General features: G+C 30.5%; 2 protein-coding genes across 2 annotated transcripts; one reads left to right on the top strand and one right to left on the bottom strand.

The window, feature by feature from the left end:
- Positions 1-876: 876 nt before the first annotated feature.
- On the top strand, positions 877-9,619 carry Vinc (vinculin). Its single transcript, XM_015510317.2, has 10 exons — positions 877-1,268; positions 4,401-4,850; positions 4,919-5,063; positions 5,144-5,343; positions 5,401-5,820; positions 5,920-6,056; positions 6,148-6,278; positions 6,341-6,667; positions 6,741-7,474; positions 7,551-9,619. The coding sequence occupies exons 1-10, from the start codon at positions 1,212-1,214 to the stop codon at positions 7,809-7,811; spliced, it is 2,862 nt and encodes a 953-aa protein (XP_015365803.1). The 5' UTR covers positions 877-1,211; the 3' UTR covers positions 7,812-9,619.
- Positions 9,620-29,221: 19,602 nt separating this feature from the next.
- On the bottom strand, positions 29,222-54,021 carry Fkbp14 (peptidyl-prolyl cis-trans isomerase Fkb14). The gene is made up of 3 exons (XM_015510295.2): positions 53,612-54,021; positions 31,172-31,335; positions 29,222-30,008 (listed from the first exon to the last, which is right to left on the bottom strand). The coding sequence occupies exons 1-3, from the start codon at positions 53,845-53,847 to the stop codon at positions 29,713-29,715; spliced, it is 696 nt and encodes a 231-aa protein (XP_015365781.2). The 5' UTR covers positions 53,848-54,021; the 3' UTR covers positions 29,222-29,712.
- Between the last annotated feature and the right edge of the window lie 10,624 nt (positions 54,022-64,645).

The raw sequence follows: 64,645 nt of genomic DNA, 5'->3' as shown, positions 1-64,645 counted from the left end.
AATAACCCCTACCGTACCACCCCATACCCAATGGTCTATGTTGCCGCGGGTTCTCCTTACAAAAAAAAAAAAAAAAAGAACTAAAGCCAAACACCGAATATTTTTCTAATATATATTGAAATAATAAATTATTAACATGAACGCCGGGCCCCTGCACTCTGCAGTACCGTATCCTTCTGACCCCAATCTTGTGTGGACGTGCGGGGGCCCTGCAGGGCCTAATGTCCTACGACTCACGAAATACGTTAGCACAGCTTGGCCTATTAACCTCTGGATTCTCTTTTCTAGTATCTCTATAAAAATAATTAATTTCTTCTGTTTGTCGAAACTGGTAGTAAAAAAAACAGGGGTTTTATTTTTTTTCAATGAAACAAAAACATTTATTAATAGGGATTAATATATAGGCACGTTTGTTGAATTATTTTCTGAGCGTGTAGAAATAATATAGGTATTTTATAAGCAATCAAATTTCCGTACGTGGTTTTGTTTTTCTTCCCTTGAAAATATTCTAAATTAAAAAAATATAATACGATATTGTCGATAACAATATTTATTTATCATTAATCATCTAAACCAAATATCACCGTCATAATTATTAATAATGTTATTACAAATGAATCGATTGAAATATTTATTTTTTTTAATTCTATCGCGGTGGGCGCCAGTAGGCGCCAAAAAAAAAAAAATGTATAATAATATTATATCCCATAAACTCGGTCCGACGGACGACATTTCGGCCGATGCGATGGCGGTTGGTGGGGTGGGGGGACGGGTCTACCGCAACTACCAAACCGAGTGTCTGTCCTGCTGGTGGGAGTGCGCGCGAGGAGGTGTGGCGGCGAGTGGCTACGGCAGCACAGTGCTGCTGCTGCTGCGCGCTGCTGAAACGTCTGCCGAGCCGCACACTGCCGCAGTAGAATTGTGTTTATTTTAAGAAGTCGACGTCGTTTCCTATAAATGGTTATTTCGCTGGTCCATTGACGGTGTTGTGCTCGTGTTGCTGTGTGCGCCCGTTTTTTTGCACCTTTGTGCGCCGCACCGCCCCTACCCTCCTCGCCGACGCCCGCGTGACAGTTCGCGTTTGTGCGTGTGTTGGCGCGCGCGCCCGACAGACAAATAGGTACCTTATAATAATAATATTATCCTGTACGGAGAGTTTCGTCCGGGTTTTGAATCCTTTTTTTTTCGAATTTTCCGCCCCCCCCCTCAAAATGCCGGTGTTTCACACGAAAACCATCGAGAGCATATTGGAACCCGTCGCTCAACAGGTAATAATAATAATTTAATGTATTCAGTAATTGTTGTAATGTGCGATGCGATACGAATTTATTTAATACGTTCTGCCTTAACTGTATTATAATATCAATTCAGACGTAGGTATGTAGGCAGAATTATGTGTAATATATACTCGTAGAGATCAGACTCGAACTTTTAGGACGACCATCTGCTGCTGCCGCAACCGTCGTTCTTATCCAATGCCAACAACACTCCTCACTTAATCGTTGTCCTATTATATATTTTATTGTCGTGTACGCGGAATATAATCGAACGTTATTGTGCTCGTGTGCGTGTGTTACACTTGTCACTTTCCTCGTCTGCGAGCTTGACCCAATTTTAATATAATTTTGTAATAATGAAAAATTATATGTATATAATATATAATGTACCCACTTCATTATTATTTCTATTTTTTTTTCTTTTGATCTGATCTCAAGGATTTTTTGTGTATAATGTGGTGTGATGGACTCATGCCAATCCTTCAATTAATGTTTCCATCATGTTCATATCATGTTGGTTTGAAATGTTTGACCCGATGATTGATTTACGAGTACAATTACCGTCTTGTATGCTCAGTGGCTGTTGCTGCTGCAATTCATTGTAGTAAACTCTTTGATCACTGAACGTAGGTTTTTTGAGTTTCCTGGTTTACCTAAGAGAATACCTACCTAGTAATCCTTGATGAGACAGTTTCTTTTTATTATTTCAGTACATTTGTATAAAGAGACAAGGTAAACAATTTTTTGTGGTAGGTCAGCTGGTCAGATGAGTGCTAATATTCAAAGAAAACTTGGTGTAGTTTAATGAGTTTTATTATTGATTTCCTGTAGGATACTTATTATTAAACATATAATAATTTATAATATTTGATTGCACTATCAAAACTATACAATTTTATGTTGAGGAATTTGTTTTATCTTTGTAATGTTGATAAAATTACAAAAAGTGCAATATACAAGTACAGTAGTAAATGTTAACATCATTTTTTTTAAATTTACCTATAGTATTTTGATAAGAGCATGAGTCATGGCCCATGGACTCACATGACATTGAAGTCTTATAGATAAATATTATAAGATAATGAAAATTCTCTTAATAGAAAGCATTAAAAAAAAATCATATTTGTCTGTTTACTTTTAGTGATTCAAACTAAATACCAAATGCATTACCTAGTACCTATTAATGATAAAAGGAATTTAGTTTTTTTATATCATTTTATAAAATTGTAAAATTTATAATTAGAATAAAAACTTTAATAGGTGTTTAAACTTAATAAATTACCTTTAAGGTTTATTATAAGCTATTTTTTTTAAACTTAATATTAGGTATATTTTTTATTTAAAAAACAAATTAACAAATGATTTCATAACTTAGTGATTAATACCTGGATTAATATATCCTAACTTTTTTTGATAAATATTGTTAGTGCATATTATATTGAATAATTTAATACATAATCTTTTTAACTATATTTTATGTATAATATTTATGATATATATTGACATATAATAGTGCATTAATATGATACATAAATATAGAATAATAGATACCTAATAATAAAATTAATAATATAGATTATTTTAACATATCATATTTATATTAATTACAACTACTTATATAATGTAGGTATAACTTGAAATGTATAACAGGTAACAATAATATTTATGTTTTATAAATTAATACACTTTCTGTTTGACATAATAGATGCACATTTATTACAACTTTGAGAGAGGGAGTTAGCTGCAATTATTAAAAATTTAAAACACCAAGTTCAGAAAATGTTACCCATGCATTTGTTGTCTTCGTTTTATACATATACGACATGGCAAATTTTTGTTCATTAGTTTCAATAGTGTACTGTAAATTTTTATATTAAAGTTTAACCTATCATCAAACTTTTAGGTATGAACATTATTTGTGCTTAAGGTTGGCGTTTTAATCGATATTTTAATTTTCAAGCAAGATATGGGTATGTAAAATATCACAAATTAAAAATGCTCATATTTTCTTTGAAAATTAAAATATATAATAAAAGCCAATACTTGAGCATAGATTGTGTTTTTATCTAAAAGTTTGATGATATGTCAATTCACTCTAATATAAAAAATACATATTATTTGTTATAGGTAACTAATTATTCAAAATTTGTTAAGCAAATTATTTAAATTATTTACTATTTACTCATGTAAAACCCTAATTGAAATAAAATTCTGCATACACTACTGTGCATGATATTGCATGGGTAGCATCCTCTTAAGGATTATTCATATATTTGTGACCTCGATACACCTATTGGCTATTAATCTATAAACAGTTGCATATAAATTATAATTAGTAGTTATACTAATATTATTTGTTTGAAGATAGTTATTACTTACATAATACCTACACATTAAAAAATTTTAATACTTAATTACTTATTAATTAATTTTTTATAATGCCTATGTTTATTGCATTTAAATTAAAAATATACTTGTATTGGATGCGTTTAGATGTTATTTTATGCAAGTTATTAGTCTTAAATGATTACAATTAATTTATTATCCTGTCATATTTTTGTTATTTCTCGTGAGTTGAAAATTATATTAAGAAACATCATGAATTATATTTAAATTAATATTTATATAAAATGTGATTCTTCTGGTAATACATTTTTCAAGACAGGATTTATTTCAAACTAAAGTTTCTTGTATATATTTATATTTCCTTGAGTAAAAGGACCCAAGAGAGGTGTCTATATAGAAATAATTTAGTTTACCCTTTAACTACTCTATTTTTATATCTGATGTAGTCTAACAGTTGGGACAAAACATTACTATTTTTAGAGTAGAACATGATATACATATGGATTCCAAATGACTCTTTAACACTCAATATTTTTAAATTACTAGTTAGGTTCTTACTACTTAGTATTCATACAGTATATTAATAGTTTATTACTTTAAAAGCGCATTATGTTTCGTTATATAATTTTCATACCATAGAGATATGTGTTAACAGTAGTATAAAACAATAAAACTTATGTTATTTAAATTTGTTAGGTATGTAGTATATTATGTAGTAATATATGTGTATTTAAACATTTTTAAAATATTATTAATATATATTTGTTTAACTTGTAGGTATCTAGGTTGGTAATTTTACACGAAGATGCTGAAGATGGAAGTGCAATGCCAGATTTGGAAAAGCCGGTTCAAGCTGTTAGTCGTGCAGTTATGAACCTTATCAAAGTGGGCAAAGAAACTATAAACAGTAGTGATGATCCAATACTCAAACAAGATCTCCCTTCAGCACTTTATCGAGTTGAAGGAGCATCTCGTTTACTTGAAGAAGCTTCAGCTATGTTAAAACAAGATCCATATAGTGGACCTGCCCGCAGAAAACTGATAGAAGGATCCAGAGGAATTTTGCAAGGAACATCATCCTTGTTGTTGTGTTTCGATGAATCAGAAGTTAGAAAAATCATTAGAGAGTGTAAAAAAGTTTTAGATTATTTAGCTGTTGCCGAAGTAATTGAAAGTATGGAAGATTTAGTGCAGTTTCTTAAAGATCTAAGTCCATGTCTAAGTAAAGTAAGTTGAATTATTAGATTTTTTTTAAATAGTTTTAAATTAATTAAAATTTCCTTTTTTATTCATAGGTTTCCCGAGAAGTAGGAGCCCGTGAAAAAGAGCTTACTCATCAAGTACACCGAGATATACTTATTCGATGCCTTGATCAAGTGAAGACATTAGCTCCAATACTAATATGTAGCATGAAAATTTATATTCATATTCTTTCAGAAGGTAAAATTGAAAAATATATTTTTTTAAATACCTTCATTTTTATTATTACCTTCACTATATTAACTTAAGATAAACTCTAGGAGGTAAAGGTGCAGCTGAAGCAGCTGAGAATAGAGATTATCTCACTAGCCGAATGACAGGAGAGCTATTAGAAATAATAAGAGTATTACAGTTAACAACTTATGATGAAGATGAATGGGAAGCTGATAACATAACTGTAATGCGAAAAGCTCTTAATGTAATTGAAGGTAAAGTCCATACTGCTCACGATTGGTTACAAGTAAGTTTTAAATGATATATTGTTGTTACTAACATTTTAAATGTAATTATTCTCTAGGAACCATTGTCAATGCCTGGTGGTCTTGGTGAAAAGTCTATTCGTCAGTTACTTGAACAATCTCATTTAATATCAGAACGCTGTTCACCTAAAGTTCGAGAACCTATACAGAAATTGTGTTCGGAGATCAACACTATGACTGATGCTCTTTGCGAACTAAGACACGATGGAAAAGGTGCTACTGCTCAAGCAGAAAGCTTATCACGTAGCATTGATGAAAGAATTGGAGAGTTAGTAAAACTAGTAACAAGAGCAGTTAATGACACAGAAAAAAGTGGAGTTGCTGCTAAAGGACAGCAAGTGGCTCATACACTTGGTGGACAATTGGATCAAGCTAGGCAATGGTTGTTACATCCAGAAAGAAATGATAATGGCTTGGGACAAAGGGCAATTTCATTGATAACTGATGAAGCACATCGGGTAAATTATTAGTGAAGAAATTAGATATCATAGATATCATACATTTTGTCTATGTCATCTCATCATAATTAATTATTCAATATTATTATAAAATGTTAGGTGGCTGATGGACTTCCCGGTGTTCAAAGAGCAGAAATATTAAATCTATGTGATGAGGTTGATATGTTATCTCAACAACTAAGTGATTTGTGTCGACGAGGTGAAGGTAATTCCCCTCAAGCGCAACAAATAGCCAGGTAATCATCTGTAAATATTATTTATTTTTTACTCTTTTTATATTTATTGTATATCATATTAAGCATATAATTTTAATGGTATGATTTTTAGAAAATTATCTCACAAGTTAGATGAGTTGAAAAAAATGATACAAGATGCAGTGGTCAGTCGTGTTGTAGAAGATTTTGTTGACATAAATACACCATTAAAACAATTTACAGATGCTGTGCATGTACCAAAAGGTTAGCATATACTGTCACATTTTTCTTAATTAATATAAAGAAAATTTTATTTTTACTTAAAGGAACTCCTGGTAGAGAAGCAAACTTTGCTGATCGAGCAACTAGATTATCTGACTGGTCAAAACGTGCAGGCCGAACTGGACGATTAGTAGCTGCAACTGGTAGTGGTGGAAAAAAGTTGTCCGAAGCTCTAAATCAAGCTGCCACACAGCTTGAATCTCTCGGACCTCAGTTGATAAATGCTGGACAAATCCGATCACAATACTCTGATAATAAAGTAGCTGGAGAGCATTTTGACAATTTATGTTCTCAGTATGCTGATACAGCAACACACATTAGAAATCTCTGCGATGAAGCTACAGATTCAGCAACTTTTATTCGACTATCTGGTTAGTATAAAAGTATAACATTTTTTTTTCAGCTCTTAGTACCAAAATTTAATTGATTTATTTTTATTTATAGAGGATCAAATGCGTAAACATGCCAAATTGTGTGAGGATGCTATTGCCAGGCACGACCCCAATAAAATGGTAGAACATACAACAGCTATTGCTCGTTTAGGAAATAGAGTATATCAAGTTGCCAAGCAAGAGGCTGACAATTCTGAGGATCCTGTGTTCCATGCAACATTAAACAGAGCAGCAGATATCTTACAAGCTGCTGTGGCAAGAATGGTTCAAGATGCTAAACCTGTAGCATTAAATACCAATAATGATCAAGCTGTTAAACGTTGGAGAGAATCTAACAATGTATTGTTGGATGCAGTCCGTGGTGTGCGTGGAGCTATCACTGTTGTACCAGACCTGTATGAATTGTCTATCGAGCCTGAGATAGCTCCACCTCGTCCACCATTGCCTGGTGAACAGGCACCTCCACCAAGACCTCCATTACCTGCTGAAACTGATGACGAAGATGAAATGTTCAAGCATGCCCCATTACCTAATCAACCTATTATGGCCGCTGCTCATGGACTTCATCAAGAAGTTAGACAATGGTCTAGCAAAGATAACAAGATTATTGCTGCTGCAAAGAAAATGGCACTTTTGATGGGCAGGTTATCTCAACTGGTTCGTGGACAGACAGGTACCAAACGTGATCTTATTGCTTGTGCTAAAGCAATTGCTGAAGCTTCAGAAGAAGTGACACGATTAGCCAAGGAATTGGCTAGGGAGTGCACTGATAAGAGGATGAGAACTGTAAGTTTGTTTTAAAAATGAATGAAAATTAATTAATTACCTTATATGTTATAATTTTAATTAATTTAATTTTTAGAACTTGCTGCAAGTGTGTGAACGTATACCGACCATTGGTACTCAATTAAAAATTTTATCCACAGTCAAAGCAACTATGTTGGGAGCCCATGGCTCAGAAGAAGATCAAGAAGCTACAGACATGTTGGTGGGTAATGCACAGAACCTAATGCAGTCTGTTAAAGAAACTGTACGAGCAGCTGAAGCAGCTTCAATCAAAATAAGAACAGACACTGGTATACGATTATGTTGGGTTAGACGTCAACCATGGTACCATTATTAATAACTTCCATGCGCCTTCAATACCATGGCCATTAACAGGTGTTCTATATTATTTAAGTATTTATATTAAGCTATAACAAAGTAATTGGTATAAATCACTTTGTGCACCATTTATGATAGGTTGTAAATCTTGGGCTCATTGACAGTACTATAATTCATTAACACAAAAAAATAGTTGTTGATTATCGGTTTAGAAGTAAATAAATAAAATAAATAATACAAATTTCAAAAAAAATTTATTTTCTATATTTTGGCAAATAAATCATTCCAACGGGTCGACATGTGCCTTATATTTACATTGATTAGTGGTGCTTAGAGTTGTATTTGACATTAAACATATTTATTTGGTTTAAGAGTATTAAATCAAATTGACATAATAATTGAGCTTTAACTTTAATTGTTGAGTTACCTATATATATATATAGATGCTTCAATCATCAAATAAGACAATTTTGCAACGAATTAATAAATTATATTATAATATGTCGTTATATTAAATGCCTCTAGATAATTTTATATATAGGGTAATTTAAAGAGGCTTTTATATTTTTGTTATTCTGCATTGATAATGCGCTTAAATAGAAATCCAAGATTGTTAGAAAAATGAATTACATACAAACATATTATAGAATATTTATTTTGTTATTTGTTTTTATTATAAATTGATGTTTGTAATCTCAAAAATAATTATCTATGTCTTCTGTTATAAAGGTATTTAGTGCTTCCATTTTATTATATCTAATTTTTACTTTAAAATGTTTGTAACAAAACAATTTTTTTTTTGTTATTATTTTAATTTACAAACACTACCGAGCCACTTACATATTAAGATTTGTATCTATAATAATTGTTAATAACGCCACACTATGTTCTAATTGTATTATTTTTATACTTTTAAGTTTTAATAATATATTAAATATTTAAATGTGTAGGTATGAAATATTTTTTAAGTTTTTTAAATATATAATTGTTAAATACACATATTATATCAATGGTGTTATGAAATAATAACATTTACAATCATAATACAGTCTTAGGTATAATCGCTTGATACAGTAAAAAAATATTGATGCCGGACAAAACCTGTGTGGCTCGGAATGTAAATTGTTTTGTGCCATTTCATAGCCGTCCCAGTGGTGTTTTATATGCATTACTTTTTCTATTTTTCACATTTTAAGTTAATTGATTGTTGTACTGCTTGTAATAATATATTTATTTTTAAAATATTACCATCTTAAAATAATTAATGTTTGTCACTTTGTCACCAAATATTTTATCTTATTTTGTTGTGTACAATATGAGTTGTGTTTTGGTTACAATGTACTGCTTAATCTGACTACAGAATCACTATCATGTTTAACATTTATTAAATGTCTGATGTTATCTATTCTTTTTCTTGTATACTCTTATCAAATATTAGTGTTTTGTTTATCATTAACTGTAATTTAATATTGTATTTATTTGTATTTAACTTTTTTCTTGAGTTATATTATTTTTTAAATTTATTTTTATACAACATTGTCTTTTTCATTAAAACATTACTAACATCAAAAATATTATTTAGCCATGACTCGGTTCTTTAATCAAGCTAGAGCTATATATTTAAAAAGAATCAATTTTAACTTGCCGTTAATAAACAATGTTGTTTTCAGTTCCTAACTCACTAGTTTTTCAACGAGTTAACTAAATTATTTTATTAGCATATTTACCTTATTTTTTTGGTATATTTTATTTTACTCATAAGCGACTCATACACAAAATATTGTATTAATATAGTTGGTGCTAATAAATTATTTTCATTATTCTGAATATGTTTTAGTTTACAAATGTTGAATTTATTATACTTGAAATATTATTTTTACCCCCTGGTTAACCTGTATTTGTTTATTGTTTTATTTTTAAATGGGCAATCTAATTAACAAAAGACAAAAGAAAGTAATACTCACTATATACTTGACCAGGAGTAGTCAAATTGGTTCCTATTTAAAAAAGATATTTTACTGAGTTAGTTGAATCGGTTCCCGTTTGAGTTCATGTCAGAGTTACAATTTTTTTTTAACATCCTCCTGCAATATGAAATCATATGTACCTATCTAAGTATAATTGGTAAACTAAATAAAGAATTTACCATCACCCATGTAGTATATTTAATTTTAAGTAGATTTTGAACGGTATTCAAGAAATAAATTATTTTACATTTCGCAGTATTAAAGGAAAAGGAAAGTTACTAGCAAACCAGAAAGAAATAACCAATACATGAAAATTGAATGAATGAGTACATCAATGGGAAACTTACAGGATATTTGAAGAAAGTTTGTTTCAAATTTATGGAAATTTTATGTATCATATTTTGTTGTTTTTAATCTGTATTATACCTTAGTGATGATTGATTGACTTAGACTCCAACGATCGTCAACGAACATATTAAATCGAGCCTATTTTAAAGTGCAGATCATTAGCCTGTAAAGTTGAGAACGAAAATGTGCACGTAATTGAACTGGAACCTGATTTGGATTAACACAATGAAATATCTTTTCCAAATGGGAACCAATCCGGCATGTGGGCTAGGGATTCCGGAACCAATTCAATACCAGCCAGACGTGCCTATAGGTACAATGTACATATTATATCGTTAGTTGGTACCTCCATTAAACTGCATGTCTGCATCGTCATATATATTGCACGTCTGTCTATATTATACTGCAGTGAGTATATTATTGTATAGTTATGACGACAATAATTTAATGATTGCTGTCTTTGGTTGACGGAAATAAAGAGTTGAGAACGAGAGCCGATAACAGTGTCGAGACACGGTTGGAGGTACAGTACATATTTTTGTGTCGATATAACACGCGTATAATTTTATTATTATAGTGTAGGTACGTGCCATAATATAATATTGGCTGGCTGTCACGTATACATAATATATACTGATACAAATTTAATACCTATTAATTGTTGAATGGAGGCGTACACTTCTGTTGTGTGAGTCGTATAATATTGTTATATAGTACTTACAGTGATATAATTATATGATTTACACTGTACATGCAGTGCAGGAATAGGAATTATTTATTTGAATAATTTCTCTCTGCGGTTAGAAATCCGGTAAGCGCGTTAATTGCGTTGCATGTCGAAATATAATGCAGCGCGAAAACCTACACATAAATAACAGCAATATTATGTCATATAACACGCATCGTATAGGTACCTAATTTTATTGCCAATTTATTTTGTATCCACAGTTACATCCTTAGGCTAGATTATGTTTCTGTAATATTGTGCATTTGTTTTCCAATGATTTATAGGCATGCCAAATAATTATTAAATCACAATATTCCTGGGAGGGAAGGTAATTCGTGTAATTTTATACACCTACTTGCAGTGTGCAGATCACGATTATTATTTATGAATTAGTAGCAACAATACCTAAAAAATAGCTATAATTCATTACATTATACACATCTATATTCCTACTTACATAATATCTCATCTTATTTACAAATCCATAATTGGGGAGGGTGTCAAGGAGTAGCGCCTCAATCCATTCGTCGTGTAAAGGATGTACGACATTTTATAACAATGATTAATAATTCTTAATAACTTCTAATAAACAATTGAGGAATATATGTGGACCTATTATCGGTGAAACAACGAGGGACCTGGATATATAATGAAGAGCTGTACCATGTGTTGAAACTAGCATCAGTGCATAGGCACAAATAGTGTTTGAAACCTGGGGGGGGGGGCTGAAGCTGTAGCTCAGATCAGAATACTGAATACTCTTATGATGTTATTAAATAAAATAATATCTATCATGTAGTAAAATCATTTGTTTTTTTTTTTTTTTGGGGGGGGGGGGGGCTATAGCTAAGCCTCCTAGCCCCACCCTCCACGATAAGAGTTTAAGTAATAAAACAAAATATAGAGACAAATTAATTCCAATCATTGAATGCATTTTACTATAGGTATGTGATAACCTTCTTTAAGAGGTAGTATGAAAGAAGTATAAATCCTCCCCAAAGAAAATTCCTAACTGCGGCCCTGTAATGACGACCAAAACTCTTAAAGAGTAGACATGCCAGAAGAAGAAAAATAAACTGTAGCTAATATTCAGATTATAATATGTGAGTTGTGGATGATTGATTTATAGCCGTAAAATAAGGTATATTCAAATTATGGTCGTGGAAAAGTTATATTCATTTTTTGGCCCTTGACATCAAAAAGGTTGCCGGCCTCAGGCCTCTGGTATATTATGTAGATAAATTGTATTGATGTAGGTAGGTACATTGAATATATCCATGTGGACAATTATGCATGAAACTAACTTACAAACAATAAACATTTTATGTTGATATTTATTAGTAGTTTAAATTGTTGTATGCCCTCCAACCCCTATTGATTTTCTTATAAATGTCATTCAATTGGTTAGTGCTTATGTATACTATGGATTGATAGATTTATGATGTTAGATAGGATAACCAATTTGCTTCAATGTTGGCGATATGTCCATTAGCCCATTATTTATCTAAATGAAACATCTTCAGATTTTATGATTAGAAAGCAACGATAAACTTGAATACCTGATTGGTTGTAGATTTATCAATCTATAATATAGATATATATAAATGTATTTTTTAAATTTGGCAGTGACTTATTTTATGATTAAATCTTAGGTGTCATTTTAAGATAGGTTGTAGGTACCTATATAGTATATCTATGTATATTTAGTTATAAGTAACTATTTATTAATTATTCAATTTTGCGATATTTTGATGTACCTACCTACTTTCGTAGTTTATTTTAGTAACAATTGTATTCATTAATTATTAATATTTATAATAATTAACCTGCAGCTGAGCACGTAAGAACACGAAAAGTCATGTGGAGGAAAATGGTATTGAAACAATGTTCCATTGTCTGTTTTTAATTGCTGTTTCATTAGTAAATGCTCTAAAACATTTAAATCGTTAAAAAAAAATAGTTGATGATATTAATATAGTTTTAAGTCATTCAATCACCAATGATTGGATATTTGGCCTCAGATTTTACGGTAAATCTATAAAAATTAAAACGTAGGTGTGCTTATTCAACAAATAATATTTAACTAATATAAAGCAGTTGCAAAAAAAAATTCATATCCAACTATTTTTGGTGGGTGGCTAAATTGTAATCTCTACCTTCATTATATATCTATAATAGGCAATAGAAATAACATACCTACTTCACGAGAAAAAAAGAAAAACCGTCGGTGTGTGTTCGGTCATTATAATAGTCCAATACTGCTTCAATTGATTCACTTTTATAGAAGTCTTCGTACGGCGAGTTGAATGCTCGTCAAACGTTTTATTTAAACGTGGTCTTACGCGAGCAGGTACCCGCTGATTTTTTAACTCTATCGAAATCATTTACGCTTGGGAAAACTTTATGAATTCGCCGAAAACATCGTACAACGAATACATACAGGTACGTCGTTGTGAAACTATTTTTCGATTACATTAGAAACGAATGTTATTGATTTTATATTATAAGGCTTTATATTCTCAATTTTGTAATTACCGTAAAGGTGCTATAGGGTTGGAAGTCAAATTGATGTAGTGAAGCCTCAGAATTAATCATACACATAAAAAAAATAAAAACATAATATAACACATATAAAATCGTTATTTTTTTGCTCAAGTTAAACCTAACCAAGTCTAACCGTCCTCCCCACCTTACGTCCATCTTACCAAGAGGTCAATAAAACTGACAAAAATGAAAATGTTCTGACAATAATATACGTCATACCAGTCACACGCAACCTTCCGTTTATAATATTGGGTTATATAACACATTTCCACTGAGTACCTCGCGTGGGCCACAGAACGCTAATAGTGGTCGTGTGTATGAGTGGATTTAGAAAAGTTAAAAATCAATTAATCACTATAGGTACGCGTAACATTTTTTGATTGATTGTATAATAGGTACCTAATGAAATATGATTTAGCGCGATGTTCGTTATTGAGCCAATTTCGAATAAAAAAGGTGGAATAGTAGCCAGTGTGACTGCATGATATGTATTATTATTTATTTTGGTTCGGCCTGCTTTGGGATCGCCTCGTTCATACATTTGTCCGTTAATGTTTCCGATTTCTCTCATCGCCGGTAACGTAATCGAATATTCACAATATTGTTGCACTTATTTTAAATGTTTCTGACAAAAGATCCCTGGTCCGGACGCTGCTTTAGAGTCATGGCTATTACCCGCTGAGTTTCTGTAAAAACCGAACGTGTCTACAAACGATTATAAAATATATTTAAATATTTAACGCTATGTAGTTTGTACAGTAAAATTTCTGGACGACACAATATGTACAACATCCGTTTCTGTTGATTTCAAACGATGCTTATAGCCGTTTTCAAAGGCAACACTATAAGAGCGTCTCCACGCATCGCCAACTGTAACACGGTCTAAGGCCGAAGATTGCTCCTTCCGATTACCCTACACCAGAGATGGAAAATCTATGCCCGAGGTGGCATGCGAAAAGATTTCGAGGGTGCGCAAAAAATTATAATATTTTCAGTACATAATATATATATGTTATACAAAAATATTTTGGCTAGTAATTAATAATATTTTTCATGACACGTTCAGAAAAAAAGGTAATTTTTGGTGCGTAGCGGTTCAAATAATTTACCATCCCTGGCCTAAATCCATCATGGGGTACCTAAATATGTTTGCATAAGCTCAATTATCTGCAAAGTTATTACAATCAATGAAACAATCGTAGGTGCTATTAAAGTATTAAATACCTAATACTGGTCGACGGCTGTGATGCCTGAGATGCATTATAATAGGCATCATGTATTATAAATATTACTAGAAGTCAAAAAATTAATAGAATTTTTTCACTTATATTATAATATGTATACGGATACACTTTCTACTTCGGAGTCATGAACGGAACAAAACTGTTATTCTTGATGATGCAGCAACGATAATAATAATAAAATTATATAAAAGCTATACTTTACATCATACTTACCACAGATACTAATAGTAATCGTTATACGAATAAATAATTTATATAAAGCCAAACATTATTCGTTTATTACACCTATACTGAACGATTATTATAATATATATTACACTACAAATCAGTAATTACCATATATATTATTGTATTTAATCCAATTTTGCAAACATTATGTATAGTTTTTTGTTAAAAATGAAAATATTCAATTAGTCCGAGTAAACGTATTTATTATTCACACGTGCAAAACGTACCTACAGTAGGTGCCTTCCTATAATGTATAATATTATGTTTAATGTTTAAACGCATTTAAACTAAAATATTTGAAAACGGATGTTAATACACTATACGGAGTGATTCATCGAGCATGCGCACGCCCAATTTTCTTTGAGTAATGAAATTCTTCAAATTCTAATTTTTGGAATTTTTTATTATGCTTAAAAACTCATGATTGTTGTTTTTTTTTTCAAATGAGGTACCCTTCTTTTTAAGTGTAAATTATTTAGTGGATATTTTTTTGAAATTTCCTAAGTATACCTATGATTCAAAAGCTAAATGAGTAGTTTTTAAAATGTTTATTTTATAAGGATAATAGTTCTTAAAAATAGTTTTATAAAAATATAGGAGTTGCAGGTGTCACCATAGGATTTTCTAAGAGAGTAGTACAAGAAAATAAAATAATCTAAAAAAATGTTCTTTTCATATTATATATTTATAAATTCCTAAAATGTATCCAAAAATTTCATTATTAAAGAAAAAAAAATGAGGGCGATCATTAGGCTTGGTGAATTCCGAATCATCCTGTATATTTAAATAACAACGTAAAGTGCGTTCAATGATGTTACCAAAGTTTTTCGCACTATTCCGTTTCACGATAAATATACGTATGATAAATAATATAAGAGATGTATAGAACCACAGAAGTGAAAAATTTGATGTTTATCCTTTGTTCGGTAGTGTAGGTAAGTATAGTAGGTACATTATCAAATGTTATATGTACATAACAATCTGTATAATACGCACATAAATCCAAATATGTTTGCAGAGTATATATGTGTATAGCACTAGTTATAGCGTGATTGTTTTAATGGAGCGCTTTAAATTATTTCGGTTAAAAAAATGTTTTCACTAAGTTTGGAGTGTTTGAAGTACCTACTATTATTGTAGTAGGTATCTATTGTCATTCGACTATTGTTTTGACAATTTAGACTGACGAAGCAGTTTACAAATAATTTAATTTCTTAGGTTTTTGTTGTTGTTGTTTTTTTTTTTAATGAAAATATACCATTGACGGTAATTGATGTTTATATAAGTTTCGTGTATTGAACGAATATTTTAAATTTTATTAATGAGAATTTTCAGTTTGAATGAGTGGAGTACATGTATTTATACACACATACTTAATGTACATCAGAGATTTCGAGTAGTACCATTTCGAGTATTTTCATTTAACACTCCTCTCTTTTTAGCTTTACATGATGAACGACCTACGTTCAAACATTAAAGTGACATACAATATGCTCACAAGAAATATTACATTTGATATTTTATTTTATACATCGACATATTCATAGACATTATAATATATTCTAATTCAGATTATAAAATTAAAAGTTGAAGTTGTAATTAAAAAAACATTATTTTTTAAAACCCCTTTTTACAAGAGTAATTTTCGTCCATGATTATGCATGGGAGTTATAGAAGCAATAAACTGCATAATATACGTACTGCGTAGTGCAATCGGGCATTTACCGTTTACCGGTTTTTTTTTTTTTTATTATGTTTTTATTTATGTTTTACGACGTGTGCTGCCTATAATATCCTGCGTGCTACCGCAAACCGCCCTCTGTGGCATTGTATAATTGATGATATTGCGAACAACACGTCAAAACACTGCGTGCATCGGTAATCCACTCGTAAACCATTTTTACCCAGTTATTTTTACTTCCATTTTATATACAGAGTGATTCATTTAAAATTATTAATACCTACTCGCTATCTTGAAAAGTATACATTTTATCTAAAACGTAGTTGATAATTTTGTTAAACAAATATTTCCAAAAGCATTAATTCTTTTCGATATAATAAGTGTTCACCTTTAAAAGATTCACCTCTTGCGAAATATATTTAAGGTGAAGATCGATTAGTTGGGCGCACCCTAGTTGCCTCACGAAGTCAAAAAGGTCAATAATTTTTGTACGAATTGCCTCCCGACGCAAGGGTGGATCCAGCATGTAATTACGGTTGGGGCACTTTATAGAAAAAATTTTATAATATAGATATAGCCCCCCACAAAAAAAAAGTGGGAAAGTGGATATCGCTCTGCTGCACTGTAGGTTACAAGTGGGTTTCTGTAATGGATGGAATTAAATTTGAATCCAATGATATTATATCATTGTATACGAAAAACCATTCTGAGCGGGGACGGTTTATCTGTCTAGGATTATTATTACTTATTAGTTATTATTAATACTTATTAAAATATTGGACTTTTCGGTGGAAATTTTTCTTTTTTTTTATGATAAAGGTAGACAAACTTATAAGGAATCTTGAATTAAATTTTCAAATCTTCAATTTAAAAAGAAATTTTTTTATGAATTTCTAGATTAAAATGATTTGCGAATTTTCGTGATTTTTACGTATATTGTCTAAATTCAAACTTTGAATGCTCATAAAAAAAATTGTAACTATGTATTTTTCTTATTTTTCAACTGCTATTGTAACAATATGTTAGGAGTCTTGTATAATTATTATGAAGGTTTTCTACCCAACAAATAAATTTTTATCGATATTAATTTTTAAAAATTGCGGGTAAGTCGTGGATGTCGTCATGTCGCTCTGCTGTACAGAAGGTTACTGTAACGGATGGGATTAAATTTGAATGCAATGATAGGTATCATTGTATACGAAAAACGATTCTGAACGGAGATGATTTGTCAGTCTAGGATATATTATATTTAAATATTGTCATATATTCTATTTTGAAACAAATATTTTATTTTTCAATTAAGACGCATTTCGCATAAGGCATGGTTAATCAATTTTTCCAAAAACATTGCATTTAATTATCATAATTCATAATACCTTATATTATCATAGATATACATATATCTGGCTTGAGGATAAATCGTTATCATTACACGATTTCATAAAAATTTAAAACTCAAACGCTCAAAACATTTTTCCTATAATGACGCTTCAAATTTTCTCTATAGCTATTTGAAGCAAAACTTATGGAAAACTTAGTGTTAAATTTTATAACCTTAGATTTATATAAATACAAACAATATTATGAATTTTGAACTACAAAATAATTTTCAAATATTCATGGTTTTGACGAATTTTTGTCAATATTTGAAATTCAAATGCTAATAAAAATTTAATTTGAATTTCCGGTGGACATTTTTTTTGTGATAAAGATTAACAAATTTGTAAGGAATCTTGTAATAAATTTTCAAATCTTAGATTTAAAAAGAAAATTTTTTATGAATTTCTAGCTTAAAACAATTTGCGAATTTTTCTGATTATTACGCATTTTGTCAAAATTCAAAACTATGAATTTATTTTATTTTTCAACTGCTATTGTAACAATAAGAGCCTTGTATTAAATCTTCAATAATTTCTATCCAAAAAATAAATTTTTATCGATATTAATTTTAAAAAAAAAACTAATAATGATCGAAAATTGCATATACCTATGAATAGTACAACATAAGTCAAAATTTTTTGAAAATTTCATGGCGGATAGAATATACTTATAAAAACATTCGGTGAAAATTTCATGTATCAATGGTCATTTGTTTTAAAGTTACATCAATAATCAAAATTGATTTTGTCGAAAACTGATTGTGCGTGAAATTTCCCGTTTTTCCCTTAATTTTTAGTTTGTTTATCCCGATTATTTAGAAAAATATATAAGAATTTTTTTACTTTTGACCACCAAAGTACCAACTAGATTCACTTTCTGATCGAATAAGGTACTGAAGTCAAAAATCTAAGCACTTTTACCGGCCCAAAACGAGATGACAGAAACAAAAAAAATATATTCATGGTTTTGACGAATTTTTGTCAATATTTGGCTAATGTATAATGTTTATATTTTATAATATCTTATACCTAATAAATAATAATGTATATTCATTCATTATAAATAATTAAATTTGATTTAAGTTTTTTCGAGGAGTTTCATGTGAAGTTTTTGAACCACTACTTGTTTCAATACAGTCAGCAACTAGTGTGAAAATTCTTGGGAGGCAACTCGTATGATATAATAATGAACTACCTGAACATCATAGGCAACTATAGTGTATATTATTATTAACCTTTTTATTTACGGTAATGATGGGAGGCAATTCGTATATTTTGGGATACGCACCGGATTAGTCGTAGTGAAATCGCCTAGCTTATAGTTTATACTTACAATACATCAAATATCATATTATTTAATTGAAATTGAATTTTTTTTTATCGTTATACCACCAGTAAAATAATTCGATATTCTCTATCGCCACTTAACGGTCTTATCGTTTCAATTTATTTCGAGTGTGTGTTGAATATAAGGTGGATTACTTGAAAAACAATTCACTTTACCGACAAGCGATGTCTAAACAAGTCTTAATATCTCTCGTCCAAAGAAGTTTCTGGAAAAGCTGCTCAAAGCTCACAATTCACATAATTCATTTTACCGTTATATTAAATTCTCGCATGGCTTATTAAATGGTAATGTTACTTCTTATTCTTATGGCTTTACTTTTATCTTTATTGCACTTTAAAGTTCCTTCTTCTGGACATATCAGATCACATAATCTTTTCTTGATTCTGACCTGCACCACCAACAATATAATATGCAACGAACCACTGAGACGTATTATGTTAAATGCCTATGCAAACCCACTTTATGTATTTTTAGTTGTTATTCTATTTTATTTTATTTGTCAATGTTGAAGTATTAATTTTTTTTTCATTAAAGCGTTTCATAATTTTAATGTAAAAGGTAATGCTCGTCAGAGGTGGATCCAGCCAAAAATAACGGGAGGGGGGCAGTAGTATTTCATAGACGTAAATATAGAGGCTGTTTCCAAAAATGAATAATTAATATACACAATAAATTTTACATGGATATGAAGTTTTTAGAGAACGGGGGGGGGGCGATCGCCCGATCGCCCCCCCCTGGATCCGCCACTGATGCTCGTTAAATTATAAATAAACAAAAAATATTATTGTACTATCGCATCCAATGGATTTTGTGACACCCCCATGACACATGATGATGACGATGACGATATACAATATAAATTGTTTATTATGATATCGTTAATATACATTTACTCATGATGATGATTTCTATTCCACTCTTGGCGTTCCGGCCCGAGGACTTTCGTGAATTCCACGGCGATAAATGATGATATATTGTGAGCGTACGGAATTTCCGGATTGCTTCTCGCCATTTCGCGTCACGTTCGCCCACCATAGCTGTTTCAGTTATGTAAGTATAAAACAATTAGAAATTCTATATTTATACGAGAATAGAAACGAAAAAGATCCACTGAGAAATTTATATCGTATTTTATTCTCGTGTGCTGCAGCTACATATTATAATATATTATATATATAAACAATAATTATAGTGATTATAAACACCCATTGACCCATTACGATGGCTCGGCTATACATTGAGGTCTGGGCTAATTTTAAAGGCGGATTTACATCGTTGATTTGAAAAGTACCTACTATAAATTTTTTTCCTTATGTCTATTTCATTATTGACCTTATTTGTTCACCCTTGTTCTGCAGATCATGTTTATATAACGTTGTAAAAATATCGTGGTTCAGATTACAAACATAAAAATATGGGTTGGCGTTTCAAAAATCTAAATTTGATACTTATAAAATTCGTTTCACCGACAGATATCTTATGTGTAAGGTCCTAAAAATGGCGGACAAATAATTTAGAAATAAAATGTCGGTATTGAAATAAAAACGAAATTATCGAATAGACACTTACATTTAAATCCTCTTATTTGGACTAACCACTAACCATATGATACATACATAATATGCGAAATACCAAGAAAAGCTATTAACGATTGACATGGATGTATATAAGTATTAGTAAATGTATAAATACCTACCTTATAATGTATAACGCGTACGTGGTCACCGCGGTATGTACTAGATATAATATAGACACGACAGTACGCGTAGGCATACCAATCTTTATTTGATATTATATATATGTTATTAATATTATTTCGTTCAAAACATTGTTGTTGAATGTTGTTACGGCTATAATATCCGACGCATACGAGACTTAATATTATATAGCATAGCATGGCGCCCTGCAACTGATCGCCAAGTCACCGTCATCGTGATGCATATCTCTCGTCCGTATAACATTATGTAAGTATATAAATAGTGGTTATTATCATAGTCGTCATCGAGCCAGTGCGCTCGCTTTCTCTACCCCGCGCTGGGCAGTCGACTTTCTATATAGCTAGTATAATATTGTATCTACACTATCATAACTGAGCGTGACGTAACATGTACGACTTGTTGTTTATCGTACTATTATTATTATTGTTGTTGTTATTACATCCTTTCTAGTTCTACCACACATCGCAGCTGCAGTTACCGACGGCACTCTTCGAATCGTTTATCTAGAAAATATCTATGTAAATTGTTTTTGGTACAATACCTACTGCAATATTATGCAGTTGTAAATTGCATTACTCTTTTGGATAGCAAACGGAATTCCGATAATATATATGAATCGTTTTACAATAAACCGTTTTGATACTTTGATAGTTATGTGCACCACGAATCAGAAACTGGAAAATGTATAATCCAACATAGTCATCGTCAGTTTTAAAAATAATATTTTTTCTTTTTCGTTTAATGATCATTCGAATTTCGAATTATATAGGCAACGCGTATAATACTATGATGTTAGTTCGTTAATAACGATACACACAAATTACGATCAACTTAATGAGTACTAATGATAAGATACCATAATATATGTATAAGTAGGTACAAGTTAAAATACAAAGTAAACTATATGTATATATATGGCGGGGCACATTGTTCAACAACCTGTTGACTCTGCGTGTGAGCCGTGAGGTATCCTGTTGGTGATACCAAAGTCCTAAATATATTATATTCATATTTTCTTGCAACAGTTATTATTTTAGATTCTGAGCGGAGCGATGAGGAATGTATTGGTTTTACAATGATGTTTATTTCTTTTTTATTCTTTTATTGTTTATACACTTTTTCTCCCTCTAAGCTTACTCAAAAGTATCAAGTGTAGCATCTTTTCTGAAAGGTCATGTTCTTGAGCTGGTACTTTAAAGAGGTCAATTTTTCGATTTTCGTAACGCACTCGAAATAAAAGCAATTAAAGGAGAAAAAAATTACGATTTCACGATTTTATAATATTAAATAATTACGGACGACGTTTTCTACCAGAAATAATGCTTCAAATGAAAAATGACAAAGCATGTTTTTTGTTGTATTTTGGATTTTGTTCCTTACGGATAAAGTTCGTAAATTTTAGCTATTTTTTAGCTATTTATAGACATTTTAATTTTGAGAGTTTTTTTGTTTTTGAAATTCGGTTAAAACATTCGTAAAAACTTGAAATTTGGATGTTTACTTATATTAGCCTTACCTAGACATGATAAAATTTTCCAAACATTTGAGCCAATTTGAACTTTTTCTTTTTTTTCATTTTTATGATATTTCCTAATTTTATTATAAATTATAATTATAATTATGTAAACTACCTATTTATATAAATCGTTCTTATAACGCTTTGTTTATCACCATATAAATTAATAAAATTAAATAAAAAAGATTCCCTCGGCCGCTCAGAATCGTTTTTTTTATCGAATGCAATCATTGCATTCAAATCGAATACAATAAAATTACACTATCCTGTCCGAGGACTGAAGGGACGATGGAAAAACATCCATCGCCGAAATGCTGATCTACTTTTTGTTAATTCTGCAAGGGCAAGACGAATCAGATTATAAATATAACGAATGTTTAGGGATGCCTGATAATTCATAAGCTCAGATATATTTTAATATAAACAAGTAATATTAAAATTAATGATAGGTATAATTTATTATTATTATTTTATTATATATTTTATTATTATTATTATTTGTCATAATTAAATGATGTAGGCGTACGTTAATATTGAATTATTAAAATTTGAAGCCTCGAGTGGTTTGTTTCTCGAAATTTTTCTCTAGAATGTACGTTTTGTGATTTAATATTGTACATATTCAGAATAATTTACCATTACCTATCCAATAAATAAAATTCTACTGAACTTGGTTATTTTTGTTTTTTTAAATAAAAATATACAATATTTGAAAAATTAATTATTACAACCGTCAAATTTAAGCTAATTAAATTAAAATTGTTGGAAAAAAATAAACATGCGATAGGTTTTTAAAACACCACTAAATTGAATTTCGTGATTTTATTCTGTATTGTTAAAGCACAAAAGAGCAAATCAATTTTGTGTATTTGGGTAGGTACCATCGTAATGTAACACTGTGTAACAAAACATTGTAATGATTTTTTTTCAGCTCATTATAAAGTGATGGTCATAACCATTCATCCATAACTATCTTGAATAATAAATAGAAATAGTTATGAACTTATAAAAAATAATCTTTCGATCCAGGTTATATGAAGTTTTCTAGTTGGTACAATCGACCAAAAAATTAAAATTCCTTTTTCGAAATTGATCATTACCCAGCCAGGTCTGTGTGTGTAATAATGATTAATAAATCCTATAATTAATATAGCTTTATGTTTGTTAGGTGCTAAATGTTTCCTGCAAATTTTTAACTTATATAATGTAAAAATAAAAATAATTTCGAACTCCTTTTTAAATATATTTTTACAATTCAACACAAGAAATGGTGTAGGGATCATCTAACTTAATCCTAATAAGTTGTTAGAATCACATATAATAAATAACCAACTACTACTGATGGGTGACTTCTTATTCACGTAACCCCTTAATGTTTTGTTACCCTAATCTCATATATTATACTTATTGTGCTTAACTGTATAGATTGCATATTTCTCGTAAAAATAAAAATAAAATAAAACAATTCGAACATTTTGTAATGGTTATAACAGCCGAGTTTGGTAGTTATTATTGTTATCACGTGATACTCAACGTGGGATATAATAATATTATGTATGATGCATAGATACCGCTATAATATAGATAGCTATAGAAATTTCTAGCAACGCTGTCACTATAATAATATGATAATACATAATCATAAATGCTTAAGCGTAAAACATAACAAAAACTGTTTAGCGCGGGACAATTTTACTCCCTCTGTATTTATAGAATTACCAACATTTCACAACGCATAGGAAAGAATTTTATCTGTTTATAGCTTTTTTAAATTATTTTGTTTGATAGCGTTAACCAATCATTTTTAATAATACTAAATATATATATATAAAAAAAAAAATTATATTCTTAAACTAATGACTTTGTACTTATGTTATCTGAAAATAATAAAAATGCTGTGAAATTTTGTTAATTGTACCATAAATACAGAGTGAGTAAGTTTTCCCGCACAAAACAGTTGTTGCTATATTGTACGTTTGTAAGACGGGGATAACGCATGCGCGAGTGATCCTCATCTTAACCGAACTAGTTGCTATTGAACTTCAGAAGATGATATCGACGGGCAAAATTGTAACCTAAGTATGCTTTGGTTACAATAATCGAATAAATTTGTTTCATCATAATATAGGAAATATTATTATTTATTTGGAACGCGGACGATCGAAGTTTGTACATGTAGAATTTTCTAAAAATAATATACGTTTTCGCGTTCCAATGTTTTGCTATTTCTTCATTTTTATTTTTTGTTTTTACTTTGCACACACGCACTCGCTACTACTTAATAATATGATATATTATATTTTTATCGATTATGAAACAAAAAACTTTTGTGGAGTGGCGCCCGATTGTCTTTATATTATTGTGGCTTTATATACGTATAGAAAATATGTTTTTGACTTTTTGATATTTTGACTGTATAGTTTCAGCTGAATTAAATAATATAATGTGTATACTGAAATGCTATTTGTTACAAATTTACAATAAGGTAAAACATTATATTGCTATACAAATTCACAGCCCTGCAGATAACTTAAACTAATGATAATATACCTACTTAATTTTAAGACAACACTAACCACTGACCATTAATTACTCGAAAACAACCACCGAAATTATTGTCATATGGTATGATCACAATTACGTTTAATAACAACAATGATAAAAATAATTGACTGTAAAGTATTATTATCAGAGCCGCATTTAACGGGGGGCATGGAGGGGCAACTGCCCAGGGGCGGCAAATTTTATGGTGTTTGATAGGGCGGAAAATTTTTAAGGATCAACATAAAATAAAAAATTAAGGGTAGCATATTTCAATTTGCCCCGGGGCGGCAACATAGCTTAACGCGGCACTGATTATTATGTATTCACGATTATGTAGAATACAATATAATATACGAGTAATACACAGTTATAATATAAAACCATGCAGATATTGTTTAACCTGACCGTTGTATGTTCTTTATTTCTTTTATTTCTTCATATTTTATTAATTTATTGCACTGGTATTTGGTTATAACATTGATGACATTTTCGCAAATCACATGCATACTGTTGGTAGGTTCACTTTGGTTACATTAAACTATTATAGTCATTATATCGCTTATTGAAAATGATTTCTTCTCATCTGAATTTCAAACAACTATTCACATTACATTTTGTTATTTATTTTATTAGGTACCTATATTTACTTATATGTAGTGTTTACGAAAAACTGTACATCCGTTGAACTATAAAAAAGCTTGGTCGCCTTTGAAACTATAACCTTTAACTGTAATTCTGTGTACTAAAGGCATCATCTCTCCTCAATTTATTAATTTCGTCAAATATATCATTATAATCGTATCCATTATTGATGAGTAATAGATATAGATAGATATAGAGATAGCATACCTTTATTAATATCATTAAAATGTTCAACATTGTATTTCGATATTAGTTTAATTAATGTTTTAATATTACAATATGAGTTTGTTCCCATTATAATATCGGTTTTCCTAATTTAATAGTTATTAATTTGTTTGTATTTTAAAATATAATTGTCGTAACTAATGGGATTATACAAAGTTACTTGAATAAAAAAATAAAATGTGGATCTACTATATGAAAGTTGACGATAAGAATTATAATATTAGTACATCTGCATTTGAAAAATATTATATCAAATACTACTCTTAAAAAATGGTAAAATTGTTCATTGGACATATTTATAGCTAGGTACATACACCATTCCATATTAGTGATATTCTAGTTAACATAATAGTAATTAATGTGATTTAAATCTTTTCCAACATGATGTATTACACTGCTGGGTGACTATATATAATATATACAGTGTGATGTTCACTGATTTAGGGAACACTGAATTTCTCGGCCGGATTTGTTTGGTATAAGTCGATTTTTTTTACAAATTGGTGGTATATGAATACACATTTTTCGATATATTTAAAAAAATTTTGAGAATTCGATTTACGCATGCGTAGTAAAAACTTTTTTTTAAATAGCAACACCTATTTTTAACACCATATTCGAATAGAGCTATTTTTTTAAAGTAATTTTCATGTATCAACTAACTGTTGTAAATTTAAACAATTTATTGTGTAATTATAAAATAACTATTGTACACTCTTGTACCAGTTGTACCTAGTCGATTTTTAATAAATAATGTTGATATCCATATTATGTTAGTCTTGTTTATAACATTTCTAAAAAAAAAATACGTACAAATATTCAAAAAGTAACTAATAAGAATTAAATATTAATTATAAATGTTTAAAAATGTATTATTTAATAAAATTGGCATGGCTCTTATTCAGTCAATATTGAACTTAGAGCCATAGTTGATGCATAAAAATTACTTTAAAAAAATAGAATTATCTGAATGTGTTGTTAAAAATAGGTGTTGCTATTTAAAAAAAAAGTTTTTACTGCCCATGCAGACCAATTTCTCGAAAAATTTTGAAATGTATCGAAAAATGTGTATTCATATACCACATGTTTGAAAAAAAAAAAATCGATTTATTCCAAACAAATCCGGTCGAGAAATTCAGTGTTCCTTAAATCTGTGAACACACTGTATATATATATAGTACCAAGCCTTAGTGCCTTAGTGTGTAGCTTTTTGTGTAACTATAGATATACTAATATTGTACCTATACTTGAACGCCGTTTCTATACCCTTTTTCCTTTCCTCGTATCGAAATGTCGTATTTTCGATTGCCTCGTAAGCATACAATATAATAATAATATGTGCTTTGGTTCATATATAGTAGTATGAAAGCTTGCTAAAACGAGGATACCTAGGAATCATTGAGCTTTCAGTCGATCGATCGTTCGCTATTGTATTTCATTTTGATTTTCGTGACGATTTCGTTATGTTATAGTGTCGCATTCAATATCACTTTCTGTATATTTTCTTTTTTTCATGTGATATTGTACCTGAATACCTGAGGGAGTAACTGTGTTAGTATTACTTCCCCGACAGTCACATCGATTATTGTTACAATTAGTCTTTAATCCTATACAGATTTTTTTTTCTACTCACAACACATTCTATAACAACAGAAAACAGTTGCTACAAAAACGTGGTTCCCAACATTTAAATACCATAGTTTGTTGGGGTAGTCTCCGACGATTGGACTAACTGGATACGTATTAGACTAACCAGTGTCCGCCACCCTCGAAGTCTCCCACCGTTCTCATCCTCTTAACACAGTAATATACCTACGATTTTGTCAGAACGACATAATATAATATAATTAGATACTATACAAATTACGGAAAGATGTGAATTTTTAATTAAAAGATTTAATATCATTGTATAAAAAATCTTAAAAATGTTTGTTAAAATATGCTAAAATTATTTAAGGTTTGGTATTTTTTTAAAGTTGATGGTGTGAAAAATTGTGTGGACACAATATACCAGAAGCAATTTTATATTTAATCGACTGGTTTGAAGAAAAATATAGATAGATCATAGAAATTGACAGAGAAATACAAGTCGTCAAATCTCGTTAAAATTGATGAAGGAGTTCTCAATAAAAATGATAGGACTAAATATAACCATGGTGAAGCAGTGAACATGAGCTTTAACTCATTGAACAATAACACATGCTACATGCTATCACAAGGTTTCATTTAATACTTGAGAAAAATAATGTGATCGAGATATTTTTTATTGTCAATTAGAAGTCAATACAAGAAAAATAGTTAAGTAGGTACTTAATAATATAACGGTAGTATGGTCCATCAGCCAAATTCCTGGTGTAAGACTTGGTTCACAAGTTTTGAATTTTTGGTGACCAATTGACAAACATTGTGTTAATTTTTTAATAATGTTTAAGTTGAATATTTTTAATTTTAAATGTGTTTGACTTTGTAGGTTAATTAAAAATTTTAGGCTAATTGGTGGTACATTAAGATGTCTAGTGAAAATTAAAAGTTAATACGTACTTACCTCGAATTTAAATGGTTACGCCGAAATGTGCATGTTTGATGGTTAAATAATAATAATATAATTACTACGCATATTATAGTATTATAATCCTATATTTTTAATCTATATTTTGTTACAATGTGTAATGTATAAACTCTAAACATTGTTCGCTAAGGTGGGCGCATAAAATATTATTATAATATATAGGTAGTTTATGATTGACATTTTAATACGTTTGTGAGTATATCTTTTGTGCGGTTCGTGCATAGGAGCAGAAAATCGATTCGAACAGTATGTAAGTGGGGAAAGGGTGCGCGGAAAACGCAGTGGATGAACGTTTGCATATATAAATCATAATTTGTATGGTAGGTATATTAAGCATTTAAGCGAAGGGCATGAGTAGGTTTTACCATTAGGAACAAAGGTGGGTATCAAAAGTTTTGTGTATACATCTGTAGGTACGATAAATAATATTTTCTCTATACTTTGAAAAGTTTTAAGTTTCGTGTAACATGTTGTTTCAAATATTTTGTTTGTTGATGAATGGTACTTAATATTTTTGTTTTCATAAAACATTTTTTTTCCTTTAAATTAATAATAGGCATGTATAATTAGTATATTGTGTACTATATAATATAATACTCGTATATGGTTAGATGGTATTTAGTCATATTTATCAGAGCCATATCACCATATATATAATATATATACAAATATTATAGTGTATAGTATATATATTATATAAATACATATAACTTTATGAGTATAAATAGATAAAATAAACACAGTATGAATTGTATACATATAAAACATTTTTATTACAACAGTCTTCTTACAAAAGTTTTCAATTAAACAAAAAATCCGTGGACTATAAAAAATTTATAATATACTTAAAGTAGTAGCCCAATTACGACTATACATAATAATATTATAAAGATGTATATTATGCTAATTTTGTGTCTGAATCAAATAAATATAATATTATATTATTCATAAAAAGAAATAAAATAAAAACATTTCTCTTAAAGGGATTTTGGTTTTTTGTTTTTGGCGAACTTCCCCAAAAAATAAAAGTAGTTAAAATAAAAACAATAATAATAATAATAATAATAATAAGTAAAATAATGCTGGAGTACCCCGATTAAGCGTCCAGATATCATAATATGTATGTATACGTTTATAATACGTATAATAATATGCCATAAATGATGACGTGCGCGGCATAATTCCACGAACCGGCTCCTCCCACCTCCAACCCACAAACACATCAACGACGTGTCCCACATCAAAGCTCGTCGTGCTTGGGCCCGGTGAACTCATCATGCGATATGAACCCGTTCTTGTCTTTGTCCTCGTGTTGGAATATCTCCTCGACAAGCTTCTCGTGGTCGGACATCATCTGCTTGATGTCATCACCACCCTCTGCGCCCTCGGCCGCTGCCATCTGCTTCTTCAGATATTCGCTTACCTCGTCCCTGGACAGCTGTTTGTCCTGGTCCTGGTCGATCTCCTTGAACACGTTTGTGGTAGGCGCCTGGTCACCAATGTTCAACAGCTCGACGTCGAACATCAAAGTGGCTCCTGTACACATTACAATATTATACTTATTAGAACACTTGTGCAGTGTTATAGGCGAGCAGACGAAAATGTGTTCATGATATCAATAGTAAAAATAATAATAAGTATTTACTTCAATATGACCAAAATAAGGCATTGTTAATATCATTATAACTTTTAAATTTTTGGAGGGGGGGGGATGCTCGAGGTTTTCAAAACTAATGTTGTACGTTATTGGATTTGCTGACAGAATTGGTCGTATATACAGCGTGTAATATTTTTAATAAAGTTTTTAAATGTGATATATTTTAAGGATTAGTTTAGATGATCGAGTGGATTAATTAGATATTATCTCTTTTTACTGACAAATATTTTTTTCTTCATGTAAAATACATCAAACTATATAACATATTTTTTAACATCACAAAATGTACTGTGGTATATTTTCGCCCACTTTTATTGTAATCAATTAAAGTTCCTTTTCCAAAATAAGCTTACCGCTGTAATTAAAATTCGTTGTTGTAATTATAGTATATTTACGTACCTATATAAATCACAGTACATCTTTCTACATATAACATAATATATTAATACAACATCACGCGTACAAGGAAATTAAGGTAAATTAAATACTTTGCGATCAGAATACTTTTTTAAAGATGTAGAAAAATATTATATTCATAGGGCAAATAAATCATTGGATTTACTACGACACAGTTAATAGTTATAAAATATGTGTTTTACTAAGCAAGTAATTAAAATATATTTTTATTTCTATTCCGCCGATCTTTTATGTAATTTTTTAGTTTTTCGTTTTTAGTTTCAATTTATAATTCTGTTTAAAGGGATTTTTTTTTTTAATTGTTTTATTTTTTTTTAAATTGTTTGTAGTGTTTTTATCGCGTGTTTTACTTCAGAAGGTATTTCTGTTTAACGCGCACAATTCAACGATTTTTTTGAATAAAATATATTATTTACACAACATTTGTGATATTTATGTACCTAATCATATTGTGTGATTATATAACACGTGGGTTGTATCTAATGCACATGTTTCATTCTATAAATATATACCACAGATTATCATTACGATCTATACGGTATAATTAAATTAAGCTTTTTTAAAATACAGCGCGGCAGTGATGTATTTAAAATATTGTTGATGTTTTCTGCACAACTTTACGTACCTCCGGGGATGACATTTCCGGCTCCGCGGTCACCGTACGCTAGATTGGCTGGTATGGTCAACCTCCTCTTCTCACCGACGCACATTTTGGTCAATCCCAAATCCCATCCCTTGATCACTTGTCCCACACCCAGTTGGAAAGTGAATGGCTGGTCTCGGTCGTGACTGCAAAAAAATAATAAAAAAAATAAGAACGTATTACAATCTGCAAATCTCATGAATTTTAAAGTACGCACAACGTTATATAGCATAAGGATAGGTAGGTACATATTATAATTTTTTGGTATTTTTGTTTTCCAGAAAATAGAAACTCGCACACATTTGCTGGAGTAAGGTTGTCGTACGCGCGCATGTCTATATAAAGAATTCATCGGGTGTGAGGGCGAGTTATATATAATATATATATATATATATAAGTAAAAGTGGCGGTCGAAATACAAACCACGATACCCCAAAGGACCTTTTCAGTCTGCAGGGGCGACCGCGTGGATATAATTAGTACATATATATAGACGTGGTGGCGGCCTCTTCATCCTATATTATATTATGGCCATGCCAAACTTTGGCTATTGTGAAGTTTTTTTTTTGTTTTTCTCCCATTTTTATGTTCAAACTTTTAACGTGCGGACACCAAGAAAAGACCACCAAAGGAGAAAATAAAACGAAATTAATTTTTTCGCTTAACCGCGAGTCAGAATGTGAGCCCACATATACTATGTAGTAATTCGTACACTTTCTGCTGCTGCTGTGTCGATAAACTTACTAAGAATTGTATTTTTTCGCTGATCGAAATCTATATTAGAATATATACTATATAGTGTAATATACTATCAAATAATAGTAAAGCTCATAGAATCTATAGAAATGAAAATCTCAAAATATGCATCAATATAATTATATAAATTAAATGTTAGTATAGGACATAGGTACATACAGCTTTAAAAGAGATAATCCATAATAATATTTTATTGTTGTGAAATATTGAAGTTACCATGTTACTTTCTATAAATGAAGTATAACCACAGTAAATGAAAGAAATATTTAAAACAGTGTGTTTACATTTCATATACCTCACCCCTCTCTTGTACTCCCCCCTAATAATATACTTATACATACTCATACCTACCTAAAGTGATAAGTATATACGCGTAATATTGCAACACATATATATATGCGTATATTATATGCACCTGAAACGGGACCACTGACTTTATTATTGGCTTGGGCAGGGATGGGGGAGTCGAGCGAATATATATATATATATATATAATACATCGGACGAATAATAATAATAAATATAACATTACACGATGTATATACTATATAGTTTATTTTTTATTAATATTAAATCACTGCAAAAGTTGGCTGTGACGGACCACGGACGCGATGTGGTGGGCGCGTGTGACGTATCTGCACGAGTTTGTATCCAAAATTATACTAATCAACCACGAGTCGGCGATGTTGACGGCGAGAATATGAAGTCCTTTTCTAAACGTGGCTGTACGTATTATATGCGTGAGAGGATATTACCTATTATGCAGCGCGAAGTCCACGCGAGTTGGCCCAGTATATATTATACCTATATGGTGGAGAGAGGGGGGGGTATGAAAAACCGGACGAATCGCCGCGTTCCGGGTATATTCATTTATAATTGAACGCTGGACCGGAAACGAGGTAACTTTTCGCGTGTTCCGCAAAAACTATTTTTCGTCGTGGACGCGCGGCATGTGTGTATAACGAGTTCCCGGCTTTCCGCCACCATAGTGTTGATTAAAACACGACGCGTGTGTTAAAAGTTTATATATACAATATATACATATACATACATATATAGCACATCAGTGACGTAGTGCGTGGGCGAATGTGTATTGTATAATATTACTATGCTTTGGAGTGGATTCGTAGATTAACTAATAAAAATCGACAGATGAACTATAATCGATAATCAGTCTTGTACACGGGAATAGAATAGTAGACTGGCATAGAATATCGTGTTAAATTATAAAATATATTTAAAGGTCCTACGAAATTGGATCATGGTTGCTGTTAATTAATATAGCACACTTTACGTGTCACCTCCTCATATACAATAAACGATAAACATCTGCTCTACAATAAAATAATACGATTTTACTTCCTATAAAAATATGTTTGAGGCTAGAAGGATAGTAGTTTCGTGATGCTGATCGCGGTTGGGGACAGTATATAGTAGGTACCTTTAATATTGTCTTAGCTCGAACACACGATAATTTCGTGTATTACTGTTATGTATATACATTATACAAGACGACTACGACAACTATTTATTTTTTTGTTTTTAACATACAAGCTCCGATATATTATAAATTACATTGGAAAGATACACCTCCCCTCACCCCAACCATACGTCGAGATTTCTTGAGAATTTGATTACCCAAACCGTAATGCGATGTCTTTTTAATTTTTTTCTCAGCGTACAATATAATTTACCTATACTCAACGTCAACGAAGACAGTTTCGCGTCGAACGAGTAAAATAACCACTGACAGGTGATCGCTATCATATACATTAGTAATATACTAATATGGTAAAAAAATTGAAACATACAATCGCGTGATTTATATTATGAATAATGTACAAATACATAACATATTATATTACTATGAGAATACAGCAACGCAATAATTCAAAATGTATAACCCGTTATATATTTGTTCGTGTAATAATTATTACTCGTCATCTATGTATATTGTATACTTTACGGTCTATTTTTATCGAAAACTGTTGATTTTTTGCGTGTACTAACTTTTTATTTTTTTATCATTTTCGGCAAACACGTCGTTACCTATAGTGAAATATATGTATAATGTTTAATGTATAAATATGTCAGCAGCAGGAATGTAAAAAGAGTTCGATAATTTCCATACAAAATGTCAGACGACTGACAACGTTTTAAAAACGAGTTGTCGGCGTTTTGTTTGTTTTTTCTTCTTCTTCTTTCTCCTGTCAGGGAGGGTGCGAATATATTATGCCGAGAACATATCATATGTTATACCTATATGAAGCAGCCGGTACACATATTATAAGTATATTATTATTTTATACAGACGGGGAGACTGGGAGTGTGGGACACGCATTGGGGAAATTTTAATTGAATAGATTTTTTTATTATTTATTTATACGCGACACGCGTAAACACTCTTTTGTTTTAACCCTCAAAGTGTTCAAAACGACAACCACAACAACAACACATATTAACAATAGATGTAATAAAAACATCAGCGAATATTTTGTGGGAATATAAATAATACGTGTAATGACCAAATCTTACCTCAAAATAATATCTGCAGATGTGTTATACAATTTTTTACGGAAATTTTATGTACTTCCTATAATATTCATTATATGTGTATACATATACAATATAAGTAATATAATGTATTATGTATATATCATACAATTATCATAATATATTATGCTTGTTCTAAAAATGAATAGCCTAATGGTATATTACAATAATAATGGCGGTATATACTGATAGTATAGTTGGTATACTTAAAAGTTAAAAGTACAAAGATGGTTATAACATAATTATATTGTAAACATAAATTAAATTATGATTTATTACATAACTTTAAAAAACTATTACTTATACTTTCAAATGCAATATTTGTAACCTTGGGCTAAAGTCCGTATTTTTTAACATAGATAAATGAATAATTGTTATAATGCACTAACCCCAACTGTACTGATTTTAAAACGAAATTGTTGTATCTTCTAGAACAAACCGGCTGAAATCATCATATATGAAGTATTTTATTGAATCATGGCTCATAATGCTTGGAACGGTTAGATAATTTTGTAAACAAATACGAATTCAATCAACCTAATTGATATTATATAATATATTATATTTTTATAAGAGTGTAATATGTGTGTTGGCTGTGACGTTTCGTGAATTTATCGAAACTTCTGTAATTGTCAATAAACCATAATGACATATATATATATATTGTGATAGTATATTCGGTTTATTGTTTATGTCACGCGAGATCATATTTATTAAGTTTAAAATATTTCGTTTTATATGTATTTTTTTGAATTTAAATTACTATTTAAAAATATTACAAGTGTAAATGTATAGTAAGTACACAGTTGAAAATACATATATTGATATTAGAGTGGTTGTTAAGAGTGGGAAATGACGAATGAAAATAAAAATGACTTCCTACCTATTTTAAATAATCAACTTCACAACCACACGAAAGTACACGGTTCTGCAATAACCGCCGCAACTTTCATAATTATAAGAAAGAAATTCTAAAAGGTTGTAAGGCGTAGACGACGTTCACAAAAAGAAAAAACACTTTACTTTGAATTGCACCACAAGCGGTCGTTTACGGTGAAAGAAAATAAAAACTCTGATAATTTCTTAACAAAACTTGGTTTTCGAAATTGTTACTTTTATACGTCATCGCGTTTTATTCCTGAAGTTCTATTATAGACCAGTTACACCGCAAACACGATTCAAATGATTTCGGACTAAAACAATATTTCACCAAACATGGGCGCCAGACGTCAAAAATCGTTGTACGTCCTGCAGTAATTGTTGGACGCTGTTCGCGCATAATTTATTGACGACACATAATAATTCACAAAACTAAAAACAGCAACGAGATAAATAATTGTATTTTACATTATTCGACAACGTGTCGTTATGCCGCGTTCATATTGTATAAATTATGTAATTCAATAAAGTCCTGTGCAGTGAATATATTATATGAATTCGGTTATTGTCGCGTAAGTCACGTTAAAATATATAATTTTAAGGTGATTAAAAAATGATTTATCTGCACGTGAAATGTTTTTTTATTTATACACCTATATATGTGCGCTGTGCTAAATAATATGTACCTACGTTATAAAGTTATATAAACTATAACAACTTATAAGTTATAATAATTCACAGAGTACCTACATATTAAATAAACTCGATATAGGGACCAGGTACCTATATATATTACTCAGAATTGAGAAGTAGTTTATAATGATCATAAAATACGAATACGTCATTTATATAATCATTTTCCACTTTACCATTCTGAGTAAAAAAAAAAAATTATTGACAACGCGAATTCATTTAATACTTTTTTTCCAGAAGTCAATTCATTACATAAAAAACTCAGCGTAAGTATGTTTTAAATGAGATATTTGTAATACGCTTTAAAAAAAGAAAATTAATGCATATAATATTGGATCTACGATTCAGACAGCAGATTTTGTCGATTTCGTAACGGTCGAGTTGAGATAAATGTCACAGATCCTATAAAATTCATTATTATTACACCTGTATCGTTTTTACGGACTTGAACTGGTGCATAGTAATGAATAAATAATTAAAAAAGGAGTTTAACTACTTTGGAAGAAATAAAAGTGAAAAAAAAATTTTTTGAAATTAAAAGAGTCAAATTTCGAATTCGGCTGTGTCAGCTTCGACAGCTTGACGGCTTATTTTATATACGACAGAATATATTATTATACACAATATTTTTTTCAAAAACACGTATTTCAAGACTACCTATCGAAGATGTAATAACATAGAATTTAATGCATTATATCTAATAGTTGGCACACACACACACACACATATATATATATAATATTATTGTTATGTTTGATGTCAATCATAATAATTATATATAACGATGAACGCCCAATATTATAGTTTTTATCATTTTGACCGACGGGTGAACGACATTTTTCGAAACGTTATAATTTATTCAAATCGTCCAACCCATAAAATTAAATTACGTACATGCACAAAAGCAAACCATAATACGTCAGTATTATGCACGTAAATATTAAACGAAAAATAGTTATTTGCGAGTTATATACATAATTTGCTGGGCGATTTGGCAAGACTGCGTTGTCGATCATGCGAAACGTTAATAATGTATATAGTATTGTTTATTTTAACTTTGTTTCTCTGAAGAGAACTCGCGGAAAAGTTTCCAAAATGATTTCAATAATATTAATATATTCGTAATATCGATGTGATGTGTTTATTATGCTACACATGTTGTTATTTCAAAATGTAATAAACTGTGATAAAGTAATATTCATTTTTTTTTTATTCATAGACATAATAATTTTGTGCAACGGTACGGTTAATCGTTTCAGCATCGCCCGAATGGAATATAGTAGCGGAAAAAATGCAAAACAAAAAATAACAAAAAATCAACAAAACGAGACCCGCCGCGCTGCGCAGAACGTTTATTATAATTTATAATATACCGCCGTTGTGTAAGTAATTATTGATCGCTAATTTTTTGTTGTTGTGGAGCGTTGTCTATATACGATTATGTTAATAGACGAGTAATAGAATTTATTGAGTATCGAGAGAACAGCGAAATATCTGTGCGGAGAGCACATTATTATTATTATACGATCAGTTTCAATTAAACATCAAAGGTATAAAACATATTCAGGTGTGCCTGCAGGATGCGCGGAGTAGCTGGTATTTATGGTAAATATTACCTATAGTTAAGTATAAAATATTATTTTATTGACGCCCCCAACCCAATTTTATACGCTGCAACCGACTACGTAATTAGCAATTTTTTAATAACCGCTGGCAAAAAAATATTACGACTACCTCCAACAGTATTTTTTAGAATATTGACACCAAATTGTCGTCCACAGTGTAGCAAAGCGGACGTCACCGTTTAATACAATAATTTAGCCAACGTACGTACCCGAATTCCATATTTCATATAATACATATGTTATACTTGTAGGCTGTATATATGCTTACCACGTATACATTTACGTATAAATTGCAACCCAGTGAAATTGGGTAAATTATTGGGCGAATTAATTTTACACCCTCGTTATTGTTTAGCAAAAGAGTTTATATTATATTATACAGACTGGCCTGTAATTATTTATTCATATTACAGCGAATAACATATGAATTCGGGAAATTTAACAAAAGCTGTTGGGAGTTAAAAACAAAATAATGCAAAAGTGTTCACACTACACAATACTTCGGTTTTTTTTTTTTACATAGATGATTTAGCACGTCATATCGTCGTAATATTACATATGCGTGTGTGTGTGTGTGTGTGTGAGTGGTTAAATATTTTAAAATATGTAATAAGAATAACGCATACAAATAATTTTCTGGGTCTGTGGGCAAACGTACGGTCATAATATTATGTGTATGATTAGAATTCATGTGACGTCAACCGTCGATCATGCGGTCAAGTTTAAGGAGTGTCCAATTCACAAATATTTGTTCAAGAAAAAGAATATTATAGTTATAGTGGTTATACGTTAGTATTCGATATCTTATCACTCTCCTATTTATTTTTATCTGCACTTCTCCGAAAAATTTTGAGTATGTACATTTTTGAATTTTATAGTTATAATATGCTGCACCATGTGCGTTGACAATGCACGAGGGTAATCATGTTCTTATATCAATTAATAATATTGCTATGAGTTATGACCGTTAAATTATTAATTATTATTAACCCAGTCGCCCACGCAATCGCGGGAAAGTCGTTCTGCGCGCGGCGCCAGACGCTCGCTCGCCCGCACTGTCGGAAGCGTATGATATCGTTATACTCGCACATCCGGACATCCGGTTTGGAAAGCGTGCACGGTGAAAGTCAGCTGTATACCAACACGACGACAATAATCTAATTAAAGTGTATAGCTTGTAGGTAAGTAGCTGGCCATCGGACCTTTCGCCTGTCAGACAGTTTATCATGTATATTATTATGCTATACGATACACTACTGGTTCGACCAGCAAGACAATTTTACGCTTATGCGATTTTATTTATTTGTTCGTTAGGTGTTTTTCATTTTGCAAACTAGCTATCTATATATATATCTGTAGTCGTAGTGTACCTATACGTAATATAGGACGGGTGCCTTCATAATATTATATGGAAAGACGTGCATATTTAGCGTTTTTTACTTTTTAATTTAACTATAGTTGGTTAGTTTCCTAATTAACTTAAAAACTCAATTAGTTTAATCAACTGTTGAAATAACTTAAGCTTTTTTGGTTAATAAAAAAAATCCGTATCAAATGAAAATTGAATTGTTTTTTTTTTTTTAAATTAGCTAAACGGCAAGGTGTATTATGGGTAGAATAATTTGTATCTGTACGGTTTTATGCTTGATAAATCAATAAATTAAAAATTAAGTTAACCTTAATCAAAAAAATGTTGTAAATACATAATACATTACATTATAGTTATAAGTGACTTATAACTTAGAAGTACCTATAACATATCAGGGGATTATTGTTAACTAATAAATTAGTTCTTACTTTTTATTTTAATCGTTTAAATCTAAAGGCATATTTTTCATGTTAGTTAACAAATTAGAGAATTATTTATTGAAAATAGAAATTAATCTATTTAAATAATCCCGGAACCTTAATAATCCAACCTTTGATACACTCATCATACTACGCAATACGCATCAAAATTCAAAGTATTTAGTAATTACTTTTTGAACCTCCACAAATATTACATTTTGTTTCTGTATGGATGATTGGAGAATAATCAGTCAATATACTAATATAATACTATCATCAATACTTAAATGTATGGGTTCAATTCATTTTATTTTCAAACCATATTTTTTTCAATCAAAGACTGTCCAACAATAATCAATTAGTATTAACAATTTGTCTCATTTATTTATTTATATATTTTATATTATTTACATTTAATTTCATTATATTGCTCACATCGAACCAAATAATATTCTGTAACCTTTTTCCGTTCGTGTAAATTTGTTGTATACTATAGTTGTTGTTTACGGTACGGGTCAATTAAAAAATTATTATTTTCATATTACATTGTGGTGAGCTTGATACTTTAATTTGTTTGTGATCAACAAAAACAACTGGGGTGAAGACGTGAAGTTGTAACCCAACATCAAAATATAATGTTATAAAGCTAAACATTATTGTGTACGTATAAATATTGTGCTGCAGGTTTGTTTGCGGATTTTATTTAGTATTAATAATATTATACTTGTCAAAATTTGGTAATAGAAGCAGTCTACGCGATTATTTATTTCGTAATAATAATCAATTTGAGGAATTCGTTTTTAGGATGTTCGTGGACTTATACGACGTGTGCCATAATAATAATATAATAGTTATTATTATTATAATACGTTCACGTATTGCATAATGGCATTCCTTATCGTATAACTATATTACTATTATAACTTGTAAGTTACTACATGTATGTTTTATCATATTTTATATTATTTCCGTTTTATTATTGATACCTACTCAATGGGAAATGCTGAAGGTGCACAATATTATAAAACATACAGCTTGTATGCACGTTGGTTGGTACCTACCTAATCGATGTTTAACATTTCGTATTGTTATTTGAGGACTTCCTTTTAAGTTGTCGGATGGCAATTTTAATTTTTAAAGCGCTCGAGTGCTCGACACATCGCAGCAGTATATATTAGCTGACACGTCGGAATGTATCCGGAATGTCACCTACGGTAAAATTATACATTGCACCAACGTCGGCGTATAATAATAATAATAATAATAATAATAATGATAGTAATATTATGTAGTATAGGCGTATAGCTGGATAGGTTGTACAATATGTTTTACAGTTAGACATCGAACTCGTTTCGATTTTCTGATATCCTCTCAAAGTTTTATTTCGCTCTCACTCTTTCTCTCAGTGCACCTATGAACGAGTATAAAATAAGTATCTTTGATAATAATTAACAATTAACATAGTGTACGAAAGTCACCCTAAATAATAATAATATATGCATGCAAACAAAGTGTACCACTTAAAAATGCATAACATAAGAAATTGTTTTCACAATATTATTATAATTTCGACCGAACAATCTACATAATAATTTTAAACTCAAAATTGACTTATGGAGAAAGTTTAAATTTGAACTTGCCCACATATCATTTTTTTACACGAGTTATCAATATTATTTTACAATTTTAAATATTATATAATACATTTTAATTCTAATCAAATTTTCATTGATTAAATTATAAGTATAGGTAGGTTTATTGTTTTAAATAATTAAAAAAATCAACTGAATAAATACATATTTTTGTAGGTACTCTTATGAACATAGGTGCTATCATTATTTTTGTGTAGTGATAACATTTTCTCCTCTTTATATTATAATTACCGAAACTACGTAGTTATAATTACACGTGAAAGCTGTGAATAAATAAACCGATGAAAAATTGAATTGGAAAAGCAATAGGTAACATAATATTTATCGATATTAGTTTATTTTTAGATTTGAAAATCGAATGAATTAAAGCCTATAATTTTAAAGATAGTCGTTCGTGCCACAGCATAGCTGATGTGATGCGAATATTGTTTTCAAGCAGCTCGGTAAATTAGGCGTATATAATATTATAAAAAATCAAGTTAAAATTCCTTTGTGTACCTATATAATTTCACTAAAATACTAAGTTTTACATGATGGTTTTTAATTATAGTTTTTACAGTTCAGTTTTTCTATAGTAAAGTCGTATAGGTTCTCTTTGAATGTTCTAATTGTACATACCTCAACAGGGAAACAAAATTATTTCCCACTCGAATTATTTTTATGATTCTGTTTTTAAATTCTTATCAAAATTGTGCGTAGTCGTAGGCATAGGTTTGTTTTATGTTATTTTAGATTACAATATTTTTAAACAATATAATATAATCTACTCCGTGTTATTTTTATATCATAACATACCATTTATTGTTGTAGGAATAATCTGATTGAAAAATGCACATATTATTTCGGTTTCAAAGTTATCACTTATCATCTTCATATTTATCAACTGTACATAACGAAAAATGATCAAATATGAAAATACTGTACTGCAGGCGTATACCTTCTATAATATGATGTATAAAAAAGTGAAAGAGAAAATATACCATTTACTCGAGACAGTTTAGAGACAATAATCATATCGATAAAAAAAAATGTATAAGCGCCATTCATAATATTGTAGTAATAATGTACCTACTTATCGTAGACAGTCTATAAAATAAATACATATAAGAAAAACGAAAACTCTTTTGAGGCAAAACCGTTTACAGGTATACCAGATGCTGTATCTATTATAAACAATAATATAAAACAATATTAGTTATTACAGGTACCTTGTAATATATATTATATAAATGCAAAAAGGTTTGCCGTCGTTGTTGTCGTCTAACGAACAATGTTCCTGTGGGATTCGTTTGATGTTGGTATCAAATTAGTGCCAAAGAAATTATTTCAGAAGTTCAAAATACAACACAAACATAATTGGCTATATGCCTATTAACATTATTTATATAGTGCTTACATAGTACAACAGCCATACTGTTATTATTATTAACGTTGTTTGAAGTCTCAAATGAGTTATAATATTGAGACGTTTGTGCAATCGATATTTAAAAGAGTAATGAGAAAAATGCCAGATCGATAGAAGGCCTGTAGACTCTCATATACTATATATGTATAGCTTACCAGCTATCATATGACCTACAGTATTTTTAAAGGCTTTTCCTATAAATATTTTTTGTAATGAATTGAACTTTTTCTTAATCGTATTTTTATGAGTGGGGTTGTTATTATGTGACGACGATGCATAATATAATATAGTTGGATAGACATTTTTTACTTCAAATAATTTTAACATTGTCATTAGTCATATAAATAGAAAACCATATGTACCTAATTGTAAATGTACTCAATGATTTATAAATTAGAGAATGACGCGGAGATTATTAGTAAAGCTTTTAGAGAAACGTCAATGAATATTTATCGCGTGTTTGAGATCACGTAACCAACAACTAATGTCATATTATTATAATAGATCGTAGGTATCTCCTGTGAAATAAAGGTGCCTACAAACTACGAAAATTAATTTTTGTGTATAAGTACTTACCTACATGACGTATAGGTATATAGGTACTGTTATAAACGTGACGTAAATATATATGTGAAGTCGAAAACCCAGCCACTTCCGAGCGTTTAATTTACTTTCCAGGATATTACGCAAATCGAAAATATAATTATATGATTATAATGATATAAGGAATCCATGTATATTATTTTGAACTCTACGTATAGGTATCGAATATTTGTATATTGTGGTGTGTACCTCGTCTGTACAATGCGTATAATGCGTTTATAAATATTATCTCGGGACCTGGTTGTTATTATATAATGTAGGCATTAGTCGTAATTTATCGCCGGGACAAAATCGTCAAGCTCGTCGAACACTTATCTGTTACGGCGCAGATATTTTAAGCTGGAAAAATGTACATACTGTTAGTCGCGATCGTTGTAGATGATCAAAATATGCGACCACGAGAATATACGTAGTACGTATATGCGTATATATGCGAAACCGGTATTACCGGTGTCGGTATGTAAATTTGTTTTCTCATGCAACTCTAAGTTAATACGTACATGCGTATACAGTTGAAAATGAAAAACAAATCATTATTACAGAGAAAAATACCACGCGGGGTTGAACGTGTTATAATGATATTGTATATGATATAATAGCTGCAGCTTTGAACTTTGTGTGGTTTTTTCGTGGTGCAAACGTAAATGGAAAAAAAGTTAAAAATCTTCGGAAAGGGTTATTATACTTTTCAAAAGCGATTTTTCTCTCTTTGGGTCATTTAAAATTCAAATGACCTCTCAGAGACCTTAATTTTAACCGAGTAGGAATATAATCTACGAGCACCGTGGTCACATTTGTCGGAACGGCTTAAGTATCGCCAAGTCGTATATAATGTTTCGTGTTTACCATAAAGCTCGTCAAAAAACGCGTGAAAAAAATGGAATAAAGAGTTCTGTTATCCATTTTGTGTTTTTTATTCAGACGCTTCCAGGCAGAGCAGTGTAAACCCACATCAGTATAATTGTACCCCGGGCATAATATTATTATGTAGTAGGTAATAATTAATAATATTAAAACGCGTTTTGCCTAAGTTATAGCACGCCGTGTAAAATAATAAGCATAAAAGGTAATATACATAAAAATCAGACATTCGTAGATATGTGATGTATACCTATATTATAGGTATGCCACTGGCTTTCGGTCCGAAGTAGATAAGTTTTTGCTGTAAAATCGTATTTTTCCTATCTGAAAACTCATAAAGAAATAATACCTAATATCAAATATGTGCGACGTGACTGATTTTTCACCTCTCTCACTATATAGTCACCGCTACTTCTGCAGCCTTACGACCATAATAAGTTACCTTTTTTTCCTATATCAATACATTTTTTTTTGCGGTTGCCGAGAAATCGCAATAAACTATGAACGATATAAAACTACTAATGCAAATTAAAAAAAAAAAATACTTTGCCAAAATGATACAGAAAAATTTTCTATTAGGTAGTTTTGTTTACCTACACACCAGAAACAAAACAATTCTAGTATAGTAGTATACCTAAAAAAAAATTGCCAAGAACCTCAAAGGCGAATATACGGAGAATATACGGGGTTGATATTTCAAAAGTTATATTCCAGTTATTAGTAGTTACTATACGTATTACTTATACAATATATTTTGGATGAAAATTTAAAACCGTTAAAAATTAAATATTATACACAGGCTCGGATTTTGTATGGTTAAAATATGGCATATATATCTTTATTATACGCGCGATGAAACTATATTTTAAAAACAGTGATTTTTTGTTTTGATACTGAGAGAATCTTTGTTTACACTCAAACCGTAATAGACAAAATTGTTTGTAGAGTTGTCCGAGTTGTTTATAGGAAAACTGTTTTATCTAGGTACATTAGTTTATATTATGCCTAAAGAAGAAAAACTAAACACAATTTGAACCATCATATAATGTGTTTGTTTTTCTGATGTTCTGTAGGTCAACAATTAATAGGTATACATATTTTTGCAATTCATCCATAAAATATACGGCTGACATTTTTTGTTGAAGAAAAAGCAATGCAATACTATGATGTAAAATGGATGTGATCGTATATACATTGTGTACTTGTATGAATATAATTATGCTGCATGGCGTTTGATATAAATCCTTCAGGAAACACGAACTATAATTCGTGCAGGTCCCGTTGGCCGGATAATCGAAAAATTTGGTTTCCGGTTTACCAGGCTACGTTAAGTTAATGGAGAACTCCTCACCCCCATACATGAAGTCTCAAAAGTCTGAACGCGAGGTCATGTTTTATTCTCCTCGGCCGAAAGGTTGCAGGTACAGCACCACATATATATATATATATATATATATATATATATATATATATTATGAACGGACGTTTATTTTTTTATTCTCTATTATACCGTTGGAAAAAAGTCGAGTGTAAAGCCCACACACGCGTATACCTATGTGGTTCGAGAAGATGGAAACGTATAAATCTCGCGGCAACACTTGAATCGCAGACAATCGGTTTTTTTTTAAACCACTGGTCGATAATCACGCGCCGAACACTGTAGAAATGCCGTCCCGTCCGTTTGCGTGTGGGTACCCTCAGCCATATATTTCGGTGTTGCTGTGAGCGTTTAATACGTCGACAATAACGAATTACGAAGTATAGGTACAACGGCGATAATAATATTATAACGTAATATTCATCGTGCGTGTAACGCAACGTTAAAACATTGTAAATATATTATTATGTATATATTATATACCCGACCGTGTAGACTGTTCATTATAAATAATATTATTATGTAGTCAGCGCAGTGCGATTGTTGTGCGGATGAGTAGGAGGTATATGTGAAAAAAATCACCAAATTCTCGCATGCATATTATAAACGCGGTGAAATGCATATTGTGTATATAGGTATAGTGTTCTAATCAAGAGACTTGTGAAATATTCATAAAAACGCACCAGAGGTTGTATATATATATAATATATATATATATGTGTGTGTGTAGTGCTGCAGCACGCCTACGTGATAACAACCCTGTCGACTCTCGGGGGACGTGAAAGGGTCGCCGCCGCACGTTTAAAAACCGCAGCGGTTTACCCCGCTCCACACCTCCAACCCGGTCGTACCGGACGAATCCCGCCGATAAGACAATAAAAATTATTCAGAGGAAAAATAATCACGTACGATTGCACGCGTGTGCATTACAATAATATGCAATGCGAATATCATGATATTGTAATAAGCATCGGCGGCGTCTGTGGATCGAAAACGCCCGATTTTTTTCCCTCGCCGGAGCGTTTTTTTTCTTTTTCTTCGTTCGGCATCACGGTTGATGCGACATTACTTGCCTGTACGAAAGCGATGATTATTTTTGTTACCTCCCATATATGTATATAAATATGCATATAATGCTTTTTCTTCGTAGTTCGTACGCACTTATGCGAATAAAAAAAAATCGCTTTCGATATTATGTTTATTTTTCCGAGTACAACAATTCTCGTAATTATGTTAAAAGATACTACAACATCATTTATTGTAGTCGTTTAGATTATATACTCGACGGCTAAATGTACGAAATCGGCTTCAGCTGCTGCAGCTGTTACGCGGCGATGTGCCATAATATAATATAATATGCCACGTCGGTGGAAATATAAAATGCTACGGTAGAACATATAAAATATATATACATTTATATTAAAGGACAAATACACCGCCGGAAGAGTATACTGCCGAAGATAACTATTAAAACGTAAGTATACGTCTATTTTATTATTTGATTTTCGGTTAAAACCACTATTTTCGTCCACCTTAACGACCCGTTGCCCGTGGTATAATATCTTAGTCACGTCTTAACCGATATTTCCGTGTCGTATACAGCCGCGTTAAGGGCGCTGCTGTAGTGCTGTACGCTATTGACTTGATTCAAACTGCACATTTATTGATTAAAATTGCACGATCATATTTTATTCGTATAATATTATACACAGAATTATGTTATGATTTTGGTGACAAGGGTTTTGAGTTGAATATCGTATTTTAAACCTGTAATCAGGGTTCTTGACAAAATCCAAAAAAGGAAGCGATTTTTTTCTTTTAATTATATATGCCATTATACCGCACATTCTTTTTCATTGACAATAGATACATGAGGAGTAATTTTATATGCTACACACTTTTTTATTTAAAATAAAAGTTTTATGTTTTGATGACTATATGATTGCTAAACCACCGCTGCTATAGTAACATAACTATTATAAGCCTATTCTAAAAGAAATATTGAAAACAATATTTAAAAACTGTTTAATTTAATTTTTACAAAATGTAAGGATAATTCTTGTAAAGAATGCATTTAATTAGTGCTTAAATAAATTGCCAAAATATTATTCTGAATAAAGTAAAAGAAAATTTACATTTTTCGACAGTATAGGTAGACCATAGACCAACGGTCGGCAACTGGCGAAACGCGGTCCCATACCTATACAGGATCGTTCGAAAAGTTCGATAGCTATACATAAGTACTTAAATATCGTTAAAAATAATCCTTACCTACTAAGATTGAACTGGATAGGTTTCCCTGGCACTACATAGTAGATTTCCCTGACTCCTGATTCTTCCAACATCCAAAATCATATAAAATTAACTTTTTCTCGATTTTTCTACAGTATCAACCGTACGAATTTGTACCAAACAAATTTTTCGATAAAAAATTAATTTCCCTTTACAGGTAAGAAAAATGTAAATTTTTTAACATTATTGTGGTGCCGCCAGCAAAGACTAATCCTATCTCTAAAACTGTCCGTTGGAAATGTTCGAATAAAATTGATTAAATAAAACTGTTTAAGTGCGTACAGATCTTTTGTTCATCTATATAGATCAATGTTATTTGTTACAGAAACAGAACTGAACCAAAGTACAATATACCTGCTATCGTTGTGAATAGAAAGAAATTGATTCATGATAGTCCTAAATATTATAATAATTGTATTGCAGTATAATGTTATTACCTACATTTTTAAAACCTTCGAGGGGGTTCAATGATAGTTAACAACTCACGACTTGTGCAGTTTGTGCGGCATGACTGGGTGAGACGTGTGCGTAAGTATATTGAACACGATTTGGTGTATTTGCTGCTGATATTATCGAACAAAGTTAACGGTTTTATTTTTTCCAATGTTTCTGCAAGCAGCAATACGCTGTATATGATTTATATTAAAGTGTCGCACGGTGGTAATAGTAACGTGTCATGGAAAAAGTTACGTACATGTCAGTTATATATTATGTTATATATAGTCACATATAAATGCTTTGACGATATTTAGTTATCACAAAATACGGTCATTTATCATTTGCAGGTCCCACGCGTTGCTAGTTTGCTACACTACATTTTTCAATGAAAATGAGAACCGATTACCCGGACGTTTATTTTATTTTATTTTTTTAACGGTGCGTATACTGCGAGACTTCCCCTTTTTCACTATGCGAACCAACGTGCACTACGTGACAAATGATTTACACCGGCTTTTCCAGAATATATATTTCTTAGCAAGATCTTAAGCTCAGTTAAAAAAAAAAAAAAACAAAAATAAGTTTTCCTATATTACTTTTCTAAGGCAAAAAAATTACGAAATCTAAAAAACCGATAAAAGGATACACGCGTTTTATGTACATACAGCGTGTGTACGTCTCTATAATATTTTTGAACTATGATTAATCAAACGATGTCAAAGTAAGAGATTACTAATGCTGAATTTAATATCACTGTATAGTGTATCGTACAACGCCTTTTTCGATTTATGTAAATCACCCACTTCCTCGAACATTGTCACTAAAAGGTTTTTCACGTAGCTTATTGTCAAAATATTTCGACCCATTGTTATTTTGACCCACAACGGTAAATTCGGTGACACTGTAGCGACGGATTTCATTATTGAAGTTTTTGGGTTTTCAACAAAGTTAGACTGCCGATTATAACTCCGCTCATCATCAACATTAATTATTCGCTTATGAATTTATTAGCGTCAAGCAAAGTGTCAGAATAAACAACGTGTTCGATATATATATATATTTATATAACGTCTTAATACCATGACTGTCGAAAAGCGAAAACTATACTCGTGATGCGAAATATTATAATAATGGGACAAATTTAATTAACGATCTTAAAGCCGTTTGTTTTATTTTATTATTTTTTAAAAAACATAGTTATAACACAAACTACAATGACAGTAATAATTACGTACATACGACTTCCTAATGATTAAATTCAGAATATACTAATATAGATTATTGCAATATATTTTAGAAAATTAAGATTCACCGAAAGACTAAGCTTTATTATCTATATCTATAAGTAATAAGTATACATACAAAGTATATAAGGCATATAAAAAAAATATAAATAAAAAAAATATGTATTACGCGTATTATGAACTCATACATTTTTGATTTGTTATCTGAAAGCTTCTTATTGAATTTATTGGAAAGTGGATGACTGAGTATCAAAGACTAAAATGCTCGTTACGATTTCAGTCAAACTTTAGTATATATTAATATTTCTAACTTAAAATTAGTTAAACAAGTATGAAATTTATACTTTAACCACGAATTCTGGGCATTGTACTAATATATAGACGTTTCAGTTTATTCTGTCTTATTTAGTATGATGTTAGAGATATACGTTTATAGCTTTACATTTCAAGTCTAAGAGTGAGCACTAAACATAAGAATAGATTCTCATCGCCCACCTGTTATGTATTATATTTACATCACACAAGATAAATTTTTTAAATCAACACACTGAATATACAATAAAATTATATTATACAATATACATATAATTACGCGGTATATATTTCGACGAATATTAGCGGCAACAAATCGTTTTAATAACAAGGTGGTACAAAGCGCACTTTCATAAATTTTATATTGATGACAAGTGCCAATATATAATATATTGTCTCACTAGGTATTAGATTCGAATTTCGTACATGATTTGCATCGGCCGTACTTGATTTTGTGAAAATAAACATATCACATCTTAAAAACAGATTGACGGTCCCAATTTTCAGGACTCAGGACTCGACTTTGACTGTAGATTTGCACATTACAGCTATCGTTTCTATCTGCAAGCATTCTATTTTTATGTCGTTTGGAACGCCATGTTTTAATAAACTGGTTAAATTATTTCCACCTGGGTCTCACGGGACAAAGCTAAAAGGAGCGGCGTGAATGCGTGATGGGAATTAGGGGCGAAAGCTATTCATTTACAGTTTACTGAGGTAGCTCGAGATATCTCAGATCCTCTATATAAGGTATATACGTGTGGGCAGGAAATCTATTCAAAATTGATGATGAGATTTTTCTCTGGCACATTTTTCACACAATATTGGTTTTCAAAGTTTCGTTCGTGTATCGCAAAGACGAACACGATCAATATTATAGTCATGAGATAAAAATGTATTGGTTAAAAGTATATAAAAAGTCTAGCTAGCTGCCGTTTATATTATGTATATTCAATAGTATACATAATTGATTTGAAATTCAAAACGTTTTGTTGAGTAAAATAGAAGCATATTATTATATTAAGCCTGTTTGGTGTATACTATTATGATGTTTATAACGATTCAAATAACGAATAAATTGTATAAGTACGAGAATAATACCAGGTTCTAGACACTTTAAATATTATCAATAATAAGCGGCCATTTTTTTTAAAGGAAGATAATATTATTATATGTATATCATATATATCCGAATTTCGGACATTTACCAACAGTAGTCGGCGAAACCTAGGATTTACCGGTAAATTCTAGGTTTAACCGGTATTCGTACTTTAACCGTAACATATATAACTGTCATACTGATTTTCTCCAAAAAAAAAGTTATCAGATTTCCCTAGGATTCTCATATAATTCCTTATCAGTGTCCATTTTATTTTTACTTACTCTGTGATAATACTATATACTTGTCTTTTTCCGTAATTACGAAAAATGTTTAGGTTAACAATAATTAAAGATGTATAAATTGCATGTCTGAGTACGATACGACGTACCTACCTACGTGGCGACTCGTCTCTGGTAAAGAAATATTCTTCTTTTTACATTATGTTCTAGAATCTAGACGTTTTTCAAGTATTTCGTGTTTATACGTTCTCCGACGAAACCGGTTTTTAAACAGTTAGAAAACTATTCAAAACGTTAATGCGTGTGTAGGTATAAAAGTATAATATAATCTACGTGTTATACTAGTCCTACACCACATCACCATTCGCCACCTATCAATATTGTAAGTATTGGTATTAGTTACTGAGCAACACACATCAACATCGTTAAGGATTCTATTTTTTTATTCAGTCGAACTGTTGTTATCGGTCCGTTGTTAATTAAAACAGAGCAAGCGATAATAACATTATTAATCTGTAAACGCGTCTTCTACAATTCGGACATAATAATAATAAAATGATTTTCATTTATATAATACACGGTGTACGTGTTATAAATACATATAATTATAAATTATAATAGTCTAATGACCGGCGATTCGTAACCTCCGACAAACGCCTATGAAAAACATTAACACGTTGCTTATCGTGTAGTGCTGTATATCCTGATTCTTGATTAACGGTGGGGGTGGTACATCGGTACCTAAATCATCGTAGCCAGGTTAGATTAGGACACGCATTAAGTTAAATATTATATTATAATATATTAAGGTATTAATTCTTAAATTTTCCAGGCCAATTAATAAGCCCAGGATTTATAGGTAGTAAAAAAAGAGTGTGCTTGGCGCAAAAACATAATATATGGAACTCTTGTTTTACAGATAGTAGATACCTAAATATTGTACAGCTATAAATTAAATAATCGTTGTATAAAAAATATGATAAACCATATAAAACGTATTACGTATAATATTTAAGCCGGTGTATGGGATTATAAGATACTAATATATAGGTACGCATATAAAAATAAATAAATTACACATTTTTTTTTTTAATTGACTATAAGGTTATTGACACGAAAATGGTAACATTATCTTTGAACTAGTGCCTTAGTAAGTAGAGTGCAAGCTTTGGCCATTGTACGTACAGATCTATAATAATATCTTACACAACTGTATTATGAATTTATGATTTAAAAATCTGAAAAAAAAACCGTATGCGGTTTATGAACGTTCTCAATGGACGTCTTGACACGTGGTTTGGTATAGGCAGTAGAAATGTAGGATATCTAGGCATTATCGTTTTATTATTTTAAAGGTTCACGATGAAACACGTTAGATCAAACCGATTGCCAAAAAAAAAAAAACGTATTATTTAGGTAGGTAATATATTACATGATATAATAGTATTAAACCTAAACACGTCCGACGGCAATACCGTTGAATTCAAATGTCACGCCCTTCCCAACCACGCGGCAACGAACGCGCATATTATGGGGACGTCGACTTCGAGCCGTCTAGGCGTTTTCGTACATAAAACGTCATTACCACGACGACACGAAGATGATGACGTTATTATTATTAACCGTAACGAGTGTACGCATAACGGAATTTGCGTGCTTGTCACTGAGTGTGTAAACAGTTAAAATAAATTATTAGTAGCAGTCTACTCGATCGCAGTAATAAAAACGTAAGCAGTAAGCACAGTAATATAAAATTATAAAATAGATATGATTTATAATAGTCTAAGTAGGTACATTTTTATGCAACCACTAATATTGTTATTTTCGAGGTTTTCGTAAAAGCTGTGATTTATAAATGCCACTTGTTGTGTAGGTGTACGTTGTGCGTCCTATCATCCGATTGTGCGAAATTGGAAACGGCGGTGACTATACAATAATTCTAATATTACATTATGTAGGTACTGAAGATAAGCAGTGACACGTTAGCTATTTTCTTGTTTTGTATCAAAGTAATTTCTCTAGTGTCGGTATCAAGTTTTAATTTTTTTTTTTTTATAACGAGCGCTTTCGAATTACGATATCACATAACACACGTTGACGGGCGGTCATATTAACTTTAACAATATAATGGTATTTTTCATTAGTGGCAATAAGTGACACTTTTGAATAATATTATCATATTTATAGCTAAAATAAAAGTAATCGAAAAACGGCCATTACTGCAGCATAAGTGGCAATTTCAATAGTTTGCTGTGTGGACGACCAAGTCTTACTGTGTTCATATACTGCATATTATACACCATGAAATTGGGCACTGACAAAATAAAGTGGATATACATGTAATTAAAATAGTTATGTCATGAGTGGACATTTTATTGATAAATGATAATAGTGATTGATGATAAACGTGAACATTGATTAATTTACAATTTAGGCATGTTTTTAATGATTTTAAATAATTTCAACGATTTCAATAGTCTGCCCGTCAATGTGTCGTATTCCTAATTCCTTTGGTTTATTAAATATGCATTGCGTCTCAAACAAGTTGAGGACCTATATGGGCTATATATAATATGCATGGGAAAATACTGTATCGGCTTACCTTGAATCGAACTTGGTGCCATCAAGCAGCTTGCCGGTGTAGTGCATGGTGAGCATGTCGTTGTTCTTGGACTTGGGATCGCATCCATCCAACGTGTACACGTACTCGATCTTCAGACCGTTGGGCAACGTCTCGGTCTGGCCGACGGCGTCCTGTTGGTGATGTGGTTCGGCGGCCTGGGCCAGCGCCACGGTGACGCACACCGCGGCCAACACGCGTAACCAGCTGCTCCTCATCGTTGGGAATATGTGCGGATTATGCACACGATCGTCGATTGAGAAGACGAAAAAAACAAAATTCGGAAAAAAAAGCCGTTCCGTTAGTGAAAACGTGGCAGATCGTGGTCGAGGGCAGTGAACAGTGACAGTGACGTGCGGCCGACTGTTTGACGACTGACGGACTGACGACTGTTGAACGCCGCCGTGGCCGTTCGGTAGCCGGCCGCCGCGATCTTCTTCCGCCCGCTCCGTCGCGTACCTCCTCCACCATACTTCACCCCCACCATATCATCGTTGTGTATACTCTCACGCAGCAGCGGCCGACCACTGTATCTCGTCCGTTGCGCGTACTCCGCTGATGGAGCGCTCTGGTCGTCGGCGGACACGGACACGCCGTCGTGAGAATTCCGTTGGCTGAGATTTGTGTTTTAAAAGTTTTAATTTTTTTATCATCAAACAATAAATACGGCGAATGCAGAATATAGCCACTGCTGTATTTTTTAGAATCTCAGGGGACCGATAAATACTGTACTTATTGATTTTATTATAATCAATGATATTGATTTGTGTGGTGTGTTTTTATTCACTATTTTTTGGAAGTTCTGGAAGAAAATCGGTTCCAGTTGGTACTTTTGAGTATTAATGTTCTTTGTATTTTTCAATCATAACCAAGAAAAAAAATTTAAGTAATCTCAGGAATTTCGACGATTTTTACAAAATTGATTAATGGTTATGTTTTATTGCTACAATTTAAAACTAAGTAACTGTAGAGACTTGAATGTTGTTTAATCATGTTTCAAATGTTTTTAATGTTCTACCAATTTTAGTTTATTTTGAATAACCTATATATTAATCTATGTATGATAAAATCTTGGTGTGTTAATACAATTTTCAATCTAAAGTTTTTTTTATAAGTAAGTGTTGAAAGTTCAAATTTTTCCAAAATTAGTCAAAATTACGAAAGTATATGTAAAAATATAATTAATTAAAAATGCATATAGCTTAAAGCCACAATTTTTTTCGAGCGATTTTTATATTTCGATGACAATATTGGTATTAGGTATTATATGTAATTATACGTATAATAAAGATATTTTTTTATTTTGTTTTAACACCGTGATATGATGCTGCCTACAATAGCAGACGAAATCCAAAGGTTTGCTCGCAAACACGAGACGAGGCTAGATCATCATGTCAATCCATTGGCCATTCAATTATTAGATAACTCCAAGGATATCCGACGTCTTAAGCGTCTGAAACCATACGACTTAGTTTAAGATTTTAGATTAAGGCAGGAGACACTTCATTGGAAGTGACTCCATCAACGTGTAATATACATATATATTTTATGTCAAGTATGTAAAATATGTGTAATTGTCAAACATATTTATAAAGACCTTTGGGTCGTTTAAATAATAAAGCCCCAGGGCATTATAAAAAAAAAAAATTTTGTTTTAAATCAAAATATATTGCTTTTTTTTAAGGGGAACCCGCGGCAACATAGACCATTGGGTGTGGGGTGGTACGGTAGGGGTTATTTTGGATATTTGTCAGTAGGTTTTTAAGTGGGTAGGGTTGTAACACGTGTTTGTGTATGTGTGGCAAGGATATGCTGCTAAAAATCCCAGGTGGTCACCCATCCGGGAGCTAGCAACTGCGGCCGGTACGTACGCTCAGTGCGTTTCCGCAGATTGAGCGTACGACCGCGCCTCACCAAGCCACAAAATATATTGCTATAGAAACTTGAAACATTCTAATATTCTCTAAACAGCGTTTATTTCTACCGTAGGTGATCCATTTAGTATCTGATATACATACCTTATTTCAAAATGTTAACTTTTTTGAAAATATTCTTTATATTATATAGTATAATTTTATGTAATTTCAAAACATCTCTGAAAAATAAATATTTTTATTGCTTTTAAAATGATCACTTTTTAAGTTTTTACTTTTTTAAATTACACCATACATTTTTCATTTCATATTTCGAAGCAGAATATTATTCAGAGTAGGTATTTCAATGCAAAAAAATCAAATAGCTGTGAACAAGATTTTGTGAGATACGCCTGTACACCACTCTACTCCTCTTATCTAAACCTTAAAAGCTAAAGAATAACTACTAAACTACCTAACGAGTAACGAATTAATTGTCTGAAATTTGGTCTTTGTACTTTGTAGTTTAAAATACTCCGATTCATATTCTGTTTTGGAGAACCAAAATGAATGGTGTCACTTAAAAAATGATAGACAAATTTAATAATAAAATATTTAAATTGGGTCGAAAATTTTGAAAATGTATATTGAATAATTCTTAGTTTCCATTTGTAAACATATTTCATCGAATATAATGATTTAACGTAGAACTAAAATGTAGCACACCCATTTCAGTAAGTTGAAGCAGAAAATTTATAAATGCTACACAATAGTAGAAGTTCCCGAGTTTTTTTAAATTTAAAATAAATATTTACAATATGTAGCGTGTGTACAATAAGCAAATGTGATAATTACATACACAATAAACTAAATTATTAGGTATACAAGACTTGATTATTATGAGATGAGAAACTTTCATTTCATCGATTGAACCTTTTTTATACCTAAAATTATTCGGTAAATAATATAATAATATATGATATTATGATTGTACTCAAACTTAATACTTATTAGTTACCTAATAATGTTTTGATTTCAATATTATAATAAATATTAATATTTCACACACTTAAGTCCTGCAGTCACTCTAGCAAACATTTTGCTATCTATATGTTATTTATATCAATACATATTATTATATTGAGCGATAAAAACGCAATCTACCATATAGTATATAATTTATAGGTGGGCGGATTTGGTTCAGTCAAATAATTTATTCGTTATTAAAATATGTTAATAATAAATATACATATCATTGATAAAATTTCAGCCATTTTCTGTCAGATTTTAAACTTAAGATTGGTGGAAAACATAAAAATACATTTCTTAGACGGTATTATATTATATAATGTTGAAACATTGAATGATCCTTTATTTGTTCATGAATATTTTTAGGGTATTTATTAATTCAATCAAAGATTTTGGACTTAAATAACGAATTCTTGGCCGATGTATTCTATTTTGCATGTAAATAATATATATATAATATAAATAATACTCTATATTCTTAAGTAAATTTACTGAAATATCGACTTTAGGAATTTTTTTTTTAAATTTAAAACAATAAGCATATTTTTTATATAATAGATTCACTAAAGTCACTATACACATGGCGCGTGACAGTCAACATTCTACGTAATACCGAAAATACGAACGAAAAAAAAACAAATAGTTTAAACAAGTATTGTTGTTAATTCAATATGAAAAAATAATTAATATTATTACGTAACATTAAAATTTGAATTTATTCAAACGTGACTGCTTGTTTATTTTAGTTACTGCAGGGGAGCGGGAATTAGGTCTTCTTCTCTCGTAACCACCGCCGCGCCGGCTCGGTTGTCCAGTGTATCCGCACTCCTGCAGAGTTTAGCGTCGTGTGTCTTGTTTTGACTTAAATAACAAAAAAAAAATAAACAAAACACGATGGAAGAGCATCGGTTTGCCCAAGAGTTTCAGTGCTCACCCAAACTGACAACTCTACAATAATAATAATAATAATAATTAATAATATCGTTGTGGAGTCGGACGGATATTATATAGGCTGATGCTTTCTTCGCATCGTGAAACCCACGCAGACTTGACTTAAATTCTCCAAATACTACAGCGACTATTGTCATTAGAATCTATTTGAGTATGATTGTTAGTTTCTTATTGTTGTGTTGTTGTTTGATCGTTGTACGCAAACGGAGAATGCTGTTTAGGCCGCATTGTCACATTGATATTGTCTTTACAAGATTGAAGATATCTAATAATTATTAAAGCATAATGATTTTTATATTGTGTGTGTATTATTTTATTTGTTTGCTGTTTGTGCAGATATCCGACTACATAGGCCATTTAACATCAAGTAATAAATTAATCGTATTTCTATAAAATAAAAAAAAGAATGTTTTAAATGTTCAACGCCGCTGTAAGTGTCATAATTTATTTAATATAATGCTTTCTTTTTTTTCACCGTTTGTAGTTTGAAAGAGATGGCACGTCATAAAAGCATGTAGACGTTCATATGCAGAGTATCATCGTCTAAAAGTAATAAAGAACAATATTTTTAACTCACGCAATGATATAAAATTATTGAAAACCATTTGTTTACTCATATGAAGCCCATGTAATTAAAAATAATAACACTCGTATATATAATACTTGTACTCAAATAATTTTTTATGTTTAAGTACGTGTATTAGTTATCATTAAAACCATCACATTATCTGATCATGCTTTATAAAGCATATCTCAACGAAGTCATTATATAGAAATTCTCTAAAGTAATATTACGTCCAAGACGTTCCAAAATCCGGAGAATTTATTATAACTGAAATATGTTGTTCTCCTTGATATTTCGATCGCAGTTGCTAATTCTAATTTAATATTTTAATTATAAAATATTATGATGATATGATATAATATTAACACGCATAAGTCGACTAGGGAGCAGAACCACCTGTTCATCTATAAAAAGCAAACATTATAACGAATATGTATAAATACATATATACTATAGAAGAATCTTTATAATTTAAGTATTTTACTGATTCTACCGATGAGTGATGTACAATTTGATTTTCCTTATTTCTCAATTCTAGTATAGATAGTCTGAAGTAGTGGTATTTAGTCCACTTTCGGCCCATATTAAACCCAGGTCATAAGTAGTTAAAGTTTTGATAAGCGGAGTGGAATAATAGTAAAGCGATACCTCACAAAGTTTTGGTTTGTAACTGGAGCTAAAAGTCGTACATAATTTATAAATACTCATAAGTCATAACTAATTAAATAAACTATTAGTTAAAAATTATTTATATCATCATTCACATAAAATGTATTTTGCTTTAGAGTTTGAAATTAAGATTGCATGTGTTGTTGTTTAAAAAAATAATAAGTTTTTCAAGAGTGTTCTATCGCAATGATTCACAATAGATATTAAATCAAAATTATATGAGAGAAAAATCTTTATTCTTTTATGATAATAAGTGTTTCATTTTAAAAGAGTCATCCAGTAATTGAGATACCCAAAAGATGAATTCTATATAAGAAAATGTATTATATTGTATGGCTTAGTTGTTCAAATATAATTGAATTATTGAATACCTATGTTGCTTTAAGACATGACACATGTACTATGAATATCTATTATATGTTTGATAAAATAAAATAGCAAGTATTAATTAATTTGCGCAAAAAAAGATTTCGAAAATGTTATCTAAATTTTGATAACATACTGTAGTAGCGAGTAAAAATTGTAAATTTAGTTCATTTTGGAGTTATTCACGTGACATAACACTTAAAAAATAGTTACTTAAATACTTAACCAACAACCGCTATCGCAACCCTAATATTGTATACACATGATAGCGGGTGCATAGATAAACTCTTTATAATGTATCAGTTAGTAGTTAGTAATTTACTACTCAAAGTAACCGTCTCCTTAACGAGAATTCAAAAGCCTCTGTTGGTATACATTTAAACTATACATAATATCCACGTACCGTCATGTACATAGTAATTACATAGACGGATTAGACTTATGTCCTATTAAATTTCTTACGTTTATAAACGAGATGGAGAAATTAAATGATGTAACTATATAAGACTTCTTGTTTTCCTTGAAAAATCACTTTCACGTTTGAATAAACAAATACGATCAGTGGGACAGTTGGAAAAAAAGAAGAGTGAAGACGTATCAAACATTAGTTAACATTATGACATAAATATATAAATCCCATTTTATAATGGTCCAATGTCAAGATTTGCAGGATTTAGTAAAATATCAGACATCACGTGAAATATTTTACTTTTAATGAAATTATATATTGTAAAATATAATAGTTATTAGCATCATTATAAAAATATTTAAATAATTATAATATACCAGCTGATCTCCGTGGACTTCGTTGCCTGTTAAAAACACCAACTTTGTGTGATTCAAAAATTGTGTTTAATTTGTCGTTTAATACATGACTATAGTCATGTTCAAAACTTCCCGTGACAAATTCCCATGGATTTAATAAATAGTCCACTATCCACCTTAGATTTGAAATAAATAGCAATCTTACAACACACAAAAATATTTAATATTTAGTACTATTTTTTATTTTTTGGTGGAATGATAACAAAACTATTGAATTTTTTAGTATGGTGATCCTCCGAAACTATTGGACTAAATGTATGCCTAAAACTTGCTAAAAATCAATGTACTTTTTCATTTAAAAAAATCTAGAAAATCAGAAAAATTTTATTTGTTTCTGGTTTAATAGTTTTTTTTATACCTAATTATACCAATTGTTGAGAAAATTATTGGAAATTTTAATTTTGACCTCTTGGAAGTACGAATTATGTCCCATTTACTACCAAAAAACGACAGAAATTACTTCTAAAGTAGAAATTCGAAGCATTTTTCTACTATTGATCGTTCACATAAGCACAAAAAATAACCACACATTATAAAATCAATATATTCATCGCCCGGTTCAGAATCTAAACTTGTTTGAAAATTGAGATCAATTCTCAGCATAAATTATATATTATTTATACAATATATATATATAGTTTGAATAATATAACAATAGTATATGTCCACAATGAAGAAATTATTCATGATGGATTATATTTATGAATAAAGTTTAATTGAAATACGTTGAACTAATAATGAGTCACTAGGAAGTTCAAAGTTTTGATTCAGAAATATTTAATGTAATATGAAGGCTCAGACGTCCTTTTTTAGCTGAGTTTTCTACGTCCTGTATGTGGATAGAGATTATGCAAACAAATCTTAAATTTAAAAAAAAAAAAGGCCATCAATTTTTCATAGTATACTTTTTATACATTTTTTAAAAATCACCCTACCTACGGAATAATAATTATTTTGAAAACTTTTAATATTTGGCAATTATGAGAGTAGAATACAATTAGAAATCATGCTAGTGTTTAACCACGAGTTTTTAAAACCACAGTGTTATGAAATAAGGTGGTTGTATTTGTAGCGCACTATTCGTTTTCGTAACACACGGAGACACCCCATAAATAGTTATTAACTTTATAATATGCTACAGAGATATGCCAGAATGAGAATTCTCTACCTCTTAGTCAATTTTGAATCAACACTTCAAATTAAACTGTTACTCCTTTTGTACACATCGATAATTAGACCACTGGTATCCCACGCTTGTTCAGTATGGGCAGCTGCTTCATCCAAGTGCGTCATTTGAGGGGGGGGGGGTTGCAGGGTGTATATTTGCACCAACTTTTTTTAAAACGCCTTATTTGGACTATGAACAAAAAATACATGTGCCGATACATCTAATTGTTTCACACTATATATATTTATTTTTTTCATTTTATTTAAAAAAAATAGTATGCTAATGTGTTTTATTTTATTAATTATATAACTGTTTATTGTGCCATTGTCAGCAAAGGCATACAAAAATTACAGGTTTTATTAAGCTATTTAGCTTATATTATGTAATTTAAGTCTAATGAAAAAAATGTGTACTACATAGGTTAGTTTCGGTTTGGTATTTTGTTATTAATGTAGCTGTACATTTATTTACCAAGTATAAATAACACTGGTAACCACGAAATAAGTTTATAGTGATATTGTCAATATAATACATTATCTGACATATTAAATTAACTATATAAATATTCTAAAAAATGTCTCCCCACTTGACCCCTTCCCTCCAAAAAAAGTGTTTTGGCTTGATAATGATTTTAAATCGCCTGCAAACATTTTGCCACCGAATACAAAAAAGTTTAAATGATACCCCTGACTTCATCCACTAAAATAAACAAGATCCTAATTTTACAAAATATATTTCTGAATTCTGAGGATATGCCTCAAAGCACCGTGGTTCATGAGAAACCGTAAAACCCACAATGAAAAGGGTATACCCTTCATCAATACATGGATAAAGATGCCATTCAGAAACTTTCACACCAAGCTAAAAAATTCAGTCGGAGACCATCATTACAACCTAAAGGGAAAAACAGTCAACAGACATCTGCAACCTTGTCTCTCTCAGGACGTTCTCTAAACGAATACCGAAGATTTATCGTAAGAAGATCAATTAGAATACACTTATACTATAACTATAATTTATTCAATTGTATCACTATCAATAATTCCATGTCTCAATAATATAATTAATTCATTGTAAAAAATAAATACTTAAAATAACACTATATGTCTGCTGAAACATTTTATAGTTATAATAATAGTAATAATATGCTGTAGGTTCGTGCAAAATTTCATATGCAGTAATCTAATATAAATATGTAAGTATAGTATATAGAACTGATAAAATCGTATTGATGTTGACTTCATATAGATAGTGTTGTACATGTTGTAATACATAGGTACGAACAATACTATAATAATACTTGCATAACAATAATTAATACTGTATAGGTAAATTATGATATTATATAATAAATAATAATGTTTCCGCAGTCTGTGCAGTCTTTGATTAACAAGCGAATGTATCATGTTATCTATAATACAATGGCAATATTATTATAATGCATTGTAGATGGACGATGTGTGCCCGTCGAAAGTTTTCCAGCGGAAAACCCCAACGACATGCGTTTGGTATCGTGCTATATTGTGATGGCATACTTTTAGTATTATGTACAACTGAAAATACGCGGATTAGTGCATAGAAATTTACTTGTGAAACTCGAAGTGATGGGATTAGACACGACGAGCCGTAGAAGCCCGTGATGTCGTCAGGCTGCCGAGGATTTGTGTCCCGTTGCAGTATTGTAATGCTGCACGTATTATATCGTTATACAAAATAATAATATGATACATAATAATAATATGTATATTATATACATACATACATATATATATATATATAGGGTGAATGGTAATTATATATTTTCAACAGTAAACGTTCGTCTTATAATAATTTCAAAAATAATATTTAATAACATATAATAATAATATAAAACGGAATATCTACTTTGATAGAACCACGGTTATATTTACTGTCACATTACTCCTTTTAATTAAAATAGGATTGATGCTTCTTGTGATAATTTTTGTACGCCCTTAAAATAATCACACTGTATATTATATATTATGTGTGTATAGTGTGCGTTATTCCTATTATTTCCCTTATCGCGAGCTGGCGCGTTCGGGTAATCCTCATTGGTTTTTAAGAGAACGCATTACTGTCAATTGTTGTTTTCATCTAACAATTGCGCAATATAACAAATTTATGTTCAGCAGATCACGTATAGCTTAGTTAGTTTAAAAATTAGAGCGCATCGACCTCGTAGGAAACTCGATGGTGAGAAAATTATCTGTGTTTGAGTGTGGTTTTTAAGTGAGTTATGAGCATTCTTAATTTATGCTTAATTAATAATTATACACTCAAAACTTGTTAAAAAAATGTTAACATCGTAAAAACACAGATAATTTTCTTACCATTATGTTTCATGATAGGTCGATTTACTCTGATTTTTAAACCAACGAGTAAGAACACTTGTGAGACGGAGACAACAATTGCCAGTTTTACGTCCTCTTAAACAAAGTTAATATTATATCCTATTAAACATTATGATTTTATACCTGTTTAACTTGTAGGTAGATCGATTTAAACTTATTTGAGACGATTAAAAATGAATTAAATTATTTATTTATTGTATACCTATAACTAAAAACGCGACGGCGCACTCTTCAGTTAAATATATACTTAAAGGTATAATGAATAAATAAACAAATAAATAAAAATCATGTTCTAATAATAACTTAAGTAGTCAAGTTGGATAATTTTTAAGCTGACTATCAAAACTAAAATAACAATATCCTTACTTGACTGTGTCTTATAATATCAGGATCTAAGTTAAAGAGTTGTAAACTATCCATAATTTGATGTGCACAATAAAATAAAAGTGACCTAAAGTGACAGTAGACTTTATGATTTTTAAATTGTATGAACTTATGTGAAGTAAAAATAACAGGGGAAGTTGTTTTGCCATAATGCTGTATAGTAGGTTTCGAGTGCAACTCATCATTGAGTAGGTATATTAAACATGAACATTATGTTCATGATATTATACTATATAATGGATATATTAAATTTGGGTTAATTAATAAATTATTGCATATTAGCATACGGAAAACGATTAATCATAGAAGATATTCTTTATGTGCCTTTATTTCTGAGGATATTTCAGAATTTATTTCTTAATTACTTTATTACTTAATAAATAAAGTAGTATACGAACTACGGTTTAACCAACAATAACTCTAAAAAAATATACAAACACAGTTTCATTTTATAGATATTTTAAGTTCAAATGTAGATAATATTATAGATAACTATAAACGAAGAAGAATAATTGCATTGTTTTAATTGTTGTAATTTAAAAATATTTTTCGTGGGTAGGTGTTTGATACTTTTTGATTATATTGTTACCTATATTTTATACACGCAATGACATTTTTAAATCCAATCTTTTTGGCGAAATATGTTGAACCTATTATAGGTTACTAACGTCTTAGAACTAACGTCTAATGCTGATTAGTAAAACAAATTACTTGAATTATAATAATTATATTAAATATATTTAGTAATATTAATGACTGTTTGACCATTTCGGAAATCGTTTTTCTTATTCAAAGTTAAAACTCTCTAGGCACCTAATACACAACAGAGCATTA

This window comes from Diuraphis noxia, unplaced genomic scaffold (genome assembly GCF_037042655.1).
Source record: "Diuraphis noxia isolate RWA-SAM2 unplaced genomic scaffold, SU_Dnox_SAM2 contig0003, whole genome shotgun sequence".
Taxonomy (NCBI): domain Eukaryota; kingdom Metazoa; phylum Arthropoda; class Insecta; order Hemiptera; family Aphididae; genus Diuraphis; species Diuraphis noxia.
Note: the sequence above shows the minus strand (reverse complement) of the source record. Positions and strands in the feature narration are given on the sequence as shown.

Bases quoted from the DNA above. Each gene is read 5' to 3' on its own strand.
- Vinc (XM_015510317.2), top strand. From the start codon at position 1,212: ATGCCGGTGTTTCACACGAAAACCATCGAGAGCATATTGGAACCCGTC. The intron at 1,269-4,400 runs GTAATAATAATA...TTTAACTTGTAG, and splicing joins TGGAACCCGTCGCTCAACAG to GTATCTAGGTTGGTAATTTT. The intron at 4,851-4,918 runs GTAAGTTGAATT...TTTTATTCATAG, and splicing joins TAAGTCCATGTCTAAGTAAA to GTTTCCCGAGAAGTAGGAGC.
- Fkbp14 (XM_015510295.2), bottom strand. From the start codon at position 53,847: ATGAGGAGCAGCTGGTTACGCGTGTTGGCCGCGGTGTGCGTCACCGTG. The intron at 31,336-53,611 runs GTAAGCCGATAC...ATTTTTTTGCAG, and splicing joins GGCACCAAGTTCGATTCAAG to TCACGACCGAGACCAGCCAT. The intron at 30,009-31,171 runs GTACGTAAAGTT...TAATGTGTACAG, and splicing joins CGGAAATGTCATCCCCGGAG to GAGCCACTTTGATGTTCGAC.